Source organism: Heliconius melpomene, chromosome 19 (genome assembly GCF_056956725.1).
Source record: "Heliconius melpomene rosina isolate 202511_hmr_F chromosome 19, ASM5695672v1, whole genome shotgun sequence".
NCBI classification, from domain to species: domain Eukaryota; kingdom Metazoa; phylum Arthropoda; class Insecta; order Lepidoptera; family Nymphalidae; genus Heliconius; species Heliconius melpomene.
In genome coordinates, this window is record NC_140407.1 from 9,033,274 (window position 1) to 9,105,362 (window position 72,089).

The 72,089-nt window shown below is 31.1% G+C and overlaps 2 protein-coding genes across 4 annotated transcripts; both read left to right on the forward strand.

Moving 5' to 3' along the window:
- Positions 1-16,757: 16,757 nt before the first annotated feature.
- Xport-A (exit protein of rhodopsin and TRP A) lies at positions 16,758-19,585 on the forward strand. Of its 3 annotated transcripts, none has more exons than XM_085203798.1 (3): positions 16,758-16,930; positions 17,032-17,179; positions 19,393-19,585. In XM_085203798.1, exons 1-3 carry the CDS (start codon positions 16,780-16,782, stop codon positions 19,493-19,495), a joined length of 402 nt encoding a protein of 133 aa, XP_085059924.1. In that variant the 5' UTR covers positions 16,758-16,779; the 3' UTR covers positions 19,496-19,585. The 3 variants fall into 3 exon arrangements, with proteins under 3 accessions (XP_085059924.1, XP_085059923.1, XP_085059925.1); XM_085203797.1 differs by lacking the exon at positions 19,393-19,585 and adding an exon at positions 18,498-19,367 and having other exon boundaries at positions 16,765-16,930; XM_085203799.1 differs by lacking the exon at positions 19,393-19,585 and adding an exon at positions 18,498-19,367 and having other exon boundaries at positions 16,771-16,913.
- A 10,539-nt stretch (positions 19,586-30,124) lies between these two features.
- LOC146528638 (zwei Ig domain protein zig-8-like) lies at positions 30,125-56,958 on the forward strand. The gene is made up of 7 exons (XM_085203800.1): positions 30,125-30,262; positions 45,839-45,927; positions 48,629-48,837; positions 50,804-51,014; positions 52,834-52,961; positions 53,413-53,581; positions 56,249-56,958. Exons 2-7 carry the CDS (start codon positions 45,870-45,872, stop codon positions 56,353-56,355), a joined length of 882 nt encoding a protein of 293 aa, XP_085059926.1. The 5' UTR covers positions 30,125-30,262; positions 45,839-45,869; the 3' UTR covers positions 56,356-56,958.
- Positions 56,959-72,089: the final 15,131 nt, after the last annotated feature.

Genomic DNA, 72,089 nt, shown 5'->3' on the forward strand with positions numbered 1-72,089 from the left:
GCTCATTTTGGGTGACGTTTTCTAACAAACTTTGCAAGTCGTTGCTTAGCAACGGTCGCATAGCGACGGGTGTTATTAATATGGCGGAATAAATTGTATGTCAAATTAATAAGTATATTAATATATTGGTATATATCGAAAATATTACAAATATGAGAAAAAAAGTATCCTATGTTCATCCCGAGACCCTCAAGTATCTCTATGTGTGTATTTTATTACAATAGAATTAGCGGTTTGGCCCTGATTGCGTAAAAGACAGACAGACAGACAGACAGACAGACAGACAGACAGACAGACAGACAGACAGACAGACAGACAGACAGACAGACAGACAGACAGACAGACAGACAGACAGAGTTACTTTCGAATTTATAATATAGGTATGGATGGATGATTTGTGATATGGTGAAATGAGAAACCAAATTGGTTTCTCATTTTCACATTTTTTCACACTTCTTTAAAACATTTGATTTTAGATGAGGATCAATTTTCATCATTTTCATAGTCATCGTCATTGACGAGTTCGACTTATATAACCAATCGATTTACAATACATTTGTTAATAATTTTAATATTAAATAATATCAATTATAATAATATATTCATCTAATCAAACAAACCAAATTGTCAAATTACTCACCAAAACTTTATCCATTTAGTAGGTTCGTGTGCATTTTCGACGTTAAATGGGGCCAGTTTAGCAACAGTGAGTGAAAAGTTTTAAAACATTTACAAAATCTTCCGGAAAATAAGCGAATATTTTTTATACACAAAAGAGCACCATCTGACATTAACAAAGGGTAACTTACTTTTGTAAAAAATACGCATTTCTTGGTTTTTAGGCACATTATCAAGTCGTTAGAACTTTTAAATGATTCAAAGACATTGATTTGAAATTTTTGTATGAATTCTTAATATATTGTTTGTATATGTCAATATTTTTGATGATAGTATTTTAACACGAATATTACAAATATTGGTTTCAAACATAATGAGTAGCTGAATTTGGATAAGGTTTTAATAAAAAATAATTTAATAACTATTTTTAAAACCTTACTTTTCATTATTTAAATTAAATAGGAAAAACTCTTATATTATAATTTAATATATAATACCGCTTATTACAATTTTTTGTACCATTATAAATCATTTTTTATTCCTCAGGGCCCTAAGTAGCGGTCACGTAGTAGCCTCAGATCTCATTTGTCATGCTTACCTTCCGCCCAGTGGTATAAAATCATCTCTTGACTGTCACAACTCATTATATTTCGTCTTAGATTTTTCTCGGGGAAATAATTCTTTTAAGTTACTTAAACACACCTTACAATACAAAATAGTTTATTTTACATGATGATAAATCAAAAATGACTTTTAACATATAATATTAGAATATGGTGATAATATTATAAAAGTCATTTAACAGAGCTTTACACAGGGCTCTACGAGTATGTGGAGATGAAAAACTATTTAAGGGGAATTTATATATATATTTTGTAATACATCACTTATGGCAGAGCCTCATCACTCCCGATATACTTAATTTCATAAAAAATAGTTACACAAATTTTGTTTCCATCCATCCATCAGCACTTTAAAGTCCACTGCTGGACATAGGCCAATTCTTGTTTATATGCTAGAGTTTAGGTCTCATACATTCGTTCCTTCGGATTCGAATTGCAAATATATAAAAAATACACGCGATTAATCTGGTTAAATAGTTATATTTATAATGTGTAATAATGGTGAAAACCAAAAAACCAAACCAAACAATCTTGCTATAAAAATAAGCTAATGGGTTTTTAGAATTAGAACAAGACGTCTTGTTGTTATTTATATGGTGAGTATGGAAAGCAATATAGAAAATGTAAAAATCCTATTTCCTCGTGAAGTTTCAGATAAAATATAGCCGTCAAAGAAATTGTATTTTACCCATACATCTTGTATTATATACAAAATATGTTTTTGATAAATGTTTTAAAAACAGTTAAAAAACTATATTATTTTCAAAGCTTTGCACCTAACAAGATGGTCGTCGTTGATGATCCGACCGCGTGTCTTACCTACAGGTACTTCATTTGTCTCGTACACTATAATTAACAGTTTTTTTTTTTTAAATTAAACACTTAGGCAATTTGTCGTCTCCCTCGTAATATACCTATTTAAACGGTTTTATTTAGCTCACCCCGTTTGTTTGTTTGGGTCAAATTTAGTAATTGAAATTTAACCCTCTTCCCGTTAACCGATTGATCTGAAATTTGGTATACGCCTTTGATTCTGGTGACAATACAATTATCCATATTCAATATTATTGTGAATCCAAGATGGCCGCCGCTACAAGATGGCGGACAACTTAGTTTTTTTCAATCCCATCAATATGGATATCAAATGAAAGGGCTTGTCAAGCAGAATTCAGTGGACTATACAAAATCAAAATCCAAGATGGCCGCCGCTACAAGATGGCGGACAAGTTAGTTTTTTTCGATCCCATCAATATGGGTATCAAATGAAAGGGCTTGTCAAGTAGAATTCAGTGCACTATACAAAATCAAAATCAAAGATGGCCACTGCTACAAAATGGCGGATAATGTAGTTTTCAATCCCATCAATATGGGTATCAAAATAAAGGGCTTGGTAAGTATAATACAGTATACTATACACAATTACAATATGAATCTCCCACCTAAGTCAAAATCTGGTATCCTGTCGAGGACTGTGTGGCTATAGGGTGCCTAAAAATGATACGTCGCTAGGGGTACCACCCAAGGTAAAAGGTAAAAGCGCGCCGAGAACTGTATGGCACTAGGTGGATAAAAATGATATGTCGTTAGCGTTTTCCCCTCAAGATTCAGGCACATCTTGTTGTACATAGCCTTGTCCCTCTATTGGACCTCTGGGGGGGTCGTTCGTAACATTCTCCATTAACCTTGCAATAATGAGACATCGAGCCTCATTTCAACGAATTGAATAGCATGAGAAATAAAAACTAAAAACTTAAAAATAAAAAAGTAAAAAAAAAATTTTAAGTTAAACGGTTTTATATTGCAGATAAATGTACTAAAAGCTAAAAAATAATTTCATAGAAATTATGATTACTAAAATAAAATCGTGGGGACACTTGCTACTTACCACTAGGTGGGTGAAGTCTCACGCTATGTCTTTCAATTGTAGATATTGGACGTGCCCCACGATTAAATTTTAGTAATCATAATTTCTATGAAATTATTTTTTAGCTTTTAGTACATTTATCTGCAATATAAAACCGTTTAACTTAAATTTTTTTTTTTACTTTTTTATACCCTTGATTGTTACAATAATTTTGATATTGTTTTAATTATTAATTTAAAATTTACAATTTACTTGTCATAAAACTCATGTAATAAAATTAAAGTTTTTTTATTGAATAAACACGATAGTACCTGAAAATATTATAATATCAGAATACCTAACTAACTACAATATCGAAAACCGATACAAAATATTTTGTCGATGCCAACAACATCTTAAAATAGATTCCATCAGTTTTTCACTTTGGTTCGGTTAAGTATACACGGGAGTGACATGGCTAGCGTAAATTTATTTTTACTATTAGCAATGCAGAGGGATTCGTCTGCACGATGCATCTTAATATATGAGATAAGCACATAATCTTATTCGTTTACCATGTAAATAAATGTATGATGCATACACGTTGCTTAAAATTTCCCTCATAATAATTAAAAATTACCAAGATATATACAAAATTCAGCAAAATAGTAATTTCTTGCATAAAGAATACCGCATCAGGATGTTTAATATTATTCATTATTTTTTAAATTTGATAACTCACTCTAGAAGTGGATATAATTTTTTTTTCGATTATTAAACACCATTCCTACAAGAAATAAAATACAATCGTAGATAACATTACCACTTTGCGAGTTCCAAATTTAATATTAAAATTTTCACTACTTTTCTGATATTCTCATATTGCATTGGAAGATGGCGTACCTTTTTGCGGAGAGCGCATCGGCAGCTGCTCTACTAATACGCTTTTTATGCTTTAATTTTAAACATTTTATATTTGTAATAATGCAGTATATAAACGCACTGTATTATACATATCGAGTTTTTGATTAACTATCATCTTTGACATGATTTTGAAACCGAACTGATGATATCTTTTTGCAGAAGAAACGACGTAGGTACTTGATTGAAGATGTTTATGAGGCGAGCTTTAAAAAGACATTTGTACGAAAAATTACCCTCATACGTGCACTATGGAGCATTTTCAAATGCTTTAATGGAAGTTATGAGAGTGCTTAAAATATTGATACCCAGGGAGGAAGGAAAGTCTGCAGAAAGGTCGTGTTCAGCATAAATTTATTTCCCGCATTAGCGATACTAAAGGACATATGTGAAACCAAGTGCACTTTGCATTTCAATGATCCAAATTACGCAGCATTAGTTCTTGTCCTTCCAGTCAAGGAACAATCCTATCCTATATATCCTATATATATTAGTTAATACTAGGAATGTTTTTCATTTAGATAGAATATAAAATGTTAAAGAGTATTTCTATAATACAATGTTGAAATGACATATCATGATAGATTTCAGATTAAGAATGGAATTTTCATAGTTACATATATTAATTGAGTGATATAATTAGCATTAATATTATTGATATAATTATCATCACTGATTGTGTCGTCAAAGTACCAACATATTACATACAAACAGCACATGTTTCTTACACGATATTGGCAGTTGTCAAGTTCTATAACAGATTCCGTTTTGTAAACTACACTGCAAACGAAAGTTCTAAACCTAGTTTGGCTGAAGATCGAGTGTTCATAGAGTTTTCGAATAGAGTATTTATCATACAGACATGCCACGAGGCTTTTAGTAAAAAATCTTAATATTTCTAACTTAATAATATTTACAGGTCACTTTTTATATATTTATATACCACACTAGTAACTAGCTTTTTTCTTCTGTACATCTTACTTCAAATATTTTATACTTTATGTAAAGCTTTTTTCAGAAAAATCTCTAAAAATAAATAAATATTGCCATACGTAATATTCTCTTTGCTTTCTTGTTCATATAAAATGTATCAAAGATAAATTTAATGCGTAAAAGGATGTATGTAGAATTTGAAACCTACAGAAGAGTAGAAATATATTCAATTTTACCAGTTCTGAAGTGTAGAATATACAATTTCTTCTAGAGCAGCTGAGTACCAATAGTTTAAAATTCAATAAGAAATAAAGCGGAGACTACGTTTAGGTATATTAAAGAAGAAATATTTGAATTTAAATGTATTTTTGAATTTTTGCTGTAATAACATCGATTTAAACAAAATATTTATTTTATTTTCTGATATATATTTAAGGAGTTGTCCCAATATAATAAATAGGATTTGACAATTATGGACTTTAAACAAAATATTTAATAAGATTTATTATTACTAAAAACCCGCCTTGGACGTGTAATATATTTTATAACTACCCTCGCTAGACTATTATATTACATACTTACTATTTGTATAGAAATTATTAAATAACGTTCATTATCACTGAAATTTAGTGTGAAAATTTTGAGATATTGCGAGGGTTGAGTAGAGGAACTCACATTTCTCCATACTTTATGTTCAACAGTGTTCAAGATTATTATTCGCGTGTTACTTTCCTTTGTCTGTTGTTGACTTTTTTATATGATTCGAGTCACGTTTCCATCATCACTTACCGCTTCTGAGTTCCTTTTAACATGGGAAAGAATAAGACTATAAAACAATACTTTTTCGGAGTTTTACGTATACAAAAATAAGAAAAATGTATTCGCCACACGCCATTTTATAAATATAATATGATGCCATCATGGCGGATTTAGTCAGCGTCTGACTGTAAAGTATGGTTGTGGGTTCGATTTACACTTTGGGGAATGAATATGTATATCTTCCCTAGCAAATGAAATGTTTAATTCTGCGACTCAACAAGCAATTTTAGGGACGTTTGGGCAGAAAGCTGAGATATACAGGGCAGAATGTTAATATTTTTATATTTAATACTGCGTTGATCAGCAAGAACGAGAAAAAGAGAATATTAATAATCGCTCCGCCTAATATAACTTATGCATTTTGCCAGAACATCTCTATAAGAACAATAATAATTTATTAAAAGCATTTGTCTTAGTAATCACAAATTAATTATGCGCAATTGGCTTTAACAGATAATTTACTCTTAAGCTTTATAAAATTTAGATAATTCATAATTTTGCTAGGTATTACAATTTTTTATTAAAAGTTAGTTGATGCATTTGACGCTATAGGACTATAAATATAATTACTTTTGTAACTCCAACATAACCTGTAGTTAAAATAGCATAATCATATGTCAAAGAAACAAATAAATTAGTTTAGTAGGATTTTCAGTTTCAGTCCCAGCATACAATGTGAAATTTTGATAGAAAGAAATATTAATAAAAACAATGATTTAAAACCCTATAACTTTAAATATATTATACAAATTTTATCTTTTGATATTTAAGCAAAATCTATATATATAAAAGGACTTGTCCTCACTGACTGAGGTAAGACGCACGCACAGCCGTAACCGCTGATGGTAGAAACATGAAATTTGGGCAGATGTTTACTGTCGTAATCTGGACATCCACTAAGAAGGGATTTTGAAAAATTTTAACCCTAAAGGGGTGATATAGGGGTTGAAAGTTTGTATGGAAAAAAAATTAAATCGGCATCGATTCTTATAAAATTTGAAATTTATATTTTTAAAAGTATTTAATTGAATACGTGTTTCAACGTTTTCAAGAATTTTCCCCCTAAGGGTACAAATAAAGGGTTGAAAGTCTGTATGGAAAAAAAATTAAATCGGCACCGATTCTTATAAAATTTGAAATTCAGACTTAAAAGTATTTAATTGAACACATGTTTCATGGTTTTCTAGAATTCTTCACCTAAGGGTGCAAATAAGGGGTTGAAAGTTTATGTAGGGTTTTTTTTAAATCGGGACCAATTTTTATAAAATTTGAAATTCAGACTATTAAAGTATTTGACTGAACACATGTTTCATGGTTTATTAGAATTCACCCCTAAATACGCAAGCGAAGCTGCGCGCGTCCGCTAGTTAAAATATGAAAAAAGATAAAGCATTTTGAACCTAAATAATCTTTTAATTTTGTAGATAATTATATTAAAAAAACACCGTCTTTGAAAGTTCTATGGAACCTCTAATTAGCCACTCTAAAGTTTTCCAATCACAAAGCTCTTGGAAATTCGAAAGGGAAGTTTCGAAACGAACCCAATTAAGTCGGACATCCCGAAGATAAACAACTGTAAGTCACGCGACAAAATTTACAACGAGTAATTCATCAAATTTATGCAACGTAAGGTAATACATTACACGGTGTGTTATATTTTGATATTCTTATAAATAATCTAGTGGCCATTAGTGGCGGAGGAGAACAAACTGTAAAGACTGGCTGTGGGTACAGTCCCCACTCGAGAAAAGATTTCTTCGCTCTGATGTCAAGGCATAGCCCGGCGTTGAATTCCGCCACTCAACACGTAAATGGTACTTCTAGTTGACATACAATTTAGAAGTTGGTACGGAACCCTCAGAGTTCCACTCATATTGGACCTGTTCTTTTTTTGAAACAAGAAATCAGTTAAAACTAATACTGAGGACATTTATTAATGTAATAGAATAACCAAGACAATATTTTTTGCTAATCTCATAAGTGGCTTAACCGTTTTAAATATAGTTTTCAGTTTTGTGTTTTCGTAATCTCCCCTTAATATTTAGTGTTTGTTTTATTTCAATATTTTGTTTAACTAAATTGATGGAAAATAATAGCTTTTCAATTTAATTGACTCAAACTTCAATTATTTATCAATGTACAAATATTACTTTTACAATGATAATGTTAAATATCACGAAATCAATTCAGATTCAGGTGGTCTCTTGTTTATAAAAAAACACATTTACAACAATATTTAAAAAAATATTTGTATCTTCAATTTTCATCTTATGTAAAAAGATTTTTTTTGTATATCCCGTATGTTGTATAATTATGCAATTATTGTACATTAAGAAAAATAAAACTAGCATTGGTATTTATCGTTTCAAATCTGATTAAAAACTTTAGCTGTAACGAAACTTTATCTTTTAGATGTCTTTTAAATAAATGAACTCTGCATTTAAAAGTCATCTTGAAGGAAATGTTTTTCAACGATTTTAAGGTTAAAAAATAAAAGTTTAATTAAAAGTAACATTTTTAATACAAGCCCAATAAGTTATTTATAAACCATAGTGGAATAATGATATTATTCAGTAAATTAATAATATAAATATAAATACACAATACAACGTTTATAGCGTAAGTAATTATTATATAGGATGTAATATTTAGATTGTAATATTATAATTAACTTTAGTACGCCGCATTGGTGAACGTGACATCCCGCAGAGGTAATTTTGCTAAGTGTCACGCCCATATGACATGATTATTTTTTTATATGAACCACTGGAAAGATTATATTTTTTTTCAGCATTTAAAAAAAACTAATTTTCTCTGAAATATAAAATTACATATTTTGAAGGTAAAAATATAAATTCATTTTAAATACATGACTGACAATTTAGTATTGAATTAGCTAATGTATAAATATTTATCTTTAAATTTTTATGTTATTAGAACAGGAAAGTTTTGAAATTAGTAAACAATTGTGTAGTTCAAGCGGGCGAAGCCGCTAGCGGGTCATCAATGTAAAATAATATTTATAATTATGTATCATTTTCTTAATTCATTTTCTAGGAAAAGGTCGACTTCAGTGGTTCAAACTACAATGTATGTGTGGTGATTAAATATACATTATACAGTAATGGGACATCACATTACACTATTAATGGTCTATAGAAACTTTACTAGTACTACGAGTGCGTTATTCAAAGCTTAGTAAATAACTTTAGTAAGCTGTTCACTTGAGAGAAGATTCTTTGAAATTTGCCATTATCCTAAACGTGTTCGCTATCGTATCGAGAGTACTTTATAGTAAGAGAATTAGTAGCACTAATATATTTAGTTTGAATACGTTTGTAATCTCCAAAATTCTATGCATGTGTCGGAAAGCATTGTTTAATAAAAATATAATAGAATACGTAAATAGATTTTTTATGTTTTAATTTTGGTTTTATTTCTTAATCCGATTCTTCTTAAGAGATATCAGAAAACTGATATTAATGAAAGCTTAAACCGTTAAAGCGTATATTCAAAATGGTAAACTTTATATTTCTATCTTTAAAATAAATGTTTTAAATTTTGATGAGTTGAGTTTTAAGCTGATGACACCCAATTTTTTAACCGACTTCTAAGAAAAGGACTGTAAACTTCAATTCGACTGTATTATTATTATATATTTTTTTTAGAGTTCCGTACTTCATAAAGAAAAAACAGAACCCGAACACTTTGTCATCCGTCTCCTAAAATTATTAATCTCGGGATTGCGTGGGAATAACAAGTTAAAATTAATATCAAATATTCAAATCGATGATTTTTTGAAGCACAGAGAATAATCCAACTTCAACTTCAAAACGTTAAGGTAATTAAACTTATGTGTGTTAGTTTCAATATAAATTAGCTTATTTATTGTATATTTTTCATTATAACGTCTACGAAATGACTGTTAAATTTTTGTTTATGTTTTTAAAAACAAGCATCTATGTAACGTGGAATATTTTATCGCAAAGTAATTTCCTGCTTCGCGTGCTTTCGAAAATATTAAGTTATTACATAAACTGAAGCGAAAACAACCTTACCTACAGTTATGAAAATACAGAATGAAGTGAGAACTTATAATGCAAATAAAGGAAAAAAAATCTGAAAATTTAAAATTGTTATTATATTTTACGATTACGATTTCATAGGAAACTATAATTACAAAATACTTTTGTGAAAGTTTTAACTTCTAACAAAATGTCAGATCCAGATTTCGTTACATTCGTACAATTTGTTCCCGCCTCAACAGTTCCTAGTCGCAAAAAGGTAATTCGAGTTTTTTATTAGATTTGTTTTATTTTAAAGTATCAAAATATGTTTAGAGTAAATTAAAAAGTTTACTACATAACTGATTCGGATTTAATTCGTTTATTTCTATTTACAATTAAAACGATTAATAAGTCGGTGCCAAGTAATACAAATAGGCTTTATCTTATCGTATAGGACTTATCTTTATATTATTAAAAGTATATATTTAATTCAGTGAATTGAAATAATTCAATTCAAAACATAAAAGTATGCAATTTTATTCAAAGTTTTCTTATGACAAATGGGTAAATGCTAAAATATTTTATTTATATATGTTTCTCTTGTAGAAGAAGTATTATTTTATGATGATAACTAATTAATTATAATAGAAATCTCGTTCCTTTACCACAAAATTATCCACTAGTGTAATTAGTGGAAGACAAATGAAAGGAAAAATACACTATAACGTAATTAGAGCAAACCAGAGCAAAGTTTTTTTGTCATAGTTGTTCGGAGCACGGCTGGGATTCGAAAATATTATTATAACGTTTGCTGTGTTTTTATTTGTTTAGGTGTTCACTAACAATATTGTGCCGAATATATATTGTGTCGAATATATAATTATGTACAGCGAATTAGGGGCCGTTTCAGTATTACATAAGCAAGGATAACCCCCGAAGAGGGGGGTCTTTGTTTTGCTTATTTTTGATCACATGGGGATTGGTGGGGGAGGGTCTACATGGTGATAACGGAATCATCAGCAGAAGTTATTTATATTTTTACACATATTGCAATATGACCAGGCGTGTTCACAAAGCGTTAGCCTACGCTTTAATCTAGTCGTGGGTCAAATTGAGCTTACAAGATTTCACACACTAACACTGCCGACAAGTAAGCCAGATATTGTTTAAAATTAGCAATTTAAGAAATGGCAATGGCAATGCAACGAAAAATACTTAGCAAAATTGAGAACAGTATGGTACGGACCACAATATATCGATGGATAGCAATTTTACAGGATAGATTATAATCTAACGAAATTTACAATATACTGTAGACATATATATACTGTAGTGTGAACCATTTTAGCAATTACTAGCAATACGCCCCTTCTTTCCACTAATGTTGTTTTAGTGCTTTTTCTCTTTACCTACATAATTAGAGATAAATTTTGTTTTTGTGTAATAGACAAAATCAAAAATTTCTAATCTTATTATTCTTTCACCAATAAGAAGCTACACAATGAGAGAGTGATTGAATTTTAAGCGATCAATAAATATCATATTTTGTATACAAAATAATGATTTTTGTATGGAAATGTCGATAATAAGAAATTCTAAATTTTCATATTAGGAGTTACTTGGTTACGGGTCGCTAGTTATTTGATTTATATTATTATTCATATATAATATTACAGACAATTGGTTCAATTTTAGATGACAAGCAATAGAAAATTGAAGCGATAGACATCAAAGGAAGTTGAGGATAAATACCGCTTATATAATATACATTTCTGCCTAGTGAGATTAAACTTTATCACCATAACAATCCTTTAGCATTCTGAACGGATGCAGCATAGCAATTACTGTATCCAGTCGTTTGGTATTCTGTAATATTAAATATTTATGGCTTGAAGGACTTATCATCTGTAATATTATCTGGTGTAACTAACCTATTCTCAGCAGAACTGCCTTCCGAGCCGGTGGTAGCTTTGTGTTCATTTGACAATTCAAAAGTGCTTGTAAAGGCTATTTGAATAAAGTTTTTTTTTTAAATTTGAATCTAAATTTAAGCTTAGCCTTTATCCATATTCTATGTACTTATAAAATATGTATATTACAAATTTACCATATTTGTTTAAATTAATTGTCCACAAGCAAACCCTAATCGTAGGCACTTTGATGGGATTCTGACCTAAATTTACTTTGGCCGTAGGTACGTTTATAGACAGATTTCAGTCACTAATTCCTTTAACAAAGGTATTGTGTCCACTGTACAGTTACAGTACAAATAACGAAAATAGAATTCCTTTGTACTTTTTGTCAAAGCTCTGTTTGGTTTCATAAGGGCTTTTGTTAATATTTTATGAGTAGGTATATTACAAAATGTTATACAAATTTAATATTTGTTTAACAGATTATAAATATTATTTTATAAATAATGTTATAGGAACAACGACACGGGTACACAATCACGTAACTGTAAATAAAATTAAGGGCGGACAGTTTCAATAAAAACATAACGACATCCGAGTGTGTAAAATGAAAGATTTATCCCTTCGCCTCAACGAGGGTCGCTGTGTAAATAAATTCATACCACTCTATTGAGAGTCGACTCCTCGAATACTTGAAGTGTTTTTTAAAGAAGCTCTTTGATATTCCTACGAGTATATAAAGAAAGTAGAATGGGTCAAAGTGAAGACACAGAAAATGGGGTCGTTCAAGATGCCATTCCTTGCTAAGTACCCTTTGACGGTAAATGCTTTTAATGCATGCAGTACTATGTGTTCAAAATAAACTAATCTTACCATAAGTTTTTTTTTTCTCTAGTCTATATTAGTAAGATAAACTAAATCAATGTAATAATTGTGGCCAGTCATAGTGCAAGAGTACGAGATTGGGACTGTACAAGCGATCGGTTGTGGGTTCCTCCACACAGTTCCTCCAGAATTCAACGGAAACTAGGGTTGAAATCAAATTAGAGCTCATTTTCAAAGAATATAGTATTTGTGGACGAAACCTAATATTTTATATTATAAAATATAGCGAAAAATAATAATTTACATAATATTTATTTTGCTATTAACCAGATATTATTTGAGTACTATTTTATTTTCTTGTTTCTGTCTGCCTTAAATACTAAAATAAATAAATTAATTTCATAATATACCCAACGCATCACCTACTAAACGACTAGACTAATGACTAACTTTAGTATCTAATATCTTCATTTGCTTATAAGAAATTTAAATTTACTCCTTACATAAGAGAACTCTAACCTATTTCAAAAGTAGAAATTTAATTCAAAATGAAGCTAGAGTACAAATGATCTCTACATTTCACGCGACAAGCGTGCACGTTCAAGATAACGTCCGTCGAACGAACAGCGTATATCCGTACATTGATTATAATCTCACTGTAAACCTGCATTTTCAGCTGACAAACGATTGGTACGGAACCGATTAGAATAGACTATTCAAAGGCGAAATTATAATTATATGCTTAAATATTCGTATTTTTTTATTGAGTTGAAGGAGCTTGTTTTTTCTGTGCTCCTAAGAACTAGACTTGAATATTTGATATCAATTTCAGCTTGAATATCTCCCACGTGATCTCGAGATAATTGATATTGACAGACATACAAAAAAGTGACCCTATATTGGGTTTTGTTTTTACCTTTTAAGGTACAGTCCTAAAAAACATTAATTCGGAAAAACAGATACTAATTTATTTTTACTTTTATTATTTTTGTTATCTAGACTATTAAGATATTACAAGGTAAGAAAAAATTTGCTCTTATGAATAAATAATATGACATTTTAGAACTAGTATTCACAATATTTATTTATAAAGTTTTAGAAAATTATAAAGTAGATACATGTATATACCTATCACAGAAGTGAATCATTGGACATGGAAACGTAATACGTAATAGGTCATACACGCTCATTAATTACCCAGTAGTTGCTACGTGAACCATTAATACTATTGTTGACTAGAATATCTGTAATAGCAAGCTTGCTATTATACATATATAAGTTTGGGTTATACATACCACTACGCGGGCAAACCCACACGAGGGCCACTAGTGTTATATATTATTTCAACTAAATTTAACAAAAGGACACTTTCGCAGGTAGAAGTGATTGTAGATAGTGCTGTGACATTGACGAGGGAACGAAAATTTGGCATTTTTCACTATTTGTGGTAATATATTTTCTCAATATGATAAAACATGTTATATTATACTATATTTATTATCTTTTTTTAATTACTTAGCTTAGAATAATATATAACCAAAATTCTTATACATACATACTATATATGTAAATTTAAATTTTGAAGAATAGCCATAACGCATAAAGAACTTTATACTGAATTTTTAAAATATAACTTCGAGGCATAGGACGAAAATAGGGATACAACAAAAGATTCAAAAGCTCACCAGCCCCTATTTAAGATTCTTTGCGCATGCGTCATCATTTCATGCTCGTGTATTTTCAAACAACGACACTATAAGAGATGTGCTTCCAACGCTCATCAGCGTGGAAAGCTCAGGGGAGTCTCCATAGCGTAATGAAAACCATTTGAAGATGAAAAATCGCCGACATTACTGAAAATTTAAATTATTCCCACACTATGATCCGGCTTTAACTAATAGAATGAGATCAATCTTCTTATTTAAAGCCACTGAGGGTAGCGTTTATTTGTAAAAGTGTAGAAGTGAAGCAAATTTCAGATGTTTTGATAATTCAGTAGCACAATAAAAAATAACAATAAATTAAATCAAAGCTTCACGCTGTATCCCGCATTTAGCAGGGTAGGCAGAATTTAAATATGAATAAAGATATGGTAAATGTGGAGAATATAATGGTTGCAATAGCTCAGCTCAAATAATAAAAATTAAAAAATGCCTTAAAAAAATATTTTCATTATAGTGGACAATTTTAATCCATACCTACATCTCTGTCTACTCTATAAACTCTGTCTGACTGAAATTTCAATATAACCATATTTTTTTAAGTGCACGTAGTTATTATGATGATATTAAAACAAACAAACATACATAAATACACTTATATAAAATAGAAAGCACGGGACTCATTAGTATTCAAGATATTATTTAAACATATGAGTACTTCTATACTAATATAAAAAATATAAAGAGCTAAATACATTCTGTATTTGGTTGAACGCACTAATCTCAGGAACTACTGGTTCCATTTGAAAAAAAATTTTTTGTAAGATACTTTATTTTATCAAGACACCTTACATCACACTACAACCCATACAAGCATATTAACAAATGTTACGGAGAATATGAGACCTCCCAATTGCATGACTATCATCTATTAGTTACTTCCATTTGACAAAGCGGGCGAAGCCGCAGATAAAGCTAGTAGTATATCATTTCAAATAACTACGACTTTCATCTACGTGTAACCCCATTCAGTATTTTATATATCAAATTCCCCTGAAACTCACATTTTACTTGATTTAGACGTAAGAAAATAATACAATGTGATAGATTGCTTCATTCATCATATATTTAATACACAGGTATTTCTATCTGTAAACCACTAATAAACACCAGGAAATAATATTATTTAAAGCCTCCCTAAGTTTTCATATAAGGTACAGTAGGGTAGTAAAGGGACCACGCCCAGGTGGTCATTAGCTTACTAGACAGATATTTTGAAAAAAATACTATAGCCACTTTGATACAGTGTTACAGTAACATGACATTATGAGTGGAAATTGTATGAAAATCTAAAATAAAGCGAGATTATTTTAAAATTATTGGCTAAGCATTATTCAACATAATTTTGTGTTAAGTCTAAGTCTAAATTAGTTATATATAAGTTTTTCAAGAAAGTACCAATTATAATACAAATCTTGAATCTTAATGATAATTAATTTCAGAAACTAATTTTATGAATAAAAGATTCGTGAATTACTATTAAATAATAGATAAGAAAAGAACATTATTTAAATATTATCGATGGCAAAAATATATTAGTGTTTATTTGAGTTGTTTGTTAAGCCACGCAATTTTCGTTTAACACGAAGCAAGTATTTTATTTACTTTGATTTAAGCTACGTTCTATTTTTGTTTCGTTCTATCAACAATTTGATTGTATTTAAATTGAAATATAATTATATGTCAAAATCATAGGCAAGTAATTTAATCGTAGGCAAGTAATTTCAGTTCAGTTGAGTTATTTGTTTATAGGATAGGAATATAATATATATTTGAATACTAACAAAATTGAGTTACAGTGCTGGCAATATTACTAGCTAGCAACGGGCAGTTCTGGCTAATCATCTGTCACCTACAAAGCAGTTGTAGATGACAGATGATTAGCCAGAACTAAACACAATATTAATATTCCTGATACATGGAATCTGGATGTGATGGTGGAATTGATAAGAAACCCTGAGTGAGTTACATTTAGTTCAAATTTTTTATACAAATAATTTTCTGAACAACACCAAAAAGAAAATTAAATGAATTAACACAAGAGTGTCAAAAGTAAAGAACACAAGGTTGAATTATAACAAGCTTAGATATTAAATAAACAAGACAATATTTTTTTGTCCGACGCAAATACTAGGTATACCTTACTGTGATGACAATATTAAGTAAATAAGCTTAAATTGTACCGAGGTATAATAATTATAGGGTAGATTCTATCTTTATAATAGATGTATAAGTAATGAATTCATATTTAAATATTCTATTTTAATACTACAGTAGCTTTTTAGCATTCATTGTTAACAGTTACATATTTTTTTATTGAAAGGGGCAAAAATATAGAATCCCGATGAAATAAATTCAAGAAAGTCAAAGTTCAAAATAAACACAATACTAAGGAGGTAAGACTTATTAAACATAGATTGCATAATATTTCTTCATCTAAAAATGAAATTATATTAAAACATATTGAAGATGCCCTACACAGTACAAAGTCGCTTAACTTGCCCGCTAATAAACTTACAATCTTCCAGTATCGATCAACGCTTGTCAGGCTTCTGAATGTGGTTCGTTAGACGCCAGCACTCGCGTAACATACAATATTTGATTAGGACAGGTGTAGGTGGCTTATTTAGCTGTTCGTGGGGTGTAAAGGACCTATTCAGTGTTTTTTGTTATTGCGTTGGAGCTCCATGGTACAGTATTTGTAAAGGTTTTGCTATCACGTTTCTCAGTGCTGCTAGTATTAAGATTTAATTAAGATCAAGTAATAACTGGTTTTTTTGTTCTATTATTTTTTGTGATTTCTTTTAGCCAAATACAATAGCATGAAGAAGTTAAAACATAGTCATGGATCCGGCAAAAGATTTGTGAAGTATAACAATGCTCCTAAAGAATCTAGTCTTCAACCAAAATTAGACTCAATTGATGAAGACGATCAGGGTTTTGGAGGATGGCTCAAGTATGTTTATTTTACATATTTAATAAGAAATAACTTAGCCAATAACCATTGATAAACATAAATATTTGTATAAGTTCCTCTAAATTATCATGTTTTTAGTTTAAAAAGTAACCTTCAAATTAAAATTTAGAAGAAAATATATAGTGTAGTTGTAGTTAAACTAAATAGTAACTGATTTGGAAACGCTGTCAATATAATATCAATACTTTTATCATAAAATGGAGTGAGACTAACTTTTTGTAAACTTTTAAGGAAAATAATTTACTTTTTAAAGCTATACTAGCGAAATAAATAAATGTATCCCTAGAGTCCAAATGATTTCAGCAAATATTAGTTACTTGTATAAACAAATGTCTTGAAAGTTAATTTATATTATTGTTTATCCGCACTTGGTACTTTTTGCACGAAAACACTGTTGCTCTCAGATTGTTTCACACACAATACTGTTTTCGCAAGTTTCTGCTCAGCAAGAAGCCAGCACTTGGCTCCGGTCCAGTAAAAACTTGATAGAGATCAAGTTAGAATTGACAAGAAATAGTAAAATACTTTAAAATTTGCTGCAACTACCGCATTCGGGCAACCTTCATAAAATTTTCGCTATTTATAAAGCTTTTAGTTTGATTTTGTTTTCATTGTTCACTTAAGTGAGTTCTTATAGACTGAGATCTCAGGGCCCCCAGAACTAAGTCATTTTAGTAAAGCCGAAATTTATGAATATTTAATATACTCTATCGAGGAGGAATCGTAGCCAGTATTATGAATTTCTCTTTTAAGTTTATATTGATGGTCATGTTAGTTTGAAATTTTTTAATTATTCATGATATCATATTTGTATTTGTTTTCATGAAATGTACAAAAAATCCTACCATATACATTATTTTTATGAAAATTTGCATTTGCATATAATATTTGTACAAAATATTGTATTTGCATATATATATATATGGAATTTTGATTTAAAATATACCTAATTGACATATTCTACACAATAGAAATCAACTGTATCCCGCATATAGCATTGTAGTTAGAAAAAACTTAGTGTAGAGATGCTCCATCCCCAACTTTCTGCTTGTTGAGTTTCAGAACTCAACTCTGCGCTTTATCTAGTTTCTAAAGCGAGGAAAATGAAAATAACTTACTCCCCCGAGCGATAATCAAACCCACGACCGTCGCGGTAACAATCAGCCACTATTTCGTTACACCATGACGACCCCAAATCAATAAATAGTATTACTAACTTGATATATATATATAGTATAAACAGAGTTATTTTTAATATAAAATTCCATAGAAAACGAGTTTTGACATTTCCTTACAGATCTGAAGATGGCGTGGAAAACATGAAACTGTTTGTCATCGCCAACACTATTGTTTTGCTAACAACTATGACTTATCCACACATACAAACCTTATTTGGAATGATATCAGATGCTCTATACGGGGCTGATGGTGTTCTTTAAATTATTTAATTAATACCATACCATTTCCAAATAAAAAAATCTTATTTTCCTATTGTAAAACTTGTGTGGATATTATTAAAGCTTAAAGTTTCATTTTCTACTTATTACCTTGCTAAATGTAATCTAAATTGAATTTAAAAGTCATTTAAAATATATCAGTGCTCCAGCGCTAAGAGTGTGATGAAGCAGCTCTATTATCTTGGCATTTCTTATTAAAAGATCGGATTGTGTTTCACGAAATCCATTTACTATTTCTGTATCTGTTGACGGCAGAGAAATATATATGAAATATCTTTTCTGTGCACCATTTATATAAGAAGCTGGTGAGTTTTATTTTAAAAATACTTTTAGATATTTGATATAAAGTATACATTTTAAATTGCATGTGCATATTATTTATATAATTTATTATTGTAACATTGTTTAATAAGACATGTTAGCGTTTATATTTCGTTTGCTATTCTCACTAGGTGTAGTTATATGGTACTCGATGAATGTATGGAAAATGATTGGTGATTATTTTAATAATGAATTCAAAAAAGTTGTCTTTAATCAAAGCGAAGAATATGAATATGAAGAATTATGAATATGAGTGTGTAAAATAGAAATATTGTATAATATAAAATAAAAATAAAAAAAAAATGTTTTCTAATCTAATCAAATCTAATTTCACTGATAATTTAAAAATATCTTAACATTTTGTTATTATCAATAAAATAATTTAGCAATTTGTTTGTTTTCTTTTTTTTCCAGTCTCACGTGGTATCCCGCTCACACCATGGTAGGTAGAGGGAAATTAGTGTTTAGACACTCCGATCCCCATTTTTCGCCGAATTCTGGAAGCATTGCGTATTGATTGGTGGAACTCAACGCCGCGCTTTGCCTCGAAACCAGAGCCAAGAAATGAAAATATAAATTTAAATAAATATTTAATTTCCGCAAGTGAGGACCGAATCCCTTTTACAGTCAGACACTTGTGCCCCTGTGCCATTACGGGCCTCCTATTCATATTTAATGTTTGAATTCATAAAATGCATTTCTGAATATTAAATATGAAGATTTTGAATGGAATTTTATTATTTCTGAGATGCATTAAACATTTTCTAACATTTTTATCTCTATGTATCATAAAGCTTAACATCCTGAGCATTATAAGATAAGAATGTTCTCGTATATTAAAATGTTAATTCTTCATATTTTTAAAAATACACAGTTGCATAGTGGAAATAAGGGTTCGGATATACTTAAAAAGGTTGTAAGTTTAATAATTTATCTTTCAGCTTTACACTGTATCCCACACACAAAAGGTAGGCAGAGGGAACCTAAGTGTTAAGTGTTAAGACACTCCGTTTTCGCTTTTCCGCCGAATTCTGGGCTGTGCCTCGATACCAGAGCGAAATGAAAATTAGAATAAAGAATTTCCTCGAATGGAGATTGAACCTACAACCAGTCGCGTTTACAATCACACAGTTGTGCTCCTGCACCACGACAGGCTTCCAGTTGAAAGGTATTATGATCATTTTTAAGGTAATCGTAGACGTCATAATATATTTGTATTATTTTTACTAACTATTGAGCTCAGTGCCCACAAAAAATATATGAAATACTTATTTCAATATATTTTAGCACACAATAACTTAATCGTTAAGATTAACTTTAAGGATTTTGAGAGCGTGCCCGTGAATAATTAATAAGGAAAGTTGAAAATAATTTGGTCGATAAGTATATAATTCATTTATAAAGGAAGAAATTAAGAAATATAATAATAACATTATTTAATTTTTTATTTATATTATGGTTCATCGCTTATTTCCGTTTAATAAAGAACACTGAAATCTACATTCGACGCATATGACGCATCTCAGAATCGAACCCACGACTAGAATGTTACCAGACACATTAAGTTAGTACATGTGCATCAGAAGGCACCCGTAGCTGTGGCTTAGCAATCGATATGGCAAAGGTTGCTTCTTGGCATAACGCCAAATGCATTTGCAAACTTTACGACCGTGTTACGATTAATTTAAGTAATAGCAATCTAATTACACAGATTACGGCAAGTTCACTAGCTGAGTGCTTCTACTAATTTGCAACGGAGCTTGTTTGTACAGAATGTTTGTACTGTAAGTATGAAAATAATATATTTTAATCAATTAAGTAGAGTAAATTTATGTAATTTAATAAGAAATATATTAGATTTCATATTTAAGTTAGGCAATGATACATTTTTTAAATAAAGTAATAGGCCTAGAAATTTTTCTTAAACTTTCAAATATTTATTTTGTACAAAAAAAAGTGGTAAACCGAATGTTATATTTATCTTGTCAAAACGGGTGTCAATTAGAAATAATGGCAGATTCATTAAATAGTTCATTAATATTCAACTTATCCTGTGATGCTTAGAAAGTGTTAAATATTTCTACCCTCATTCGTAATTCATGCCCTCTAAAGCCACTTCATATAACATTCATATCATTAAATAATCAATACTGTCAGACTCCTTCAACAACTGGCTGAGGGCCAGAGCGTCTACACTGTACTGTCTAGTGTATTTCTAAATTCCTATCCTGAATCTAATTTTCTATTTATTTTACATACGGAGACAACATTAATCTATGTATACAAAAGGACTTGTCCTCACTGACTGAGGTAAGACGCACGCACAGCCGTAACCGCTGTGCGTAGAAACGTTAAATTTGGACAGATGTTTACTTTCGTAATCTGGACATCCACTAAGAAGGGATTTTGAAAAATGTTAACCCTAAAGGGGTGAAATAGGGGTTCAAAGTTTGTATGGAAAAAAAATTAAATCGGCACCGATTTTTATAAAATTTGAAATTTAGATTTTTAAAAGTATTTAATTGTTTCATCGTTTTCTAGAATTCTCCCCCTAAGGGTGCAAATAAGGGGTTGAAAATTTGTATAGGTTTTTTTTCAATTGTCACCAATTTTTATAAAATTTGAAATTCAGACTCTTAAATGTATATAATTAAACACATGTTTCATGGTTTTCTAGAATTAACCCCCTAAGGGTGCAAATAAGGGGTTGAAAGTTTTTATGGAAAAATCTTTAAATCGCCACCGATTTTTATAAAATTTGAAATGTAGACTCTTAAAAACATTTCATTGAACACATGTTTCATGGGTTATTAGAATTCACCCCTAAATACACAAGCGAAGCTGCGCGCGTCCGCTAGTATTAAATAAGTGCTGTATTAAAAAAAGATAATAATATACATATTTCACATCTAGTTGTAATTTTCTTCTCAATAAAATATCCTAGAGCTTAAAACTCACGAACAATTCATGAAGCGGTTGGTTCTTCCGTTTCTTTCTTCATTCTTCGGCAACTAAAATAGCTTCATGCTGTACTTTAGTAGGTTAGAGGAAACCTAGTATTGAAATATTATATTCCCTACGTTCCGTCCAACGTCCGTTTGAGATATTCCATGTTAAGTGAAGGAACACGATGCGATCGCTTGGCTTATCCACGACCACGGCGCGGAAATAAAAATAATCCCATTAGTGGGAATCGAACCCACAACCGTCAAGCTTACAGTCAGAATTACAGAATTTACATTACTCGACCAAAATTCAGTTTTAGAAACCAAATTATCTATTTTTTTATATAGAAATCAATTTATATATTAATTATTAGAATTATTTTATATATTCTTTTTCTGCCTCGGTATAATAAGAAGTTATATGAATAACTTAATTTGCCTTTGTAAATATATATGTTAAAATTTTTCAATTAAAACAACGTAGTATCTCTCTCAAGCTGTAAATTTAATTTAATTACCGTGCTTTACAGTGCCTATTAAAGGGGTTGTATATATTAACGCTCAAGAAATTGTACTTACATTATATCAGCATGACCTTATTGTAAAACGTTATTTTATAACAATTTCCAGAAACATTGTTTAATTCTTTCTATAAAATTCTTAAAGGCTCCAATATTTTTTATTAATATAATATTTTTTTAGTCAAAAGTATAAATAACTAAACATTTTTTTATCCGATATAGTTTTGTTGTTAACTATATTATATGAATAGTGGACAAGTCTATAGTAAGTCTTAAAAAAAGTTACATTTCTTGGGTATAGCATAAATTAAATCAACTTCACGATGTATCCACACAGCAGAGTAGGCAGAGGGAACCTAGTGTTAAGACAGTCCGTTCCCCACTTCTGCGTAAGTCTCGAGGCATTGCGTGTTGATTGGCGGAACTCAACGCCGCGCTCTCGCTACCAGAGCGAGGAAATAAAATATTAAATCTTTAATTTCTTCGAGACTTAGCAACCTCAAAAGTTGTTTTGTTCCACATTTTAAATTTTATAGACGACACTTCACAAAAATTGCTCCATAACTTGCAGAATGTGTGCCTTTGTACAATTTATCTCATAAACATACTTTATAGATGCTTCCATTGTTCAAAACTTTTGTCTTATCTGAACAAAGCTCGCCGATTTATCAGCGTCATTCATAATAAATTTGATACGCTCATTACTATGCTGAGCCTAAGAGCAGACACGAGTAAGTAAAACACAGTGAATAAACAATGTTCTTACAAACAACTGTACTTTACAACGATTTTAATCTGAGTTTAAAAAGCGTGACCAGCAAAGGCAGATTGTTAAAGTTTTTTCTTGTGAAAGTCAAATTAAACTTGTTAGAAGCAATTTCCGTGTATGCGCGTGAACGGTGCGAAGTGAACGTTTGTGCCTCGCCTTTGTGAGTAATTGTACACGTAAACATCGACGTGCATAAATGCATATAAATTAGAATAAACAGTGAGTGTGGTTTAATCTTTTTTTTATAAAATATTCGTAGTATTAACATTTTTGAAAAAATGTCCGTGTATGCTAGTACGGAATGTTAGTTGCTGTAATAATTTTCATGATATATATCTTACTGTAAAACGCATTTTAATATTATTAATAAACCTTTTTAAAATTTTATGGAAATTTTAATATTATTAATACCGGTCACTACCGGTATCGCGTGCGCCAGGTTGTGGGTTCGATTTCCACTCGAGGAAATAAAATATTTAAATCGTTTTTAGTCGTCGCTTGAAAAAAATAAATATTTTTTTATAAAAAATAAATGTCGAGAAATATCTCGAGATACATAGAGATAGAGGTCCATAAATCTGCGGTACATAAAGCTTTTCGATATTCATAAAATTATCTTATATTTGTCTCAAAAGTGAGAGCCAGTGTAAAATGTCACTAAATAAATGTGGTAATAAAATTATCTACTCGATAAAATTTGAATCAACCGAGCTGCCGAGTCCTTGGTGAGTATTAGTCTAAGTTTAAATTTGAAGATGAATGCCGTAGAGATGCGATCTCTTCGTAGGATTTGCAGAGTCAGCTTTGCTGATCGAATCCGTAATGAAGAGATACACAGGACGACAGGTACTAGCGAGTATCTCACGGTGAGAATGAAGAAGAACGTGCTCAGCTGGTTTGGGCACGTCGAACGAACGAGTGATGAAAGAATGGCAAAAAAGATTTATGATGGAATAGTAAGTGGTAAGAGAGGTAGGGGTAGACCTCAGTTGACCTTTGAAAACACAGTATCAAAGATACTGGAGGAAGGTCACGTAAAAAGCACGAGGACCATGTATGAAGAGGTGATGACAATGGACGAGGCGTTTGCGTTTCGTTCTCTCTGACTACCCCGCTAGGGATAAAGCGTAAACCTAAATTAAGTTAAATTTAATTGACTAATGTCATTTCCTAAAAAAATCTTACACAATATTACGTCAACAAAACAAAAATAGCTTATAATTAAGTAAGAAACATTTGTGTCAAGTATTTTTCATAATACTGAAGCAGCAGATGTTGAGAACCATTTCTTTTTTATTATTAGCTATAGGTACCTCCGGGGAGAAGTGGGGTGACTCGTTGAGTATTGAACACGCGAAACCACGATTCATAAAATTGAGTGACTGCGCCAGTTGAACACTTGAGATGGAAAGATAAATTCCTCTCTTAATAATTGAGAATTATAGCTGGGAACGCTCAAACGTTTTTAAATGCTTGTAGCAATTTGCTATAAAATATCGTACTGTAAAAATATTGTTTAATATTCTTTTGGTTATTAATTGCTGAATGGCTGCCTTGTGACTTTTTTTAATCATATTTATATTTTAAAATTAACATTAATATTTATGAGGTCAGTCGTGCCGCAGGGGTACAAGCGTGTGACTGTAAACGTGACTGGTCGTGGGTTCGATTCCCATTCAAGAAAATGAAATATTTAATAATTTAATTTCTTCGCTCTGGCGTCGAGTTTCGACAAGTGGGGAACGGGAGTGTCAAATAGGAACGGAATATCCTAACACTAGGTTCCCTCCAGCTTGAAGCTAAATCTAACCTTGCAAAGATATATAGTGTATGTAAATAGGGTCAAACAGTGTATTTTACAACATTCTTCATGTATTCGCAATACCCCGTGACATTGGCGATGTACCTAGTGCCCAATTGACACTTACGGATTTACATAATCGATAACAGCTAACAACTAAGATCAGCTATTTTATAAGGTAAGTAAAGCTTCTTCTCTAAGTTTTATAATTAACGAAAAATACAAAGTTTAAAAATGCCTCCGAGAAATAGGTGATTTTTTAACATATTATATAAGTTGTGAGCACAATTATTTAAAATTAGAAAAATTAAACAGTATATTACATTATAAATGATATTTTGTTATTCAAATAACCAATTAATATCACAATAAATTTTAATCAACATTACCACAATCATTAGTCAATTTGACTCGGAAAAGGTAAAATTATAATTTTACATTTGTCATTCAATACATATTTATATATTACCCATACGAGCATTTAATATTTTATTTCGGATATTTGGTAGGAGAGTTCGTCTGTGATGCTGTGCCACAGTGTGACTAGTAAATGCGACGATGTTGGTTTCATTTGGAGGAATGAATTATTTTCCTTGTTCCAGTAACAAAGCAAAGCGCGGCGTTAAGTTCCGCCTCACTAAATGTAATGACAATGGGAACGGAGTATCTTAACACTAATTCCCTCTGTCTACCCTTCTATATGCGGGATACAGCGTGACAGTAACCAAAGGAAATCGAAATATATCACATTTTTCTGAGAACCAGTAGGTCCATTAGGATATAATATATCGTTTTTCCTGTCACAATTCGCTTGCTTTTCAACGAGCCATTTAGGTTAGTGAGGCGTAGAACAGCAATGAGAAATTTCGGATAAAGCATGAGATGTTCTTAGTAGAAAGTTTTTACTTCACTAAATGTATGCGCTAATAAATAACATAATTGATTCTAATATTTTGTAATTGTAAATTCACATAATTATGTGTTATTGCATTCACCGCATTCTCTGTCAATTTGAAGATCAAAATTAAATTAATATTTTACTAATTATAACTAAAAAGGCGATACAAAGCCAATATGAAAAATAAAGCGGCAAATATATATTTTCGACTTCAATAAACGAATCGTGTAAATAATATAAATAGGTAGGCAGAGAGAATGAAATGTTAAGACACAAGGATTTCTGCTTACTATATGTATATTTATATTTTATACAAACTTTTTATAATCACCATGGCCATCGTGCCATATCAGCACATCCTTTGTCTGTAAACGTGACCGCTGTGAGTTTGATTCCGTTTTTCAGGAATAAGTTATTTTTCATTGCCTCACTCCGGTAACAAGAAAGAAAGCTCGGTGTTGATTTCCTCCACTCAACATACAATGTCTTGCAAATGGGAATCGGAACCGGAGTGACTTAACACTAGGAATAGTAGGGGGAAAGGTCATAAAGTTTTTTTATATATAATTCTATTAAAAAAATTATAGTTATGATAGATATTATGATTTTTATTGGTTGGATGTTCTAGAAAATTACCCAGCTAGCTCTGTACCATGATATGATGCAACCTAATTATTAATTCTTTGTGTAAAAAAATGTCATTCTGAGTATTATAAAATTATAATTCAATCTTTTTAATTAAAACACTGAAATAATATTATTTTATCTTGTGAATTAGCATTTCTCTAATAAATACTAGCCATTGGTGTTAGTTCAAAAGTAGGTGGGAAGTTGGGCCAACTTTCAGAGTTTGTACTTGGAAAGGAATAATTGATATTCAAGAAGCGTGTAACCGCAAACGCGGTCACGTGTAAAGCTGTTTCACGTAAAAACAAACAATTGTTGTTCCTAATAGATGAAATGTATTTCTTTATTATTTTTTTAAGGCTATCGTGGCGCAGTAAAGATAGTAAACGGGTAATGGGTTCGATTTCTAGTCGGGTAAATTGTTAATTTTAATTATTATTACGTATTCCGACGTAGAGCAGGGGCACAAACCTGCGACTGTAAATGGGATTGTTATAGGTTAAATTCTCATTGGGGGAATTCAATATTTAATATTCATTATATATATTCATATATTATATAGCAATATATTAAATAAATATATTGATAACTGATAATATTTATTTATAAGATATAATCGAAAAGAAAATTAGTAAGACGTTGCGTTGTAATGAAAATATATAAGATAATCTACTGAGATACCAATTTTGGAAGACAAGCAAAAGACGGTTATAACACGATAATGCAAAGGCTAAGGAAAATCCAATTTATATAAAACGGAAGGCAAACATTTAGAGAGTTTCAAAATTAATATAGACTCTTTGAGTACAACAGTACAAGTGGATGCGTAAATAGATGAATTTACTACATTAAGTATTGTATTCTAGGGACCTACTCGTTTTATTCAAATATTCTTAATAATTTCAGTAAAAAAAACTGATAGAGTTGTGTTGGTAATTGCAAATGAAATGGAATTTAAAATTAAATGTTTCCTGCCTTCAAATATATACATAGGCATCTATACTAATATAATAAAGCGGAAGAGTTTGTTTGTTTGTTTGTTTGAACGCTAAGATCTCTGGATCTACTGGTCTGATTTACTTTGTTTTTGTTTTGTATGAAAGCTGCATTCTTCAGAAGTGCTATAGGCTATATAATATTACATTACACATATAAACTAATAAATTAAAATACTTTCTAATTTGACATGCAATTTATTCTGCCATGTCAACCGTCGTCGCTACGCAACCATTACCGCGACATTTTGATATTCATCCTTATGAAAAAAATAAATACAATAATCACTCACCACCATTCCATCTAGATTGAAATTATATTTCTATAGAAATTATATTCTTATATTTCAAGCAGGCGTAGCCGCGTCCGGGTCCGCTAGTAGGTTATATATACAAAACGTCAACAAGAAAAATATTAATAAAATTTTAATAACAAATGTCCTAAAGAAGGTTCTTATAATTTTATATCGATACAAAGCTTTATTATTTTAATTAGGGAATGTTGACAATAACAAAATAGTATTAGCCCTTTGTAGTATATAAAAGTAACAGACATTCACAGATAGCTGAGTCAAAAAAGGTTAAACATCTTGAAGACAGTCATTATCTATGACCACCGTTCTCCCAGGTCTCATAAAGGCCTTGCCAGTTGGTTCTTTATAGAAAGAAAAAAGATTTTGTTATAACGAGAGACCAATCGTGCGTAAAGGTTCGTTGGATACGATCAGTGGAGCATGATTTTAGGGCGGCGACCTTATTAATGTTTATCTGTTTAAAGGCAGCATCTGATTTCTTAGTCGGAAGTCGTATTTAATTCCTGTTTCAATTGATTAATATTGCGTATATTAGTGTAATAGTGAGTCGGTCGCGGCTTCGCCCGCTTTAATCGTTTGTATTTGCAAAACCTTTATAATGTTTTTTTTTTATTTAAATTACTATAACTTTTTTATTTATGAACCAATTGTTATAAAACGTAAAATTAAAAATAATTGTTTTGGAATAAAATGCCCTCGTAATTGCCCCCTTCTATCTACGGGAAGCGAATAGTTACGATTTTATTATAAGGAAAATATATCAGCTTCACATTGTATTCCGCATATAGGGTAGGCAGAGGGAACCTAGAGTTAGACACTCCGTTATCCATCTTTCCCTGAATTTATGTCATTGCATGTCGAGTTGCAGAAGTCAACTCAGGCTTTTTGCTTTGGTGCCAATGAAAATATTAATAAATAAATCATTCCCTCGAGAGGGGATTGAACCCATAACGGTCGCGATGTTTTTTAGATAACAAAATATTGTAATACAATATTTTGCCTTATGTATACTTTTAACTTGTAAGTGTTTCATATAAATGTTTCGCCTCTTATTTGAGAATGGAACCATATTGACCTTATTTTCTACGATCAATAATGGTGTAAGTACCAAAGAAAAGAAGATTTTTTCAGTGTTGGGTATATAAGATTTTATCTATTAAATAAAATTTAATAGGTAGGTATATTAAAAATAACAGTACTATTTTATTTCTTTCGTCGTTAACTTAAAATATGTAAACATAAGTTTGGTTCGATCGGATGAACAAATTTTAAAGTTGCTAGAGCTCTTTGTACTACAAAATCGCTTATAAAACAGGGATCAGTATCATCTGGAAGACATAAAGTGCACCTGAAAATGTAAGTAAAAAGTTTAAAAAGCTTTTAAAACACCAATAGATATACACAAAATATATATTTATATACCAAATGATAATTATTTACTGTATTCTTTTGTAAAGATAATTTTAAGGTGTGCGTTTATTTTATTATGCTGACTCTTGCTGGAATCTTGAAATCGCTCTTGAAAACTATCCGACTTAATACTGTCTAACCATTAGGGTACAATTTGTCGGCAGTCAAAAAGTTTATACGACAGTATTTTGTATGTTAATGGATTGCGAAAAGCTGGATGGCTTAAGTTGAGAAAAGATTTAGTACTTATCATTATTTAACGTAAAAAAAAAATATAAAGTTATTACTTAAGCTGGAATTTTTCTATTTTAACTTATTGCGTTTGTAAATTTCGAGAAATTAAATTAGTTCTCATTGAGATAAAGATGTTTATAGATAAACATTTTTTGATCGAGAGTAGTAGAGAGGCGTGGTTAATTGTGGCAGAATATAGTGTCTATTTCTCTCATTGCTATTTTTTTTAACAAAACGTAAAACCTCTTTGAAATCGACTACAAATAAAGTAATGCAGAGTAGAAATCAAAGTATAACTCAAATCGAAATCGCTCTAACAGACTGGAAACCAGCGATCACTCGGCCCATCACTCGGCGGAATTTCACAATTTAATACCTACCAGGATAACACTTGCAAGTGTAATTGAGTATAGAGGGATTAATTGGAGCAAAAGTGTATCATGTGCAGGCTACCCGTAGTGCAAACTGACGCAGGCGCGTTCAGCACCGACATCGCAGTCTTGGCTCTTATATCGGTAGAAACGCGCGTATCCCACCCTCGTTTTTAGATAAAAGTGGCACTACTACGTAAAAATTAACGTTTTCACGTTTTTGTGAGAACTAATTTTGAATATTTTGAAGTGTTTTTTTTTCAATTTTCGTTTTTAGTGTAGTGTTTAAGTAATGTCTTTGAAAGTAATCATATAGATTATGTGTTTAATTATTCCAGTTTGAGCACAGAGTATTCCTTATTTTTTTTAATTTCTTTATCCTTTTTAAGAAATGATTCGGTAAGTATCTATTATTGTTTTAAAATAGTTTTAGTTTTAGCATTTTAGTGTTAAGACATTTTTAATAGTGAACTATTCTGTATATATAAAATAAATACTAAATTTTTTACTTGATTGATAGGTTCTATCTATCTGAGAGCGATTCTTAAGCATATGACATTTCTTTTTTACTCACTTTTGTCTAAAAAATAAATAACAAATGAAAAACTAAACTGGATTATAAAATTGTGATTATAAAAGTGTAATATATAAGAATCAATTATAATCTGTATTTCTATTAAACATGTTACATTTTCCTAGCAAAATGGTGAAGTGTAGCATGTTGCAGTGACCGAGAGTAATAGTACACAAAGATATTTTAGTATTACGATCCTCAAGACAAAAAATAAAATGGCTAATAAGTCTTACTAACTCTTTATAGGCCACAATAAGCGTAAAGTATATAATGAACTATTGTAATTTCTCTTTTTTACGGAACAGCCCGTCCAGGCGTTGCTATCTAGAAATAATTTTTAGCTTCTCGTTGTATCCCTCACATAGCAGGGTAGAGAATCCGGGGTATAGTTTCTGAAGAACCACCACTTTCTGAAGAATTCTTAAGACGTGTTGAGTGACGGATCTGAACGCCGCGCTTTGTCTCGTTACCAGAGCGAGAAAATGAAAATATTAAATATCTCATTTCTCCGAGTGGGAATCGAACCCAAAATTGAATTTACAATCACAAGCTTGTGTTCCTGCGCTAATAATAGCGGACAGAGAAAATATTTAGATTATAAATAAGAATTTCCTTGTACTGAAATCGAACTTACAATTATCGGGTACTGTCTGGCTATATATATATATATATGTTAATAAGTATCTTTTATCTTTATCTTATATGATATTATATTTTCAATGTAATTATAGAAAAAAATGAAATGAAAATAGATTAACTGGATAATAAATATAGACGTCAGCAAAGTCGATGCTGCGATACCTTATCGAAATAGTAACATAAATATACAACCCCTGACGTATTGCACTCGTCTCGCGCTCGCGAAAATAAAATTCACAATTTTAAATAAATATATTTCACCCGACACTTTTAGATCTAAAAAACTTGTATGTGTATTGTATTTTAGAAATGGTTTATTTTTTGAAGCGTGTAGAGTGATTGAATGATGAAATTATGGTAAAAAAAGAAGGACTTCCATGAGAGTATTATGTACTGGAAATTTTTGAATAGAGCGTGAGCATAAAATATCCTAGAAGATAACAGCGAAAGCAGCAATACCATCTATTCCACCTACAATAATAATAGCCTTATATTTAAGCAAAATCAATATAAATAAATAATTTTCATAAACATTATATTAAGTTACTTATTTCACTTTATTACTTACTGAATATAAATATCAATAGTTACAAAATATTATATTTATAAAATACAATAAAGATTTCATTAGTCAGTTTATATCAAGAGACTTAGAGATATTCATCCAAATATACCTTTGACGTTATAGTTTAATATAGAATCAATATAACTAACTAACTAACGAACGAACTACGAACTATAACTTATATATATTTTAAGTAATTAATAAAAGTTATTATATGAACATCTATTTTTTAGCTATTTAACTAAAACAAAGTAAAGTAAGCAGATCAGCAACTATATTGAAATTATGTAGAATTATGTCTTAATATCAGACATTTTAGATATACATATTAAATCTGAAATTTACGACGAATGCCTAACTAGGTCAAACATATAGATACAGACAGATGACTATTAAAGTGATGACATATATTACAAGGTCGGTCGGTAGTAAATTTTTAGGCGACAATTTTATCATCTCCAACTTCTGCTAAATTACGCGTCGTCGTCGTTATTTTTTTTAGATTTACGCTGTGTTACGAACATAGGAGGGTAGGCAGAGGTGTTCAGATATTCCGTTCCCCTAGATACACTTCCGTTCCTCATTTTCGGCGGAATTATGGAGGCAATGTGTGCTGAATCACGGAACTCCATTGAGTTGCTAGGTCCCAGAGCGAGGAAATTAAAATACAAAATCTTTTACTTCCTCCAGTGGGAATCGAACCCGTGTCAAATCCGTGGCGCATACAGTGTATCGTTAAATGCGTTTCAATATTTCTAAAGGTATTAAAACAGTATTTTACTTTTTTTTCTTCAACTTTGTGCAAAATGTATTTCAACTAAAAAGATGGTTAGTTCAGTAAGATTGCATTCAAAGATGAAATGTAAAAAGGCAAGATAAAGAAAGAACTTGCTTCAAGATACTGATTGCAAAAACTCAATTCTATCTTAAAATGCACGACTTGAAACAATTGTTTTTCTTTTTCTTTAGATTTAATAAAGAGCTATTAATATACTATAAACTATATAATTATCATTATTATTGAGGCCGTCGTAGCACACCGGCACAACGTCTAACTGTAAGTGTGACAGGATTCGATTTTCACTTGAGGGCATCAATGTTTTCATTTTCTTCTGTGTTGAGTATCTTAAGATATGGTTTTCTCTGCCCTATGTAACAATATTCGAGAAGAAAAAAAATATTATTTTGAAGAACAGTGCCGAAATTCAACAACTTATTTGACTTTATAAAATCGGAGAATTTCCGCTAAGTGGGCATCGAACTCACAACCATTACACACAATCAATGCATTGCATCTATTTAATATGAAAGCTAGTAAAGCAATTTGAAGACATAACGACCCACAGATGCCTACATCTAGGCGAGGAAGGGTCGAGTTTTCAGCCAATATTTGCTTTGTTCACATCTTGGCATCTATTCGAGAGACGTCCACGCCAATAAAGAAATTCTAAAGAAAAGGGTGTAGCTATCAAGACAGATAAGACACGCTCCAATTGCATACAATATGGAACGTAGATCTGGATGTTGAAACTTTTTATATTTCAACTATCACTTGGCTGTGAAATTTATTTTGCATTTGTAATTTATGTGCACTACGATTTTTTTTATTATATTCAATAGTAATAAATTGTAAGAATAATATTTATAGTAAGTATATACATATTTGCCTTTAGCATATTATTTATTTAGGTAACAAAATTCTATATGAAAAAGATTATTTCAAAAGGTTTTTTTTATATTTTTTAATATAATTACTTTAACAATCTGCACAGACTAAATGAATCAGTATAATAAATAGTAACAGATACTAATTTTCTAATTTAAATAAAATAAATATTCATAACAAAGCTAGTATAAAAATATCAATTGTTCGTAAAGGATTTCTTTGTTCTTAAGAACACTGGTGAATGAGAAATACAAAGTTTTATGTCAACGGAACATAAAATGATATTCCGTACATATTTAAAGTATTGCGCCTGAGGCGATATTATCATTCACAAAGTGAACTTCCATTTATATAAACACTTCTTTTGTTTTGTTCTGCTTCTTGTTTTAAAATTCAAATGCTTAAAGATGCAGAAATATACAGTTTATAAAATCTTTTTTGTAAAAGTAGAGTAGTAGAGTATAATTTAACATCATCTAGAAAACACACAATTAAGACAATTCAAATTTCTCCTTAAGATAATTATTTTAGTTTTCATTAACTTTCACGCTGTATTCTTAAGACATTCCGTTCCTATTAAAACCTTTCCGTCCCCCACTTTCCGCTGAGGGATCCACATCGTACTTTTAGTGGAGGAACTCAATAGCACGCTTTGCCTCCACAAACTTGCGTTTATAATCAAACCGGGCCACGAAGGCTTCAGTCATTTTTATTTAATAATTTTAGCGCTAGCACAACATTTTATGAAGGAAAACTCTAACCCTTACAGTATTGAAATCATGTTACAACCCTCAATGTTAAAAAATATTTCCTAGGTATCTATTGAAGTTGCCTCCATAAGGTTTAAACTGAACGTGGCTGGTAAAAATACGATCTTTCCTACTACGTTTGAATTTGAAAAAAACATTTAACGATCTATTAAAATTGTCACAGATCTATAAATCACTCTTTAGTACACTGTAAACATTACCTAATCTATCAATGTCAAACGAAATATACGAGATTTAAAATATTTTAGGTCGTTTTCAATATAACAAACATCATTAATGGAAGAGAGGTCAGGTCGTGGCGGTAAAGTCTTGTACTTACGACTGTTTACGTAGTACAGACAGGTAGTGGGTTCGATTCCGGAGGAAATGTAATATATTAATATTTTCATACCCTCGCTCAGGCCCCACCACGAAACGCAATCCTCAAGAATTCGGCAAAAAGTGGGGAACGGAAGTATCTGAATGGGAACAAACTGTCTTAACACTAGTTCCACGGGTTTCCTCTGCCTACCCTGCTATGTATAGGCATGAGTGATTTTTTTTAAAATCACATAATTTGAACGTGTGACATATTATTATATTAATACATAACCAAAATTTAATAAATATTTTTTTTTCATAAATTGTATCTATTTCCTTCTTTTCATTTTAGTACAATCGTTATGATTGATGATCCACGTTATGCTAATTAATTATTACCGCAAATGTTACAAAATTCGAAATCTCTATTATGTATACAGGTGGAATTGTCAGCACCACTTTAAATGAAACCACAGTTTTGTTTTAACTAATCTATAAAAGCCTAATATAATTCGGAAAAAAAATAATTCCGAAAAATGAAAAAGTTATTTTTTCAAACAAAATAAATAATAAAATTATCGTTTTAAAATAAAACGACATTTGTAATGTATAACATAGGCACGCACACACTTACCTGTCAAAGCTGCAACGACGCATACGTATGTGTGCGTGACACGAAATACAGGTATGGATAAAAATCGTGGAATGAAAAAAAAATCCTACGTCCAAACTGTTGAGGTACCTTGATTAATTTTTTAAATTCTGGGTTTGAAATATTATACCCTATATGCAGTTTCAGTAAAAGGAGCGCTGCCTCTTCCACCCTGTATAATGCCTTACAGCGTTGAAATTTTACGTTCTAGTCAATAATAATCTATATCAATAAAAAAAACATTAGACATTACAATAAATATATAAAAATCAGCGCAAACACGTTTTTCTGTGGCTTTGGGCCTTAAAGTATTTAAAATGCAAATTTACAGCATATAGATTATTAATACAGGATTAATATTCAAATTGTCAAAGTAACAATTTTATTTAATCTGTATTTAGTTTTGACATATTGTGTGGTCTACATCTGTCTATGTGACACAAAAAGGGTGTCAAATTAAATGATTATCGATTCAGGTGGCGAACCATATAAACGCGCTAAACAGGAGGATTCAATTTACTAAGTGATATTTGTTTTGTCGTACGTTCCAATTTTAGTACTAAATTTTGCTTTAATATAATTAAAATTTAAGTATCTCCTGGACTAAGCTAGTTTGGTAAGCCGTGGCAATTTTAGCAACAAAGATTTAAATATTTTAAAACATAGCCATAATACAATATTTACTGCGATATAGATTTTTACTGCGATATAGACTTTTTTTTACACTTCACCAGGGTAGGCTGACAGAACCTAGTGCTCCGTTCTCCACTTTTCTTTGAGGCATTACGCGTTTAATGGCGGAAGTCAATGACGTGCTTTGCCTTGTTACTAAAGTGAGAAATTTAAAATATTAATTATTTTAATCCTCCGAGTGAGAATCAATCCCAAAACCGATCGATGTCATGTTGACAGTTACACACTTGTGCCTTTGTGCAAGGACGGCCTCGGAAATATTTTAGTGAAAATACTTCAGCTAAAAGTAATTACCACTAATTATGGAATGCATTTTATTCGAAGCTTTTGTTTAGTTCGAGTGTTATAACTTTGGGCAGGCAGAATTAAATTAAATTAGAGTTAAATAAGTTGATTATTTTTATTTTATTATTCTTTCTGTTATAGTATTAGAAAATTATATAACGTTAATTATCAATTTTACAATAATTGTATAGGTACTTAGATCTATTCACATATTTAGCAAGTAACAAGTATATTAAAAAATATGTATTATATAGTACTTGAAAATTTTAAAGTAAAGTTAATAATAAGCTAATATTTTATTGAATATGATCCACATTTCGAGTACCTATATAGATTGAACGGCTTATTCCGATCTTTGGAAAGCAATCCACTGCCACCACAGTAATATGAAAGAAAACAGAGAAACAGAACTCATCGTCAAAGAGACACGTGGAGATATTTTAAAAATATTGTGCACTAAGAAGACAACATCGTAAACAGTAGAAGTAAATGTGCTATTTACGATATTGAAAACACGTAAAACAAATCGAAAACAAACGGGCAAAGAACTTATTTTATTGTCTGCAGTCTCATTCCCAAAGGACGGGGTTGAGGTGCGAATTGTGATTTTACAAATGTTTGAAAATTCTTAAAAACAAAAATACCTGCTATATTTTTTGTTTTTTTTTTTTGGTTTTTTTTTTGAAAATCTTATAATTGTGTAGCAAAGTATTCAGAAATATCATATGAATTCTCGATTACAAAACTCTTTGCTCCCCACTCACATTCTTTCGCATTTTTTTTTATAATGATCTTTATATTTTAAAATATACGAACTAAACATTTTTATGGGATAATAAAAATAAATATATGTATATTTTTGTCTATATAGACAACTAGCAGCCCGCTCGCGGTTACACCCGCGTGAACTATGTTATTATTAATTTCTGTCTCCATGACTACGTCCTAGTGACGTCTATGCAAAATTTGAGATTCCTAGCATTTGTAGTCACGAAGTTTCATACAAACTTTCGACCCCAAAAACTACCCCTTAGAAGTCGAATATTACAAATTCCCGTCTTAGCGAGCACCTACGTCCCATAAGTAACTCCTATGCAAAATTCCTATTCAGATTCCTAGCACATGTAGTTTCTGAGATTTCATGATGAGTGAGTGACCTTTCGATTCTATATATATAGATGATAGTGGTTCTTTTCTTCATGTATTGCTTTGGCAGGTAGGAATGAGCATGACATGGTATGATCAAGTTATATCACTTTCTTTTCTCTTCATTTATGTCCTCTTGGGGAACTTCATACTTTGTACGTGAGCCTCCTCCAGGGTTATTGCTATACAACACTAACGTAGAAGTAAGATTTGTGAAAATTGAATTAAATAAGCAAATATTTTATGATATTCCCGACTACTTTTATTAGAAATATCGTTCAAAACATCGATATTGTGCCTGAAGTGCTTCTCGCGTCTCTAACGTGATTGATGGCCATCGAATCGACGGTGCTCTGTAAGAGAGTTATTACGGGACTCTCCCACTTACTTTTTGCACTTTCATACTAATAAGACGTTTTGATAAATCGGTGTGCAATTTTATTTACAATGAAATAAAAATTGGATATTACTGTAAAATATTTTCATTTTAAAATCTTGTAAGAACGAATACAATAGTATATTAGTTCAATCAATAATATATAATATAGTATTTGAGGCAAGCTGTAAACTTGTAACGTACCTCTCCTATTATATGCAGTAAAAAAATCTGTCAAAGATAATTCCACTAAAAGTTTTTAGTGCATCGGTGTATTTGTATTGCTTTTCACAGCATTTAACAATTGCAGATTTATTGGTTTCATATAAACTTCCATCTAAACGGCACATTGACATCGGAAGAGGAGTTACTAGATAACACAGCTAGCAATAAACTCTCTCTCATACTATAGCTTATGTATAGGTTTACTCACCTGCACCTATATATTTATACATCATTTTTTAGATTAGCTAGCTAGAAACTCCATTGATCTGTCTTTTTTGAGAATCTTAATTTTTAGTTATGAATAAACTTACTCTATCAAAATTTCAAGTTACCTCAAATATTTTTTTTATGTTTTTTTTTTCAAAATATTTTTGCACGTGTCTGGCAATTTTAAAACCCTGGCCCAGGCAGGTTCCCTCTGCCTACCCTGCTATGTGTGTAACATAAGACTTGTAACATGGCGTAGATATGTACATCTAAATAAATAATTTGTGAGTAAATAAACACTAGAAAAAAATTTAAAATGTATAGCAAATAGCGGTGTGACAATAATATTATGCATATTGTATCGCTGTTATTAAAGTTTAAATTGCTAGTTGGAAACTGCGGCATCAGGTCATTATTGATGACAAAGTATATAACCCATATTCAATATTACCATTGATTGCGATCAACTATTTTTATATAATATATTTTTACAGTTGAGTGTATACTTAAAACATATGTTTAACCGAGTTACGTATTGTTAGCTTTTGTATAAATAGGTAAAACATTGTTTGAGTGACAATACCAATAAATAAATATGGCGCAGCAGGAGCACAATTGTAGTGTAGTGGTAGTACTGTAGACGCTACAGCTTGTGGGTTCGATTCCCACTCGAGGGAATGAAATATTTATTATTTTCATCCTGATAACGAAACAAAAGCACGCCGTTGAGTTCCGCCACGCAATGCCTTCAGAATTCTGTGGAAAGTGGGGAGCGGAAGTGTCTTAATGGGAACGGAGTGTCTTAACACGAGGTTCCCAGGTTCCATCTGCCTACGGATTCAGGGTAAAGCTAAAAAAATGTGTATGAATATAATTCTGTGCTATCTAGTATTTGCATATATTGTACCTATTTACAATAGAATATAACATTATCATCTTGATATACGAGTATATAGAGGTAAAACACGTTACAAACAGAGTGACTGGCAGATATCGCACAGCTAAAATTACTGGGCGTAGGAAGCTCAAATTTGGCATGTACATTCATTGGAGAGCACTGTCAAAAGGTTTCCCATAAATCCTACGGGAAAGAAAAAATAAAGAATATTTCCTTTTATAGTTTAGTACTTATACATTTACTCTTATTGCAGAGAACAGTGATATTAGAGAAAGGAGTGTTATTTTGAAATAAGTATTTATTATTACTCTATAAATCAAAATAAAAAAAATAATCCCCATGTTTCATAGTTTCTTAGGAAACATTAAATCACAAAAAAGTTCGAATTCTCGATCCATATTGAGGTTAAGTGTGCGTTTACCTTTGGGGCAAGTAGACGCAATTCAGATAAGTGAACGCTTTGATTGTGTTAACTAAATTATAAAAATTACATTATTTTACTTATTACTTTTCTAAAAATAATCACTAAAAGTGGGCACTTCGGCTTGATATTAAACTTATTAGTAAGTACACGTCCAATTATTACAAAGGAAAAAAAAATTAAACTCTCTCTGCTTTTTCCCAGGAACTAAAATTCAAATTAATACTCATCAAACCCGAAGTACTAAATATAAATAACCACAAAATATTATTATATACATAAATCGACTTATCTGCTAAAAGATCATGATTTTGCAAGTAACATAGTTTTTCTAAAAATCCAAAAAGTTTTGGCTTAATCAACAAAAAGGATTTTAAATATATTATTTTAAAAAATAAAGCGTGGTGCGGTGAAATCACATAACCCGTTTGTCACACTGGCGCTTCCAGTTGGCCAAATGAACAGTGAATACCCTACCCTCCGATCGCATCGTGATCTTGAAATACAGGCAGTGCGCTCACTTACCCACTGCGTTTAGTTACCCCGAATGACTTCAATGTATTTGCAAAATGCATTGAATATATATGTCATGTAATAAATACCTAATTATATATACCTTTACACAAACAAAATCAAATTATAATCCTATATCTTATAAAACAAAGTCGCTTTTCGTGTCTGTCTGAACTTTCTAACTCTTCTTCTTCTAAACCACCTAACGGATTTTGATGCAGTTTTCACCATTAGGTCGAGTATTTTTCATAGAAGGTTTATATATAGTTTATTATTTGTACATTCTTATGTAAATTAACATAAATACGATAAATGTGTATAAAGTCCTACCCGTTGAGACACTTTCGCGCATGCGCTGCTTTAATGGTAAGTACTACATGAAAATAATGTACTGGAGTATTGTTCCCCTTAATAAGATCTACAAAAAAGTCCGCGACAGCATATTTTTATCTTTTAAGGATAACGTGTAGTGATCATATTTCTGTCTAAAAATAGTAATTTCAATATATTTTTTATTGTGAGGCATATTTTTCCATAATGGTATTAATCCTTATCCTTTAAAATACTTTATTAATTTTTTACGTTAAACGAAAATAAAATTTGCTGTTTACACTATTTCGAAATTGCGAATAGTTTTAGAGAAAAACGCATTTAATTGTTGACACATCACGTCGTTGACTCATCAGCTGTGCCGACTCAAGTTTTACTTATCCTTTACTCTCAGCATATAAATAAGTATATTAGTTACGTTGGCCATTTAATGTAGATCAAAACTGTCTTTTACTGTTTTTCATTTTAATAAGTACTTTAGAAGTTGTTACAATATCAAAACATCCTTGCTGCGAAACGCGACGTTTTGCTTATACAAGCGCGTCATGAGCAGTCATCGGTGGTTCAGTGGTAGAATGCTCGCCGGCCACGCGGGCGGCCCGGGTTCGATTCCCGGCCGATGCATTCTATTTAATTTTCCTCACAGGCAGCCACGTAGTGCTTGCTTTTCATCAGGGACAGAATACCCTCTTAAGCATTAACCACAAGCTCGAAAAAAAAAAACCCGCCTGCCTCTATAGCAACGAAGATTTAGATGCGTTTGCACGTATTGGATAATTGGAGTTGAATGTATTATTTCAGCGCGATATATTTGGTTTCATATTTTTTGTAGTAGTTATTAGTAGGTAGGTTTTTGTTTATAATTTCTTCCGTTTAAAAATAGTCATTTTACTATCTAAAAATAATCATTTAAATATATTTTAATAAGTACTTGAAAAGATTAGTAGCACAGATTTAAAATTACGGTACCTACTAAAAAATCCTTGCTGTGTAAAACAATTGGAAAATCCTTATTGAAACTACGAAAATGCGGGTTCCATTAGAGTTTAATTAATTTTCACATTATCTTAAGTGCTTTGCAAACATACATTATATAAATAATCCAGTAGTAAAAGCGGGCGAAGCCGCAAGGGGGTCGCTAGTAAGTATATAAATTTACAAAAATAAATAAATATTTTCCATACAAATGATAATAAGTAAGCCTATGCTTCATCAAAGGCGGTCACCGCAAGTATGATGAATCGCAAAGGAAGCCATCCGTCTTGTTTACGCGGACAACGACAAATTGGTTCATCCCCGTGAAACGTAATGGGACTAATATATTTTATGCAAACTTCATAATTTTGAATGAATTAGGAATCTTATAGTATGACAAAGGAAACTTTAGTCATTTTATCTTCTTTGTTGATGAGAATTCACAGTTTTTAAAAAGTGCCTTTTTTTTAAATTGATCATGAAATATGACAATAAAAATAGATATATAGATAATGATTATTACTGAGCCTTCCTTTTTCAGTTTTTAATTTAGAGGTTAGCCTAGCTAGATAGATATGAAATGAGTCGATATTTTTCTATTAAATATGACAATTTTTGCGAGCAAAGTCAAACAAAGTACCGAAATAGTTACAATTCGATTTACTTAGTCTTTAACAGTATAGATAATCATACTAAAGTAATCAATCAATTTTGCCTAAATATACTCAAATAATATTAAATAAATATTCGTATCGTTCAAGCAGACAAAACCGCATGGTGGCTGCTAGTTAGCTATACCCGTAAGTAAAATACTTGTTCAGAAAACAATATGAAAACAAAGGCAAAATAACCTAAGAAATAAAAGTCCACCAGGCGTGAACTGGTTCCTAAGGGCAAAGCTGTTCTATATTCCACCTTTACGAAAGTAATACGTGGAATAGAGGCTTTGTACTTTATAATAAGAAGCTTCTTTGTTTACAAAGGCAACCTAGACGGTAGAAATTCGAAATTTATGTAAGAACCGATGTTTTTCTGCTTTTTTCCAGATTTATAAAGAAAAGTTATGCAGTTTTATTGTATTACGTGAAAAGTATATTTGTAGATTTTTTTCTTCAGCTTCACGCTGTATCCCGCATATTTCAGAGTAGGCAGAGGGGGTTTAAATTTAAGACTCTCCGTTTCCCTCTTTCCGCCGGGTTCTTGAGGCATTGCGTGTTGATTGACGAAACTCAACGGAGAGCTTCGCGTTATTGTAAAAGCGAAAAAAAGCCACAACGGACAACAGCCTCAAAAATCTTGTTCATTAATAAATATATTTTTTTAAGTTTTACTATAGGATTATACAACTGTATATCTTAAATTTACGCTTTAAGTATGAATGTAAACTAAAACATAAAATTGTCTTCTTCCTTTAAAAAACAGACGGAATATGACCAATAAATACACTGGTCAGACAGACCCGACGTGCATATGTGTGTTATAAAAAAATCACGTCCATAGTTAAAGGTTAAAATAACTTCGTATCAAATATAATTTATGTACGAAATCTATAACTAGAGATATACAATATCACTCGTAATATTGGAAAAATATTATATCACTAGCGGACGCGCGCAGCTTCGCTAGCTTATTTAGGGGGAATTCTAATAACCCATGATACATGTGTTCAATGAAATATTTTTAAGAGTCGAAATTTCAAATTTTATAAAAATCGGTGGCGATTTGAAGATTTTTCCATACAAACTTTCAACCCCTTATTTGCACCCTTAGCGGGAGAATTCTAGAAAACTATGAAACACGTATTCAATTAAATACTTTTAAAAATATAAATTTCAAATTTTATAAAAATCGTTGCCGATTTAAAAAAAAATCCATACAAACTTTCAACCCCTATTTCACCCCTTTAGAGTAAAAATTTTTCAAAATCCCTTCTTAGTGGATGTCCAGATTACGAAAGTAAACGTCTGTCCAAACTTTACGTTTCTACGCACAGCGGTTACGGCTGTGCGTGCGTCTTGCCTCAGTCAGTGAGGACAAGTCCTTTTATATATATAGATTACTAAGTTGCGAAAATAGTTCAAGCACGGCCGAGTCTGGCAATCGCTGAAACGGTCATCTATCTTATTTAGGTGAAAGCATGATAAAAGGAATTGGGATGAGAGTGTATACACTTTATTACACTTAAACCTATGTCACTGCAAAAATGTATATAAGATATATTATGTAAGTAATTATTTGTGTTTCATTCGTTTTTTTTGCCCATATTGCCTAAAAAGAGATAAATAATAGTGATATAATAATAGAATATAGTAGTGCTTCCACTTAGTTTTCCTATTACTATATAACAATGAAATGGAATGAAATTTTTGCTTATATCGTATTTAATTATTTCTTATAGTTTAGCGTTCTAGTTTCAGTATCAGATCCTATAAATCTTTTTTATCAAGACAGAGAGTTATCACTCTCAACAACTTGATTGTTTCATATAGTTTGGTTAGCCTACACTGACTAATGCATGCTAATCTTCCTAACCATTTATTATTGATCCTGCCGAGGCCTAACAGGTGTACAATCACAAAAAATCATTCAAATCCATCCGAAAATATTTAGAAACTAAAAAAGTTTTGAATGTAGCGGGATTTTTACGCCAATTAAGTCGTATATGCCTATCGCTCCTATATTTTAATTTCTATTTTTAACAATAAAAAATAAATTTCAGTAACGTTTCAAAGTATTCTGTGAGTAAATAACTTAATTGCTATTTTCTTTATATCCCGCGTAAAAAATTATGATGATGGAAATTCACAACTTCTTTGTATTAACCTGATAAATGACAGGTGGATGAGAATACGCTTAATAATAATTAAAGTTTAGCCTAGATAGGACTTGCTTTTGAAGTTACTCGTACTTGTGATAAATTTACGAACATTTCGCTAGGAATTTCCAAATTTTAACACGAAACAAAATCCAACAACGATTATCCTTAAGCACTAAGTTTATCGGTTCAACCTGGTAAGTAGAGCAGAAAGATGACTTTCAACAAACTTTATTGAGTACTTAGTATGCTCTGCGCTTGTTTTTGTTTACAACACACCAGCGCTATAACAACTATAATATATAATATTTTTATACATTTTTCCGTCGTGTTACTGTAGGTGTTGGTTCGATTCCCACTCGGGGGGGTGAAATCTATATATATAAAATCGAAAGGTCACTCACTCATCACGAAATCTCAGAAACTACATGTGCTAGGAATCTGAAATTTTGCATAGAAGTTACTTATTGGACGTAGGTGCTCGCTAATACGGGAATTTGCAATATTCGACTTCTAAGGGGTTGTTTTTGGGGTTGAAATTTTGTATGAAACTTCGTTACTAGAAATGCTAGGTGTCTCAAATTTTGCATGGACATCACTTATAGGACGTAGGTACTCATGGAGACAGAAATTAATAAAAACGTAGTTCACGCTGGCGAAGCCGCGGGCGGGCCGCTAGTATGTAATATTTTAGTTTCTTTGCTCTGATAACGAGGCCAAGCGCGGCGTTAAGGTCCACTACTCAACAAGTAATACATCCAAAATTCGGCAGAAATTGGAGAACCGAAGTGATTTTATGGGAACGGAGTGTTTTAACACTAGATTCCGAGGTTCCCTCTGCAAAAAATACAATATTTAAGAGGACACTGTGACTCAGTATGGCATTGTTTAAATAAGAACACGATGGTTGTGACCTTTTTCCAATCCTGAAGCAATTACATTTTAATTATTTTCTTCTATTTTCGTAAAACAAAATTAAGTACTAAGTCATGCATACGCAATTGGAGAAGAAAATGAAGACTTTAATCCTTAACACTACGCTCTTTTTATCTACTTTGTCTATACTAGACAAAGAAACATTTTGCCTATTATTACAGTATATTAATTACCTATATTTCAGCTTGACGCACCCCCGTGTAAATATAAATATCATTTAAAATATCCCTCGAGTAGGATTTCACGCACAACCGCAAATGCACTCAATATTAACTGTACCGCAACCAATAAACAAAAAGTAAATAAATATTAATTTTATGTATGTAGTATATCGGTAACTTTAGATTTTAGAAATTTGAAAAGATTTTTAGAAACCTGAGAAAGAAGTCGACAATAGTCCATTAAAACAACTTAGCCAATATCAACGAAAACGCTCTAAGCATGTGTTTATTGAGGAAACAGGCTTCATGTTGACGGTTGAGGAAAATATACTTTTCTATACAACTTGACTCAATAACATAAGTCAACTTGCGTACGCTATATTGCTAATGGCATTATTTTATTATTAATATTTTTTTTAGCTACATGCTCTATCCCACATATGGCAGGATTGGCAAAAGGAATCTGGGAACCTAGTGTTAAGACACTCCGTTCCCATTAAGACACTTCTGTTCCCCACTCTTCGCTGATTTCTGGAGGTATTGCGTATTGAGTTGGGGCTCAACGCTGCGTTTTGCCTCGTTGCCAGAGAAAGAAAAAGAAAATACTCATATTTTCTGAAAAATATTCATATTTCTTCGAGTGGGAATCGAATCTACAACATGTCGCGCGCCTGTGGCCAACTGGCCATTAAGCCTTAGCGGCTTCTAGTCGTGATTTATTTAAAAAAATAGTAAATATTAATATCTATGCAGTGTAACTTTTTCCATTTCACTTTTAGCACAAAGCCTAAAGGTTTCTTTGAGAAGTTATTAACGCTTTTGTTTCAGAACCATGTACTACCCAGGGGGGTTGTGAGAAATGACGCGCACTACAGCCGCCTGCCTCTTTACAGTCCATTTTCTCTCGTGCATTATTGGTGAGTTATTCGCACCCGTGCCCTGTTTTCGTGAAAAGGTGTAAGCAATTTCAACCCTTATGTATCCATTTACAACGATGCTATTATGTAAAAACATGAGGATTTATGTGTCAATTTTTCGCTTATCGTGTCGATTGTATTGTATGTCACTCTTATTTTGTAACGATCGGTTTATGTAAAATTTAAGTTTGTTTTTAGGGTTCCGTACCTTTTAAAGGAAATTATATCATAAAAGCTTGTAATTAAGATGTCTTACATTATGAATAGAAGAAGTAACATTATAAAGTTAAAGTGTAATAATATCATTTGAGGCCTGTCATGGCGCAGGGGCAAAAACGTGTTCAAAAACACTGTAAACACGGCAGATTGTGGGTGGTAGTGGTTGACATTCCCATTCAAAGAAATAAAATATTTATTGTTTTCGTTTCCTCGCTCTAGTCACGAAGCATTATTATTATTAGCGCGGCGTTAAGTTCCACAATTCTTAGTTAAACATATGGTTATACCTTAGTAAGTCAGTGTAGTTCCGGTTCTCGTATCTTTCACAAGATATCCGGAAGCACTCGTGATTCAAGTCCATTTTGAGATGTCACGAAGACACTTCCTGTGACTGGACCTGACTCTTATAATAGCAACATTTCTTTGTAATATAAAAGAAAACTAGCACGTTATTTATATATCTACCTCTTAATTCTTATTAGTACCACATTTTGATAAATAGGCAGATAAAATAAATCTATCTATCTAGTGAAAGATCACTATAAACCACGACATTATAAATTTTCTATTCAAAGAAAAAATATTTTTCCTTTAAACATTTTCTTTAAAAATTCTACTCAAAGGAAAGATTATATTTATTTTTATTTTGTCTCTCTGGTAGGCAAATCGCGGCGTTAAGTTCCGTCGTTTAACGCAGTGTGATACACAACAAACAGAAAGTGGAGTGACACACTGACTTCTATATCTTTTACTCACAATTAATAAACTAGCTGAACTATGTTACTAAAGGTGAAAAAATATATTTTAGGCTGAGGAGTCATCATCTAAAATTTAACACTTAATCAACTCGGCAATCAGGCTTGATCCCCAAGGACCTTCTGTTTCCCGCGACATTCTTAACCATCTCCTTAAGCCTTGACACAGTATAATGAATGTTAAACATAACCAAAGAAAGCTGCTCGACTTTATAAAATTAATAGACTATTTTTTTTATTATTTAAAGTCACACAAGTGTATTGTATAACTGTACGCGGGATATTTGTGGCATTGATGACACCACTTTGGGAAATATTAATATGGAAAATATTAAGTAATTGTAAATTAATTGAAGCATAATTTATTTATTTTTTATAAACACCCTCTTTTTGGACTCTAATTTTGTCTAACTCTAAAAAATATTTGAAAAAAAAAAACAGACATTAAAATTTATTAGCTATCATTTGAATATATTATAATATCATTTGTTATATATTGTAACTTAATATTTCATACTGTATATGTCTACGTATATAAGAGAAATGTACGAAAATAATATGATATTCTCAACAGTGTTTCTCTGCAAAGTCATGACTGTGATAGCAATCTTAATCTACTGTATTAATTTACAAAAATCAGAGAAAATTCGTTGATAAATCTCGCTACTTCCTTTAGCAGGTATGCTAACCGCTTAACCGATAGTCTAGAAACGTACAAAATAAATGAAATCTTTCATTGATTGGTACTTTCATTGTTCGAAAGCTATATTATTAAAGTTTGGCCCGTATTATTTTTCAACATTCGAATAATATTTACTCGAATGAATGAAAACAATAGAAAAATATTTGTTCACGTACAAAGCGGTTGCATTTTTTTAAATTAAACAATATAAATATCTATAAGTTAGGTATTTGAAATATGACATTTATATTTTCGATACGAATTGGTTCGTTCAAAAACAAAATCAATAGACTTTGAACTAATTGTTAAGACACTATATTTCCCATTTTCGAGATACTACATATTGAGTAGTGTTACTAAATGCCAAAATTATATTAATAAAATAAATATAACACACTCTACCATAAATTTGACTATATATATTTTTGCCATTTATTTTTCTTGCTTACACGTTGCTATGGCGACGCGAATTGTATGCGTCATTATCTTCATATTCTTTGTCCTATAAAGATTTAAGTTGTTAATTTAATAGCATTCTATTTAAAAATAATTTTCAAAATTTCAAAACTAAATGCTACTTTATTTTTGCACCCTTAAAGTTACTTATTAGCGATCACATAGCATTTCATTTTGCAAAAGTTTTGACAAGGGTGACCCATTCATTATTCCTTCTAGATTGACAAAGTTTTAATAGTTTTTGATGGGATATGTTCCGTAACGACTTTAAATTAGTCTATTAAAATATGGTGCGAAAATTTAAATCGTTCATTTTATGACTGCTCTTTTTATTACCTTTGGAAAATTTTCTTTTTTCGTTCTACAACTTTGCTATAATTAATTAAGAGAGTTAATTTAATGGTTGAGCACACTGTTAGCACAATTTTAGAGTTTCGTACCTAAAAAAAAGACCGAACCCTTATACGATCATAATATAATTACATATTTAAAATATATTTTTCTCTGTGGACTAGTTATGTATTATTTGTAAAGCAAGCGACTGTCAACTGTCATCGAAGTCAGTATTAGTATTTTTTTTCTTTTACAGTATGTCACCAAGACAGCGGCATCGCTCGGCCTCGAGATCAAAGTACAGTTTCGGAATCGTCAAGGCGGTTTCGCACGGAGTTCTTAGAGGACTGGCCACAAGCACCAGGGGCGCCGTACTTCGACCCAAGCACACCTGACAATGTGACCGGCTTAGTTGGCCATCCAGTCACGTTGTTATGCAAAGTGAAGAATTTACAAAATCGAACAGTAAGTCTTGTAATGATTATGTTATAAATACTGCTATATGGTTTGTTATCTTTTTACTTATCTTTAATCGGGATTTCGTAACTGAAAGGAAATGGAACCTTTCTAGAATCACTCTGTTATTCATTCGTGTAGATCTTTTTTTGGTTCCCTTTCTTATGAATGTATTAAACTAAAATAAATTTTAAGTAGTCAGTTAGTCAATATAAATACAAATAAATAAACATATATTTATTAACATAAATACATATTTTTAATATATTAAAATGTTATTCTACACTTAGGGAAGAAAAATACTTATTTAGAAAACGTATAAGAATTTGAACATAGCGGAATTTGAACCCACGCCTCTTAGATACCGGTGTGGAAATCTAACCAATGTGGTTTCTTTTCTTAACATTTCATAAGTTAGAAGAACAATAGCCTGGTCTTCAATCTCACTCTTTAATGAATTTTCGTCGCTTTCGTCTTGTAAGAATAACTACTGAATTGTTTCTCAAATAAAAAAATATTTAATGGTACTATGTTTTGTGCTAAATACGTATTTATTATTACAACAAAATATATTCCCATAACGTTGGTTCAAATCTGCTTACGCCAAATATTTTTTATTTAATTTACAAAAATATACTTGAGAAAGTCATAAAAACTAAGAACTATAAAATGTTAAAATATTACTGGTTTTCTGTCTTAAATCTGAGCTTAGTGCCGACGGCAGTGAAAACATTTAGCTGTAAGACTCCTTGAGGGCATTTTGTGCAACTGTCGTTGACTTAACTCTTCCTTTATTTTCTTTTTCAGCTATTTTTCATATTTGTTTTACTTTTTATTAACATTTAGTTAATTATTTTCTTCTTTTCTTTGTATTACATAATTTATTATACAGAAACTAGCGGCCCGCCCGCGGCTTCGCCTGCGTGAACTACGTTATTATTTATTTCTGTCTCCATTGGTACCTACGTCCTATAAGTGACATTCATACAAAATTTGGAATCCTAGCATTTGTAGTAACGAAGTTTCATACAAACTTTCAACCCCAAAAACAACCCCTTAGGAGTCGAATATTGCAAATTCCGGTCTTAGCGAGCACCTACGTCCTATAAATAACTCCTATGCAAAATTTGAAATTCCTAGCACATGTAGTTTCTGAGATTTCGTGATGAGTGAGTGACTTTTCGATTTTATATATATATATATATAGATATAGATTATGTTTTCTATGTTCTTTGCATAATATTATTACTTATTGTATATAGTGAGCCGAAAAATCCTTCATTTTACCAGTTCTCTATTACTATTAACTTTTAGGTATAAGTTCGTTTTACCGGTAATAAAACTTAAATTTTGACAAACTTGAACATTATCATACATTTTCCAAACGCACCATGATGAAAACACAATTTTTCTTTTAAATAATATAACAATTGAAAAAGTTTAGGTTCAACATTCAATTTATTCCTAGGAAATACAAGTAGAATGTATATACGTCTAGCAAACAAGTTACTTGTGTTTGGAAACCGTTCATGGCACAAAGCTGGACTTTAGTACGGCAGTTCTAGTGCATTACAACTATCTTCAGGGCAAACGATCCGTGGCATCAAGTTACTGAAATGGTGCAATCTAAAATGTATGACTTTTATAAAATACTACGTAACAAAGACGCCGTCGTGACCAGATGGCACTTATAGTAGTAGTAAACGTGACGATTGTGGATTCGATTTCCACTCAGTGAAATGAAATATTTGATATGTTCATTTTCTTGCTCTATATAGTATTGAGTTAGGAAAGTTAGGAAACGGAAGTATTTTAATGAGAACGGAATGTCTTAGCACTAGGTTGCCAGGTTTCCTAGTGTAACATCAATTCATAAATATTCCATACTATGAAAACTGTCCTAGTGGTGTCATCACGCTTTGTAATTCCTAATTATAGATGTAAATAGATATTATTTCAATATTTTTTCCACCAGGTGTCATGGGTGCGTCATCGAGATATTCATTTATTAACAGTTGGCCGTTACACGTACACGTCAGACCAGCGTTTCGAAGCCCAGCACAAGCCTCGATCAGAAGAATGGGCGTTGAGGATCCGTAGCCCACAGAAACGGGATTCAGGGCAGTATGAGTGCCAGATATCCACCACTCCGCCTATCGGGCACGCGGTGTACCTTAACATTGTTGGTAAGTTTCATATTTTACTTTGTTATATATGTTATTTTTTTAGCTAATATTAAATCAATTCAGGTAATAAAACGGTAGGTGAGAATTATCCTAAATGCATAGATTATGGTGGAATGTTACCAGCCAGATTTCTATGGAAACCGTGTCGCTTAAAATTTTAGGGAAATCCATATATATTTAATAAAGACAGGTCCTTGCTCTTATTGAAGTACAGTATTAGTTCCGGTCACCCTAGACATTATCTTTCCAAAATATGTGTAAAATTTTTATACTCTATATACGTTAATCAATACTATCTACATATTTAATAGTGATAATATAATAGTATGTACTTTGGATATAAGTAGTAAAATAAATAAATATTTAAAAAAATGAAAATATACATGGAAACTACGAATGATATAAAAATCAACATATTATCAGTATCATATTGAACCGGAGTCATTAATGTATGAACGGCAAGAGTGTCGCAACCGTTATTTTATATACATACAAGTAGGTATATGGTAGATGAGTGCTGACGGAAGGCAAAGGTCGAGTTAAACTCTCAAGTACTACGGTACTTATAAAGACTCGTACCAAATATTAATAACTATATTCATTAATAAATAATTCAAAGCCTATAATGGCAGGATCTTTTAAGATCGTATATCTTATAAAGGCAATATATGTGTAGGGGCGATACAAATAGAGGGTCAACAACAATATTGAATGTTGCTTGACGTCGTGGAAGTTGACGTGATGTACTTATGCGAACTGCTATAGCGACATTAATTTATTATGTTGTGATTGATGCCGTCTCGCAGTGGGCTTCAGAAGGTTCACGCAAAAACGCCCCAGAGGGTCCAATAAAGACTGTTGCAGCCGCGGTCTGGTAGGAGTTCACGGTGTAGGGGTGGGGCGATGCCCTTGTGCTTTCTTCCTTTTTTAACTAATGATACTACAGTTGTAGTGGAGAGGAAGATAGGACGCGCTCTTGGCTTTTATTCGGAAGAGCTTCCAGTTATGATAAAATATCATTGTCCAGTTTCAGTTAATTAAATAAGCTTCTGATGGCAAATATCTTATTAGAACGATTCTGTTGGCATTATTTGAAACTAATGTGTTGCAAATATAACTTTCTTAACACTGTTACCGGTGAATCTCTAACAGATTTTTGATTATTGACTATTATAACGATATAATATTCTAACCACTAGACACATCACGAGTCAAATCATTATTCATTAAATAATTATGTACATAAAATGTGTTCGGGGAATCAATTACATGCTGTATGCGGGATACAGCGTAAAGCTGATGTTTTTACAACATAGTACAATATCAATTCTAATTAATTTGTCATGAAATCAGGAATGTAGTAACACTATTTCTTCGTAATTTGTACGTCTCCTAATACTACCTATGTACATACGTATTATCTTGCCCCCGGGCCACAAAATATTACTGGATTTAACAAAGAATGTTATTTATCTAATATATTTCTCATACAAATTCTGTTTATCTTCCAAATAATGTCAAAAGAGCTAATCTTTCAACGAATGTTTGCTTCCACTTATCCCAGTAGAAAATCTCTTTTGAATGAATTGATTCTTAAAGGCCTCATCTTTCAGATCGCATGCGAAAATATTTGCCGAAAAATACAAATGATTTGGTAAACTTTTTCACAAATAATATAAGTGAATATTTTAATGTAATTAAAGGAAGAATGTATTATATGAAATTTTATATTTTTAGTGTTAAACACTAAATCAATTTGCATTGAAATTTAATATTTTTAGTAAAAAACATAATAATTGACCAAACAATACCTTACCAGAACCAGAAACAGAAATAATGGGCAGTCCAGACTTGTTCATCTACGCAGGGTCGACTATAAACCTCACATGTATAGTGAGGCACACCCCAGAGCCGCCCAGCACCATCAATTGGACACATAGAGGAAAGGTAAGTTACATAAAGCACAGAATAAAGAAATTATTTAGTAGACAATTTATTCAGACTATACAATTTCACTTATTGGATTTTTTCCTTGTAAGTTTGTAATGCAAGTTTTCACTTCTTGCCAAATTTCATAATTGTACATCCACGGAAAGTCCCTATAGATATTTTGATTAGGCGGCGAAAGTATTATAGGGTACTACTTACGTACATATTTTTTGTGTAATCCAAGGGAACGTAGATCACAATATTTGATATTAATTTCAGATTGATACATCCACTCGATATTGAGATAAATGCCTGATAAATGTCTTGACAGACAACAAAGTAATCCTATAGGGGTTCCGTTTTTTTTCGTTTTGAGGTACGGAACCCTAAAAAATACTATACTAACCTTAAAAACTACTATTCCCAAATAATATGTTTTATATGTTCTTACCACTTATAAATTTCGCAGACGATAAATTTTGACTCAACACGCGGTGGCATATCACTAGTCACTGAGAAGGGTATTCACAGCAGCAGTAGACTCCTCGTGCAGGCGGCGCGCACTGCAGACGCTGGAGCGTACCAGTGTGTGCCAGATAATGCTCAATCTGCCACAGCTCGAGTTCATGTATTGACTGGTGAGTTAGAAATAAATTTATGTTAATATTTTTTCAGCTTCACTTCTTAGCTAAAGCTTAGCTTCTAGCTTTAGCTAAATTCATAATATGTTGTCTTTTGCGAAGACTAGATAGACTGAGAAATCAGTGAACATACATAATATATAAAAAAAACACAGTTAAATTTATAACCTCCTACTTTTTAATGTCGTTAAAATGTGTCATAATATGTTGAACGTACCTATCAACTTTAATATTGAAATAAGCTTTTGTTTGTGTAATATTACCTTAAAAACTAAAAATAAATTAAATTAAAATTCCTGTTTTTATAATAATTTTAAATGTATAAAAATAACTTGACACTGTAATGCTAAAGCCCACAAATTTAATTACGTTTGGGTACAAATGAAAATTTAACTCGCGGAGCGCTCGCTACATTTTAGTTTAAAAGAGAGTTTATTAGATTCGAACGACGAAGTTGAACATTGAATAGACAATCCTTTAAATCTAGGTATCCTGGTTTATGCAGACGATAAAATCTCGATCATTTTTATTAAAAACAATTTGTTTTTTTTATTCTTATTACGAGAATTAACTACATTTATATTGTTTTTTTTTTAATATTTTAACATGGTGTCTATAGTCATTTAGAAAAATTCTCAAATATTTACTGAGCCACTGAAAATCGAACATACATGGAGTAAATAAGGGATCTTGAAATAGTATCGTAAATTAAATATGTTAGGCTTGCTAGTATAACGTAGTTTGCCTCAATTTTAAGCAACCTTTAGGACGTCTGTCGGGAGTAAAGGCTCCCGTAATGGGTCTGGTAATAATGAATATACATTTTTTATATTATTCTTAAAACATATTTAAATTACATACATTTCAACTTTAACGCAGGGGAGGATTTTATTTACTTACTTGAAAGTGGGGACTTTCAAGTTAGTAAGACTAATAATCCTCAGAATTTCCGCTTTACTAAAATGACGTAGGTCTGGAAGCCCTGGGATCTTAGGCTATGATACGAATACATAAATATAAAATTACATTATGTTGCATTATTTATTCACATTTATATTTTCATTTCTTCGCTCTGGCGTCAAAGCAAACAGCGGCGTTAAGTTCCGCTACTGAATTCAACGGAAAGTGCGGAACGGAGTGACTCAGCACTAGATTCCCTCTGCAAACCCTACTGTACCTGTACCTCTGCAAACCCGTGTACGGAATGCAGCGTGAGCCTGATAGAAAAAGATAACATAAAATAATTATGAGCATTCGTGACTAGATTTAATATATTTGACCAGAAACTCATAACAATATAGTACTTTAATGAAAGTTTCATTTTACGTGTATGTCGACTTGGAGTTGCCACGTCCTTTCATAAGCGGTTTATTATGAGGCTCATAACTGTGGCCACGACAGCTTTGTTTTCGTTGACAAAGTAATTACGCTATCTTTATTGCCATTTATATATAAACAAATTAATATAACAAAGCAATTATATCGAATATAGTTAATACAATTTTTTCTTGGCGATTAAATTGTTAAAGCCATTAATGCCATTTTCACGTTTTCTGACATGTTTAGCAAGGGAAATTTCGTTCAGTATTTTATCCAGAATCTCGTCTAAAATTTAACATTTACTGCTAATTAGAAAGTAGCACAGCCACCAAAATTTTAAAACTGGGGGCTACTCTCCTTTTGGACAACACAACCGCCCAGCATTTAGCTTAAGAAGTGTTCAGAGAAACACTGACATAGATAGTGTAAAGCGATATTTAAGCGATAAGCTACGCCCTGATATGTTATGCTGGTAAATAACCATGTCATCAGCATACTTAAGGATGTTATACAAACTATTGACAATTTGATAATTGGTTGCAATGTCAACTTGCAAAGTTGATAGTTAAGTTGATAGTTAATAACAAAAATTGAAATTATAATAGTTTAGATTTTTTTTAATGAGATTTATCTTTATTAGTTCTAATTAGTCGAGTTTGTTATGAGACACATACCGACACATTATGTCGATGCTCTATTTTTGTCGTTAAATATGGGAAATAAGTAAAGAAATATATAACAATGAAATATCGATTCAACTTATCACAGACAAAACTAGGTCAAGTTATCTTTGTTCATGAATTACTGCATTTTGAATGACATGCAAATGATATAGTTGAGAAATATTTAAATCATCGACAATACGGTAGAAAAGAAAATTTAAAAGAAAATGTTATAGTTTCTTATCACATCTAATCGCTAACTCGAAAAATTTACTTAATATTTTCTTGATGAGTAAATATTAGGTAAATGACGTATGCACTCCATAAATCGGTTCTGTCACTTAAGTTGTAGTAGAGTAGTAGAGAAAGTTCACAAACTTTAAAGCTTGAAGTAAATATAAATAAGTGCAACTTATTTTGAATAATTATTCCTTTTATGGATAATTTCCTTTGTTTATATTGTAGGTTCTAACTTTTTACCATAAGTATAGATATTAGGTATAGGTTTTGATTACCTTCCCCACTTTCCGTCAACTCCTCGAGGCGTTGCGATGGCGGTGGCGAATGAAAATGTTAAATATTTCTCCAGCAAACCTACAACCGTTACGTTTACAGTAGTACACCTGTGACGACCTCAATGAGAATATAATTTTAACCCTATAAAATCTCTTTCTTTTCACAGGGGAAACTCCAGCCGCAATGCAAGGCAGAGCGCACTGTGTAAAGAATTTAGGATCCATCCTGTGTGTTGTCTGTGTAATATTATACTTGGCTGTTTTTGTGATATAAACACATACATGATTGATATGTACTTTAAAGTATAAGTGAAAATATGATGAAAATTTTGTAAATATTTATCAACTTATGTAAAATTTTCCTTTACGGCATAATTATAATTTGAATAAATATTTAAGAATCAACTTGAATTTTGAAATTGAATTTAAAAATACGTATACTTTGAAAGCGATGATGTTCATCCTTTTGGATCTAAGGATTTGTAGCCAATAACATTAGCCAAAACATAAATATAACTTAACTATGTTATTATTAGAATAAATACATTGAAATGTTATATTTGAATAATGCAGCAAATTAAAACTTAAACTTCCAGTTTTTTTGCATAAACAGACCGTGCGAAATTAAATTATAATTATGCCATAAATAAACCTATAATAGTAAGTAATTTAATGATGTCAGACATCGAGTTGAAATATATTATCCTAAATACCAGGGTAAATACCAACACATCTGTTAGAATATTTCTAACTTATTCGATTCCATTGTTGTATAGCATTAAGTGATATTATGTAGTACTTACGAGTTAAGAATAGTCTAGTCAAATTGTTTTTCAAATTTAAAGTTGATTTATTAAATAAAATACATTTTTTATAATATACGCCTTTTCATTTACATTACTGATTATTTCACTCGAAATACGCAGGTAAATCAATCAAATCAACTTCACGCTGTATCCCGCACACAGCAGGGTAGACTGAGGGAACCTAGTATTTTCAGCAGACCACTTTCTGCCGAATTCTGGAGGCAGTGCGTGTTGAGTGGCAGAACTTAACGCCGCACAACCTTGTGCCACTGCGCCGCGACGGCTTCAGCCTTTAAAAGATTTTCTAATATAAAAGTTAACAATAATATAGTTGATATCAATTGTACAGCCCTGCTAACAATTTGCCCGCTATTTTAAATTCAATACACCGAAGCACGTTTCTACGATCAATCGATTTGATTTATATCAGAAATTGAATGATGTAATATATTATGTATCGCACATTCTGGATTCGATTGAATTTATTTTTTTGTAAAGCCATTTTAGTATGAAAAGTAACTCCTCTATTAAACGGATTCGTATATTTTTTAAAAATGTACTAGGTGAAATAGTACTTACTTTCATATAAAATTCTACATTAAAAGTGAGATAATTTGTATGTGAGTATTTTTCTTTGTGTCAAAAATAGTTGGAAATGTTACGTTGAAGAATGATAATCACAAAAAAGATAAGAAAGGGCCACCCTTTCTTTTACTCTTATATCAATAATTATCTCGAATTTTTAAAATAATTATCACAAAGATTATTTCTTACACTTTGGTATTATGGTGAAAGCTATAACATTCTATATATTTATACTATTGTTGGCACGGGAACGCTACATATAAAGTTTTTATTTATAACAATATTTTTGTATCATTATTTGGATTCACAATGAAATCATTGTGTTTATTATATTTTATTACGACAAAAATCCAAGTGTGTTGAGCGTCAGAATTTAACGTATTTTTTCAGAGCTGGTAAATAAAAATAATTAACTTCCTCGAGTGGGAATTAAACCAATAACCATAGATATTACGATTTTTGGAAGATTAATATACAATTACGCAACCATATAAAAGAGTACAAAATATCCAAAATATATCACTAAGTTCACTCTGCTCACTCTGCAAAATACTAAATAAGCGTTACATAACATAATATTAATATAAACCACATAATAAATTTTAAATTGACAAAATATTGTGATTTTAAGATTTAAATTATAAATTTTAAATTCTTGAATAAGTATAAACATTTTTTCAAGATAAATATGTTTTTTTCATTTGGCATTGATCACTATTTGCCTGATGTAAGACTGTATATAGTTGAACTATAAAGAATTTCCAATACGCTCCCTCTGTCAATCCCTTGGGATGAAACAAGTGGAACTAAAAAATATCCCGTACAAACGTTTCAAACTAAATATTTAACAGGAGCTTCGGTTGGCTTCAAGGGAAAGTTGGTGAAACTTTGGTCGTTATACAATTTGTACTTCCAGTCCAAACCAATCAAGAATATTCACAGATTGACTTAGAATGTGGGAGGAATAATTTCCATATGGCACTTCATTAACCCAGGGTTCGTCGCTAGGCAAAAAATCATTACAATAAACGGTGGAGGGTGAAGCGACGACATTTTGAGGTTATTATAACCCATTATATAAATGTATTTAATTCACGTTCAAAACACGGTCGCGTCCAAGACACTTATAGCTACTTAAAGAACTAAAAAAATAACTTAAAGAACTAAAATATTTCTAAAACATTATTATCAAACATTTTAATCATACAGAGATTTTTGTATCTCACTTTTCATAAATTCTTATTAAATTAACAATAGAAAACCCGTTTTAATAACAATTAAGCCAGTACACGTCCACCATTCATCGTTATATTTTGCACGCGGCCGCACGTACACTGTGAACCATAAGTCGCGGTTAGACCTAAATTTATAAGCTGGATTTATAACTATTTAAGCGTTGGAAATTGTTTTAGCCTCAGTTTCATGGCATCTACGTTTCTTACATCATAAAATATGACTGTTAAACTGAAAAGGTACATATTTCGAGATATTTAGTTATTGATAGTTCCTGAAACTAGAGAAAAATATCCATCTAAAAAAGCCATTATTTTTTATAATTTTTTAAATCATAATCTGTCGAAATGTACAACTTTTGATATACTTTATACAAAGTAAAAAAAATTGAATATATTAAATCTAAATACATAAAACTAAGAAGGAAATATCAAATAATCATGAATAGCACGATCACAAGTAGCTTTAGCTACTGCTTTTAGTACCTTTTAGTTTCGTATGGATCTATTATACAGACTTGCCTGCAATGCCTGGGGCAGACTGTAGAATGGAGCTAATCGAGAGTCAGTCAATGGAAAAGTGCTCAGGGGAACTGTCAATAGCCTGGATTTCTATAGCGTAAGCTTGTTCTTAAATCAAAAATATATGTACATTTTATATTTAGTTAAACGAAAATATTAAAGAATATCGTTAAAAATATAAATTTTAATATTGTTGTATTATCTCCTGTTGAATGCTGTCATAGTTTTCTCATCTAAGTATTTAAGTAGCAATTTCATTAAAAAAATGTATAGTTAAAAATACATTTTTGTATTTTCCATTATCAAGTACAAGCTCCATATTAGTAAAAAAATAAAAACAACGATCAAGTGCGAGTCGGACTCAACTACCAAGGGTTCGGTTATCAACTTCAGGATTGTAGGTTAACCGGTAGTAAAACTTATAAAAATTGGCAAACTCAGGTTTGTGTTCAAAACAAACAGTTCCTATTCATTTTATTATGTACGTAAGGAACCCTAAAAATATTAATCTCTCTAAAAATATTTGCTATTGTGTGTACTATTTAATTAAATCAGAATTGAAAAGTAATTTTTTTCGAACATTTAAACTAATTGCGGTGTTGAATTAAAGAAACATACACACAAACTTCAAAACGGAAAGACATTTCACTAGGCACTCTCTTTTAACTAACAAAATGTAGGAAATAAAAAAGGGAAAATACAAAAAAGAAACAAGTAAACACAACGAAAATTTTTTCAGATTTAGATTCAGTTTTTTGAAATTCCATCACGTTTAGTGTCAACGACGTGAAACATGACTCGACTCTAACATAAAAAGCCTCTAGAAATTTCCAGCTAAAATAACGTACATTCAAAGTGAAACAATAATGTGAAATGCACACACATCCATACATCCTATTCCATTTAACTTAGTAAATAGGTTACCGGTAAAACCATCATTCCGTTGAGCATTCATTATGCGTTTTCTTTTAATTTGATAACAGTATGTTTATTCTATTCTAATTTCTATTCTATTCTATTCTAATATTATTATTTCACACCTTTAAAAATTATACATTTACAAAGTAAACAAAGTGAAGATAAAAAGCAAATGAACGGACTACCTCAGTATTTTTTTCTGGTTCAATCTCGTTCTATATCTAACTAGGCCTGTAAAAATGCTATGTCTTATTTTAAGTTTTCTCATTGTAGTATTTTAAATATACTAACTCCTATTTTCATTATTTAGGCCATAAATTAAGTCACTTCGCACCATAATATCTTAGGCCAAAAAATATTTTCCTAACTTCAAGCTGTATTCATTACGAGAACCTATATAACATTGTAAGTAGAGAAGCCTACAGCGTGAAGTTGCTGACCTATAATATAATCTAGCAGCAACTGAATAAGAAAAGTTATGCAAAAAATGTACTTAAATTGTTCTAATGAAAAGTAGCATTTTTCATTTTAGTACATATACTATACTATTTACTATACTATATAAAGTACTTTATTTCTCTTTATTTATTAAATAAAAATGTAGATTGTTCTTTTGTTAAAAGTTACTTTCAATTAAAAGTAAAGAAAAAATCTGGTGTTTTATCACACTTCTTAACAATTCGAAATAATTACTAAGATCAAGGGGCGATACGGGTGATTGGAGTTAATCGAAATCCACTCAATAGAAATGTGCTCGAGGCATTGTCAAAAGGAGAAATATAGTGAAAAGTTGTAATAGAGAAGTGTCGACTACAGGTTTCTTTTGCAAATTGTGCTAGAAAACTTATTACGGCTTCAATATGTGTATGTTTTAAAAATTACTTAAAAATCAAAAGCACTATTTATTTCGAAACATATGTAGCCAAAAATGATTTTTTGGCTAGTACTGGAGCGCCACGTACCCAGATCATGATGATGATATTTCAGTTTGTGACATAGTGTGCGGTTAAGTAATTCAGTGACAGTTACCAGGTCGAACTCTTAGATTCAATGAGATTAGATTTCAATATCATGTGATGGCATTATTTGCCTTTTCTTATTTTATCTCTACGAATCTAGATAAACAAACTTAGACCAAACTAAAAACTGATTATTTTTTTATGATTTTACATAATATAACATACATACATAGCGTCACTCTTCATCCCTAGCGGAGTAGTCAGAGAGAACAGAGCGCCAATCTAAAATATTTTTTATGTACAATATTGCAAGAAAAAAATATATCTATCAAAATATAATCAACCATTATTTTTTCGACTCTATCATTTTTTAACCCCACTAAAGCCGTTTAATTCGTTTGTTAGATATCTTCAATATTATCGCCCAACAAGCAATTTATTAAAGGAGAAGAACATTTAGCGCTCCATTTTCATCCCTTTTCTTTCGTCTGATAGGGTGTAATAATCTCATCTCCGTTCATCTACTGTCAACGAATTTCATATATCATTGCCTCTTGTATTATTACATTGTACAAGAGCTGTCTTTATTAAATTTCATTCTTAAAACTCTTCATGTTAGATAGCAACATATTAAAAATACTTACTTTAATCATTTTACATAATATATACGTTATATTTTGATATTATCATTACAAGGTATAAGGAGATATTTATAGAAGCGTTTCATATAGGAGTTTTTAAATATTCTGAATTTATTAAGGGGCAAATGTGATATATTTATTAAATTATAATTAGTATTAATTTTATATTTGTCAACGACTACTATTTATAATGTAGTTTATTTTAAATTCATCATTATTACTAAAATTCTGTACTGGACCATCCCAACAAAACACGAGGTCTAGTCTAAATAATAAAACGAAAATATTCCAATATTATCAATTAAATCAAATAGGATTACAGCTTTAGCCCCTAATTAAAACAAAATCAATTGTTACCTAACGTCATCGTCAATGAGAGCTTCACTTAAATTAGCAGCACTCTGCTCTAATCCGGGATAATACCTAAAGCCTAAATGGTTTAGTATATAGATTAAATTTAACGATGTGATCCCAATTTCAGCTTTCAGTCCTCAAACAATTTAATACTTGTATAATATGGCGCGACGAGCAAGGGCAGTTTGGGGTGTAGGGGGGGCGCCGTAGCGACTGTTAACAGTAATGACTTAGTTGTCCCAATGGGATATGTTGAAGTTCAAACTTACATATAAGTCACTTAACAACTATATACATGATTAATCGATTGATTAGTGAAGTAAATACGTATGTATGGTTAAGTGGGATAGAACTAGGATGTCAAAACTAAAAGTGTTGTATGAATATGACTCAAATTTTGTTTCTGCTTACGTTATTTCTGTTGAGAAATAACGTAACGTTAAAATAATAAAATAATTCAACTCTGTGGTAAAAGTTTTCTTCAAGTTTTCGATTACAATAGATAATAGTTAAAATTGAGTGGCTAGTATGATAAAATGCAGGAGGACGAAGTTGTGGTCATCTACTAGTTCAAAAGACCTTACAGTTTACTATAAGATTTTGTAAAAAAATATCTTTGGGCAAGTTCTCTATGTTCCTTAAAATATAGAGAAAGCATATAAATTAGCTATAGTATTTATAATTTCAGACATAACAAAAGCTATCCTAAAATTGCCATTCCCAATCTAATTAAAAGCAAGATTTTTGTTTGTAATTTTTTACGAACAAATCGAAAAAGTTTTAAATTAGCTCAAGCTCGTCAAAGTCATTGACAAAGTTAATCTTAATTAATTTATATTTTAATTTCAAAATATATTATTTTACCCTTTGATGTAAGAATTTTTTTAAAAAGATACTTGTTATATTATTAAATTTATAATATTTTTTTTTACAAGCTTGACCTTTATGACCATTACCGTACATTCAACAATTGGTGTAATAATCTGTAATAGTATACAATTCCGACACTTAAACAAGTCAACGCAACTATTCTCAATAGTTTCACTTTCTTAGCCATCTTTGATGGTGTCGGGCTGATGCATCAGAGTAAAATAAATAATAATTTTTAAGGGTCCTTTGAAAAGCTTGCGAGGTTTTCAAAGGACTAATTTGCAAATAGAGAAATTCTATATATATATATTACAAAAGTTTTGGTTTAAGTTATGTATATATGTATAGGTTTTGGTCTAATTAATTATGTGTATATTGCGACCGCGTAACTAACTAACCTAATCTAACTTGAACTTAAAAAGACCTTCAAGTACATAGTTACATGCATGACTACTACGCGGTGTAGTGATATCATACCTGTAATTTAACTCAAAGTTGTATTTATTTACCCTTGGAATACAACTTATATAGGCAACCCAGATCTTGAAACAAGTAGTAACTAAATTAGTGTTAGCACTCCATTACCTCTGAGACCACGAGGCAATTATAGTGAAAAGGCGCTCTTAAATATCTAATTAAGTTTGCTTGTAAAATCATAATTTTAAAAGTTTTATTTGACCTAAATAAAAATTCAACCTAAATTTTATGAAATATAACAAGTCTGACTAAATTTGAGTCTTTTCTGGACATCCTGAAAAGAACCAAATTCTTTAAGCACACTAACTATTAACCAATGGACGGCTCATATATTCCTTAAATTATATTATTTAGACCGCCATTTACTCGACGTAAGCTAATGTAGCCAGAAAATAAATGAAAATGGAACATCTGCTTACAGGAGGGGTCTCAGATAATAAACTTGTATAATTTGCTGCAAAATTAGACCCTTCTCACACTTACTTTATCTGATCAGAGTAAATATTTAGGTACCTGTAACAAATCGTTGCTGTTTTGCGTTATCATGATCTTACAAACCTTAAATTTACATTAAATGGCTATTTCAATCGTTGAGTTTTTTAGAGTTCTCACATCGGTAAGGATAGGTTGACAATTTTGCTTATTCTCAATGGAGAATAACCAAAATTCTTATTCTCAATGGAGAATAACCAAAATTGTCACCCTTAAATAAAAAATATACACTACAACTCTTTTCTCTCCAACACTTTTGACTCCAATAAATTTAATAAATAAAATTATTGTTTAAAAACTTCAATATTAAAAATAAAATCAAATGAACGATTTCGAAATTTAATTGATTTTAATTTTAAGAAAATAATGAAAACTGGTATAAACAAATATGTCGCTTACGAGTGGCATATATTTCAAGCAAACTTGAAAATTTAAGCTTTCTGCAATTTGTGGAATATATTTTTCATGCATAACCTTTTATTTTGTACAACCATTTCATCAACCACTTGTAGCATATATTAAAAACTTTACGTGGTGAACGTAATCTACCACCGATACTCCTAATGTTAATACATTAAAATATATGTAAATGTTATTTCAAGTAAGAATTGAATATTTATTAAAGCCGCTCTAATTAGACCTGACGTTTTGACGTCAGGTCTAATTAGAGAACCTTACGTTCTTTTTTAATATTTTTTTATTTGTTTAGTTTCACACTGGATCCCACACATAGCAGAATCTAAATTATTTATTTATAATTCAAATTCAATTATAGCCTTCCAACAAAATTTATGTATTCTTTCCTGTATCTACATAAATATGCAGGACAGCCTTTCTTTTTCACATAAAATAGACGCAGTGCAGGCAGTGAAATGCACATGATGCCAACGAAGTCGGGCGCTACCAAAAATAGAATTTTAAATGGAGATTTCGAGACTTAAAAGTTGAAATAATTTAAGCATTCCCGATGCTCATCGTCATCGTGAGTTGTTTTGTATTTTATCTAAGTACACTAAAATTTGCATCTAGTTTTGTACACACGTTTGAATAATTATTCTTTTACCATTATTGTCTTAACCCTAGATAAGAATAAAATTAAGTCTGAAAATAGAAAGTATAAATCAGAGCAAGTCAAAATTTTATGCTATCTTTATTTTTAACAAATTTAAAATTTCCTATATAATTGTAATGCATTTATTCACCCGCGCACACTTTCTCAATTCCATAAAACTTCAATAAATCTTTATATTATTATTTATTCAAGTAAAGCTTTAATTATTTATTAATTCGGTAATACGTAAATAGTGGAAATTATTGAATTTTGCTGGAAAAATATGATGAAGGAAAATTCAGCGTAATAGTGCTTTTTGATAATTATTAAAAAGATTAAACAAACAAAGTACAGTTAAATAAAATAAAGTGTTTTATGAGTGTTTTAATTGATAAAAGTAGATTGGTATACAAATAATATAGGTAAAAAAAAATAAAAGACTTTTAAAGAGCTATTTTAGTATAATTTATAATTACCATATTGCTATAATGCCATAGTTAAATAAGAAACGATATTTAGCGTACAAAATTCGGATAGTCCAAACTTAATGTTTCGCTAGAGATAAAACAGAAATTCAATTATGTTCGCTGGTCCATAATGAGTACTATCCATGGAAAATTAAAACAAACGTAGTCGCAGCACAATGAATAGAAACAATGAATGGGTATAATCATCTTCTACGAATGACGACCAGAGCCCGCGGCTAAACTCATGTAAAGTTGCTTGCACACGCGATTTTTACTTCATAAAAAATATTTTAGTAGTATTTAAGTATAAAAATATTACTACTCTAGAAGTGTTTACCTATAGGAGTGAAAACTTACTAGTGTTAAAACACTTCCGTTATCCATTTTCCGCTAAATTCTGGAGGCATTGCGTGTTCAGTGGCGGAACCCAACCCCGTGCTTTATCTCCCACACTTACCCACTTATTTCCTTTTGATACCAACGCTCGGCTCGTCAGCAATTTGAGCCGTGTGGAACTGGCTTATACCCAAGACTGGAATATTTTCATAAAAATGAATTTTAGTTTTAAAGACTGTCTTAAAAAGATATTTGAATACTCTAGATAAGATCTCTTTCGATATTTTAGAAAATGTATTTTTATATTACTTATTAATTGTAATATTTATTTTGACTTTAGTATAACAAATCCTTATTCAAAGAGGTGTAAAGGACTTGCGATGCATTATTACTTGATGAATTTTTAACATTTAGGAAGATCAATCGATGTAATAAAATGTAATAAGCATAAAAAATCTATCAAGTACGAATCCAACTAGCCCACCGAGGAGTGCACTGGAGGGGTATTGGAGGAGCCCACTTGATATCTCTATGTGATGTTGAAGTCTTGACAGAGGGACAGACTGACAACAATATTCAGTTATTCTATAAGTGTAATTTTTCTAAAAAAAAATGTTCCTAGTATAGTATTTTATTATATTATTTCTACATTTACTAGCTTACTCATTAGGCATTAGCGCGTAATATAATATAAATCTCGATGCTTAGCACACATTATGTACGGTCGTTAGACTTTACCCCTGAGTACACTTCCCTTTACATGCAAATACACAAGATTGTGCATCAATAACAGGTTTGCGGGTGGTCTGAATTGATCATTATGTATGGCAGTTTCATGATAATAAATTTTGTAGCTTAGTAGCTTATTTCAACATGGAAAGGAAGGGAAATGCATGTAATTTTCATTTTCATAATTTCATATAAGTATTATATTTATTGTGTCCACTACAAGTTTGTTTGTTTGTAGTTGAATGACAGCACTATAATTCTATATATATTATGAATTATTCACCAGCGTTGCCAATCTTAAAGATACCACATATCGTGGGTCCTCCAGAGTTGGGTGGTTAACGCTTTCAATCATTCAAGTCAGTCTATCAAAACATATAACGAAAATCTAACTGATCGCTGTGTGAACATCATTTGAACTTCACTTTAGGTAAGTTCGTTTGATAATATTTAATAACATGATTAGGAGTTCTTATACGTGGTGTAACTAGTTACAATTTAACTTATCGGTGTGAATGAATGAGTGTTAAAGTCGCGAGCACTCAATAATAACTCATATATCAAGCCTTAAAGCTTATTATATTAAACCCCAAAACACGAAAATGTTAATTATTATAATCTAACCCCACAGCAACGAGCTAACTTCATGTTTTCTTTTAATTATCTCATTTAGATCGTTATCTTGGGAGGATAATGTTATGAGACTACTAAAATGAAAGAAAACAGAAATAATCTTATACTATTAACCCGGCGTCATGGGGGTGGAAAGTTGGAACATGGAGGCATGGGCTGGGTTATTATTACTCGGGCTATTATTAGACCAGTCGCCAGGCCTGTCACGGCCCAAGTGTAATAGCGTGTAAGTGTTTAAAGGTGACAGGTTATGGGTTCGATCCTATTCGAGGAAATTTAATATTTCATATTTTAATTTCCCCGCTCTGGTGACGAGGCAAAACGCTGCGTTGAGTTCCGCCACACAACACGTAATGTCTCCAAAATTCCTTCTATTTGTTTGCGGCCCATTATTAATAATACTACAGAGAAAATATGAAAAAACGAAAAAATAATGCAGTAATACATAACAACCATAAACTAATTAAGCTGGTGCTAATTTTACTCAACCCCAAGACGCTGGGTTAAGTACTTTTTTCGTTACTTTAATGCATTTATTATGTAAGACTTAAATAATTTTAAGTACTGCTTCGTTATTTTAATACATTTATTATGTAAGACTCAAATAAAATTATGTAAAAAAAAAATATAAGGAATAAATAACACGATTATAAAATAATCTATTTAACAGTTTTTGTTCTGTCTATTTGTATTTGCAAATAATACAATATGTAACATTGTTAACATATATTATAATTTTTTTAAACAATTTATCTTTAAACCGTAATTATATCATCAGTAATTCAAAATTAATTAAATTTCAAATTAATCCCACATAAATATTTGTATAAGGACTTGGCATCTAAAGATTATTAAATTATTATTTCAATTACTAAATATATTCAAGATTTAATATAATCAATCTTTGCTGATTTATATCGTGTATTGTTTTAAATGAAAAAAAAAAAAAATCTCCACCTATAACCCCCACACAGCAGAGTAGGAAGAGAGTGAAGGAAGGAAGAGAGAGCGTAGGTTACGCACGCGTACGGCAAATTCTGGAGGCATTGCATGTTGAGTGCCGGAACTTGACGCCGCGTTTTGCCTCGACACCAAAGCAAAGAAATTAAAAATAAAAAATAAATATTTAATTTCCTCGATTGGGGTTCGAACCCACAAACAGGCGCTTTTACTTTTTGCATTTTTTTCACTCAATGAAAAAAAAAGTTTTATGTAAAATAGAATTATTTTCTTATCGACACGTTTTATTCTAATAGTGTTAACTAAGCCGATGTTAAGAAAATTCACTAAATTCTCAATAGCTTACTTAATCGGGACTTTAGAGAAGTACCCACTTTCTTATTCCCTATTGAATATAGAATTAATTCCATTCAAGGACCGTTCTTGTTGTTCTAAAATTTACCAAGAATAGATATTTTCACTCCATATTCAAATATATTATTAAATACAAAATTTGTACGAACTACTTACTTACTTAGTTCTCATCCTTAATTTTGAACTTATAATTCAAATTCAAAATATTTCTTTATTGAGCGAAGCGAGCGAGGCGTTCTGCAGAATTTTTACACTCTTTGTCACCAATAGGCTCCCAATGGTTGGACTGATTGAGATGAAAATTACAAACAAACAAACAAATATTTTCAAATATATAGATATGACCACGTAGATGGTTTTAGGTGAAAAAAAATCAATGAATAAATGAGAAATGAACTTCAAAAAAAATCATTTCTCGCTTTGCTCAACATGTGAACACCGGTTCGCGCGCGCCCCTAGTTATTATAATAATGTGTATACATACCTATAAAACACTATGGTATATTTTTTCTTTGCGGACGTTTTTTTACATTCACATTGTATCCCGCACAAAGCAACGTAGGCAGCGGGAACGTCCGAGCTTAATAATAAGATACTCCGTTCCGTTCACTTCCGTTGCCCACTTTCTACCGAATTCTCGGAGCGGACACCAGAGCGGAGAAAATGAAAATATTAAATAGATTTTTCATTTCCTTGCATGGGGATTGAATCCACAACCTGTTACAATAACACGCTTATGCCCCTGGGCCACGATTGGTTTCAAATGTGAAACTACGACAGAAAATGATAACAGACTCCATTGTAGTTATGTACAGGCCCCGTGCCTTTATAAAAATGTTATTAATTTTAATGATATTATAATACAATACTAACTATATATGAAATAAGACTCAATTTGATGATTCCATTTTAATAAAACGAAATATATGATTCCGAAATACATAAAATTTGATCTAATTAATAGTCACAGTAATTAATAACTCATGAATAATGAAATAGGTCGGTTTGGATTTATATTTCAATCGTAAATGTAAATATTTTCAATTTTCATTTATAATATTAACCACCTGACTTCGTATTACAGGGTTATTTTGTTATAGAATGTATAATAGTTTTTAATAGATGTCACATATTTTCAATTTGATTAAATATAGGAGGTCGGAGAGCGGAGACTAGCTACAGTTTTTAAAATGTTAATGAGAATGTTCTCCTGTAATTGGTTGCTGTAGGCAATTAACATTAATAATAACTGCGTAAGGCTATTTTTGTGATACATTTTATTGAAAATAGAAATTTTTGCAACTTATTCAAATATTATTTATTTTAGGTAGCTCTCAAAGAACCTATGCATTATACTGCAATATAAATCATACAAGTTATACATACATATATCCAAACGTCGATATAAAGGAATAAAGTGCAAAGTATTATTAAAAATTCATCTATCATTTCGGTATGCAGTGGACAAGATTGCTTAAGTCGTTAGCTTTGAAATTGTGCTTTCGAAAAGAATTTTTATGTAATTTTTGAACCTTACATATTTGAGAGAATTTACATATCTTTAAAACACAATGATGTACATCGAAGATAAGATTCTCAAGCATCATTACATATGAAAAATTACAAAAATATTTTTTAATTTGATGTATTTTATAGTCGATACATTATTAATTTACGTTTCCTCTGCAAGTCAAGCAAGCAAGTTATGTTAATAATCTATATATATATAAAATCGAAAGGTCACTCACTCATCACGAAATCTCAGAAACTACATGTGCTAGGAATCTCAAATTTTGCATAAGGGTTACCTATAGGACGTAGGTGCTCGCTAAGACGGGGATTTGCAATATTCGACTTCTAAGGGGTTGTTTTTGGGGTCGAAAATTTGTATGAAACTTCGTTGCTACAAATGCTAGGAGTCTCAAATTTGGCATAGACGTCACTAGGACGTAGTCATGGAGACAGAAATTAATAATAACATAGTTCACGCGGGTGAAACCGCGAGCGGGCCGCTAGTATAAAATATATAATTGAGGCCGGTCGTGGCGCTGGAGCACAAAATGTGACTATAAATGCGACTGGTTGTGAGTTTAACTTCGATGAAATGAAATATTTATTTAAATTTATATTTTCATTTCTTCGCTCTGGTGTCGGGGCAAAGGGTGGCGTTGAGTTCCGCCACTCAATACACAGTGCCTCCAGAATTCGGCAGAAAATGGGGAACGGAGTGTCTTAACACTAGATTCTCTTCGCTTCTGCGGGATAAAGCGTGAAGCTGATTTTATTTTTATTTTTTAAATTACGATTAATTTTGACAGAAAACAGAAATTAATTTCGTCTAATAATTATATAGCACGGATAGAACTTTCATATATCAAATGCAGTATAATTGAAAAACATGATGTATTAGTTAATGCCGGTTATAGACATTGGAATGTAATTATAGCAAATGTGTGTCATACATACACAGTGCACTCTCGTCCTATGCATATTAAAGTTTTATATAACGTGTACAGTGTACACATTAAAATTGCAAATGTTATTACGGTTCACTTTAATATCTTCAAGCTGAGTGTTAGATTTCAGAATGGCTAAATCTTTTTCCATAATATAATATGATAAAAAGAAATTACATAGCATATTTTTAACGTATTTTATCATCATGCTATACTTAGGAAATAAAAATACTTTTTTAATTATAATATTAATACTTTTTTGTTCGGATCCACTGCTGGACATAAGCCTCCCAGAGTGTGCCAGAGGTCCCAGTCCTCCTCCTTCCGCATCCAGTCTAAGATAGAAACCTTATTTAGGTCGTCGGTCCATCGAGCGAGCGCCGTACGCTACGCATTCTAGGACTCGTTTGACCCAACGACCTTCGGTCCTTCGACAGACGAGTCCAGCCCGCTGCCACTTCAACATACTAATACTGGGGAGATGGTGGTTACTCCGGTTCTTTTCCGTATAACCTCATCTCTGATTTTATTCTTCAAGGAGATCCGAGCATAGTTCTCTGCCTATAGAGAACATGCTATCATGTTGGGTGACTTAAAACTTACCAAAGTGAGAAATTGAAAATATATTCATTAACCCGATTGGGATGCGAACCCACATCTGTCACGTTAGATATTGTGTCTCTGCGTCACGCCATCGTCAAAGCAAATAGTACATATAGTATTTGTTGACATTAATTGCTATTAATCGAGCACTAAAATGATAAGTATGAATTACAAATACCTCACTTGAAGTAAGTATATCACTTGAATAAGTTTATCTAAATTACATATTAATAGAATACAGTTAATGTATGGGCCGTTATATTACTAAAGTTGGTGTATGTGTTCAATAAGTTCTCGACGAATTGATATTACGATTTACTCGTATGTCAATAGAAATAACGTGTACAGATTAATTATAACTTTACGTCACTTCCCGGCCGAGCCGTGACGAGTGGAGGCTTTAGTCACTTTTTTTTAATTATCATCCGTTTAAAGATAACGACAAGCAAAAGCATAACGACAGCAATACAAATATAAGTTTCTATGTGCGTGACATGTTTCACATTAATGATAATAAAAGTAAGCTCCTAATCTCATTAGGTTATCTTTACTATAATCTCTTT

Bases quoted from the DNA above. Each gene is read 5' to 3' on its own strand.
- Xport-A (XM_085203797.1), top strand. From the start codon at position 16,780: ATGTGGTTCGTTAGACGCCAGCACTCGCGTAACATACAATATTTGATT. The intron at 16,931-17,031 runs GTTTTGCTATCA...GATTTCTTTTAG, and splicing joins ATGGTACAGTATTTGTAAAG to CCAAATACAATAGCATGAAG. The intron at 17,180-18,497 runs GTATGTTTATTT...ATTTCCTTACAG, and splicing joins GGTTTTGGAGGATGGCTCAA to ATCTGAAGATGGCGTGGAAA.
- LOC146528638 (XM_085203800.1), top strand. From the start codon at position 45,870: ATGACGCGCACTACAGCCGCCTGCCTCTTTACAGTCCATTTTCTCTCG. The intron at 45,928-48,628 runs GTGAGTTATTCG...TTTCTTTTACAG, and splicing joins TTTTCTCTCGTGCATTATTG to TATGTCACCAAGACAGCGGC. The intron at 53,582-56,248 runs GTGAGTTAGAAA...TTCTTTTCACAG, and splicing joins TCGAGTTCATGTATTGACTG to GGGAAACTCCAGCCGCAATG.